Raw genomic sequence first — 72,089 nt, 5'->3', positions numbered from 1 at the left:
CCAATTCACACTATTGCTTACATCCATGAGGCGGTCCAATTAGAACCACTCCATCCAACACCAGCACTCCTTGATCCATAATTTCATACCCATTGTGCCCCCCACCCGCTCCTCCTCCACAGCAATCATCCTTTCTCTGGGTGCAGGTCGGGTCTAGCCACACCACTACACACTGCCCACGCTCCACTTCTCGGGACCCATCACGTATGTTGTCTCGACCCATGGATCATCGGGCTTTCCCAACCTTGTAGTCCTAGAACATACATGCCCTGCCTTGACTAATCAGTGTAATGACAGGAACCCGAATAAGCTATCATTTTTGGGTTGTCTCGCAAGGGACGTTCCTGACTTTGTTTCTAGATTACACTTAGCAGGTCCACAATGTTTCTCCCACTGGTGGAATCCTGCCTGCGATTTGGAAAGCAGTGGCTTGGTGGTGCCTGTGGTCATATATGTCATTCTTATGTGCTGTCTCATATCATAGATATATATCTGTGTATATATACACACACACAAATATATATATATATATATATATATATATATATATATATATATATATATTGCTGTATATATATCTAATGACATATAGATGTATGGATGTCTGCATAAGTATATATCTATATATGGATATTTAGATATAGGTATGTCTATATATGTATACATATGTAATACAGGGAGGGAGGGGTGTATATCTATTTACTTATAGATATATATATATATATATATATATATATATATATATACACACACACAGACACATACAGCTACATATTTACCTACATGTCCTGTAATGTTAAATGGTATTGCTGGATGCTATGTTTGTGGAAATGTCAGGGTTATGTATATCTGTGGTGGCTTAGTGGCAAATCACATTGCCTATGGTGTGTAGGCTCCTGGGTTCAAGCCTTGCAGAGACTGCTTAATTTGTTGCTGGCCAGAATGAGGCCCATTGGATGTGGAGTGGTTGTAGCACTTTTACGCAGTTGTCAGAGGGTTTGCACTGCTAACTTCTGGTGACATCCGGTTACACATGGTTAGTCTCACTACTGCTTAATCTGTGTAAGCACTGCTTCCCATCGTGCAAACAGACTTGCACCTGCTTACTCATGCTTATGTATCCTTACTGCTGCTCTATTTTCGAGAGTAATAGTCTACTGGTTCTTGGGAAGGTGGTGGATTTGGCAAGTGTATCGGGTTATCATTCATTACACTGCTTCCTACTCCAGTTCACACATATATGTTATTTATTAGGTTATACAACTAAATATATTGGTCATAACAGTATTTGACATGGAAATGGAATGTACTGCAGTGGGACTCGAACTGGGATTGATTGCTCATGAGGCGAACACTCTGCCCTCTACAATATTGCTGTACTGCTTCATTTGAACATATCCTGCTTTTTATCCTCCTTTTGCTATTTCAGCTACATTAACAGTAGCTAAGCGGTGGGCACACTTGTGCACCTACAGTTAGCATTAATCTGCGTTTTAAAATATATAGATGGGTTTATTCTTTTAATTTATATGTCCTATTGCTGTTGTACATGTGGGGGTCTGTTGGTGGGGATATGAGGACACCTGTGAGCAATCTCGCTCATTTCCTACCAGCTTCTGCTGTTCAACATTGCAGGGGTGTGTTTATTTTGAGAGCTTGCTCTCAGACCCACCCCCTGCACTCATACATGCTCCATGTAAGCCTAGGAGCTTGGAAGCGTGCATGGCTTGCTGCCATCCTGCTCCTAAATGGGCACTTCCATTGGATGTTTAGTAAATCTATGGGGACTGTATTACACTATTCAATATTTTACACATATATGGTCATACTGCCCAGACACCATGTATTAGCAGATATTAACTGCATGTATATCTAGGTACAGCTATACTGCACTGTACACTAACTGGCTGCAATATTCAAGGCACATCTGAAAAGGCCAGACATTTCTGTAACTCTTAGCTCTCAGACTGGTCATAAACACTTTCATCACCAGCACATTTCTCTTTTTTGTAAATATGTGGAAGGTCACAAGATGTAATGACTTCTCAGGAAGTACAGCTCTCCTGAACCCTTCTCTCCATGATACCACATTTATACAGCATCACCTAAGTTTTTAAGCTCCTAGCCAGGATCACCAATTAGTGAAGACAGGGTACCAGAGAAGAATGGGATTGGGAGCTAACATTGTAGCCTACAGAAGGTGGTTTGATGCTAGCATCATTCAGAAGACCGTCGAGCACTATTAGACATAAAAATCTCTTTCTGCCCACACTCCTTCATAACATAGTGACACCCTCACAGAGCCTGCACTTTACCTACTCTGGCCACTCTTCATTATTCTGGGCTCCTCTGAGGCTTCATGAGCGGCCTTCCTCTCACTAGGATGTCATTCACATAGCTCCTCCATCCCTTAAGCTTAAGCAGGTCTTGGTTCTGCTAAATGAAATAAGGCTGCCTGAGACATAGTGAAGACATTATCCCTCACCAACAGAGCTAGCTTCTTCTTCTTCTTCAGGACTAGTGGATTTGGCACATACTTTTGGACTCAGCAAAGGTTGGCAGACATTGATGCTGTATGCTGTCATCCTCATAATTCTGTGACATTGAGGTCCATTAGTGATATATGGTGTTGAAGGGCAACCTATGGCAGACAATATGTCATATAGATTTGTAGTATTCTGGCATGCTCAAATATATGGGATTAGCCCTACTTGGAGAAATTATGTAGTTGCCTTATACTGAGGTATGTCCAATTATTTTATGACACATCTATTGTGTTGTATCTCTTTTTAGATATATATTCAATATGCACCTGACAATAGTGCTCCTACAATGTGTTTTGCTGAAGTTAAAGATCTCTAAGACTTCCTTTGAAAGCCAGTCTATATAAATGGCAATTAATTCACTGAAATGATTGTTGCTTGCACCTTTTATGGAAAATGATGCATATTTTCCACACATGTATGTTGTCCATATGTATGTCACATTCTCAGCACAGAAATCTGTATGCTGTTCACAACTGCCCATAACAGTATGCTGCATACCTACCCCATCCACAAGTAGGTTCAAATGAATAACTGTAAGGTCATTTAGAGCAGGTTTCTTTCTCTACATACATATATTGTATTTCTGTCTCTCTCTCTCTCTCTACATACACACAGACAAACACAAGTATATGTATTATGAACCACTGAATGACAACATTTTTTCATTAAAATGGAGAAGTTACATGATGTGATGAGATGACTTTGCTAGCAGATTGTGGCACAGCAGTCAGCATTGTTGCCTCACAGCAAGAGGTTATCTGGTTTGATTCTCAGCCGGGTTGCCTTCTGTGTGGAGTCTGCATGTCCTCCGTGTGTTCACATGGGTTTCCTCTGGGTGCTCGAGTTTCCTCCCACATTCCAAAGACATGCAGTAGGTGGATTGGACACCCTAAATTGGCCAGAGGTGTGATTTGGAAGAGCAACTATGGCAGTGCTAACCACCCAGTGATGTGAACCTTGGCCCTAGATGATTGTGACTGTTGTAGAGACAAACCAAACCCTAGATGATTGTGACTGTTGTAGAGACAAACCAAACCCATGTGCAAAAGATGGAAAAAGGGTTATGGATGGATGCAACTGCTATGCTTTCTGGGCTGTACAATAATCTCAAAATAAACCCTTTTGCAAATGTTAACATTAGGACTTTCTTAGACTGTTCACTCCACTGTAGCCACTCAAGGTGCTGTCCATCTAAATGTAGACAAACTTCCTGATGCCCAAGTGAGTGAACCTTTCACATCAAACTCTAATATCATCAAAGTGTTCAGATCATTATGTCTTACAAACAGCCAGCAGTTTGTCGGCAAGACTCCATTATGTAAAGATAAATAAATATACGCAGAGACATATCACGCATGGCAGCATAGTTGTGTAAATGGAGAATAGCTTCAATGTTAAAAAGGAGGTGCTACAGCAACAGCCGCTGTCTCTCATATTGCAGCAACCGCAGCACAAGTTAGTAATTGTTATTTGAATAGTTAGCAAAGTGATGACACTGTCTGGTAGGTACAAATATTTCTGATAACAGTGGGTGGTAACTATAGATATTACAAGCTCTGCCCCAGCTATGTCCAATATACAGTTAAACAGCAGGTGCTATTTACAGTACCATGCATTCATAAATTTAAAAAAAAGTTACATGTAGCTATAAAGGCAATCACATACTTTATTACAGTTGCAGTAAATTGCAGTAAATTGCACAAGGTAACAAAGAGGGTCTTCACTGACTGAAATGGCACTCTAGATATCAGTGACGTTCCCAAAATAGAATTGTACAATACTGTGTATACTTGGTTTGTGCTGTAGTTGATGCAGTAATATGCTATTTGAGTGCAAGAAAAGTAGCTGGCTAAATGAATTAACACATTTACTGAAGATGTCTGGTGTAGCTGCCTTTATATTTTGGTATATGAGGCACTTCACTCATCTGTGCCTGAGAGATTGCATCCAAACCATTGAAGTTGGAAGATGTAAGAGTATTTCTCTTCTTGTATGTAGTTATCATTTAGAGTATAAAAATACCAGTAAACGCACAATGCTGTCAACTACTTTTTCTGTTGGACATTAATCCTTTTTGTTTGTGAGATGTACCCTGTCGAAAAATTAAAATATCAAGCGCTCACAGGCATTCGATATTTACTTTTTTGGATCGCAGTACAGTGAAGATTGGAGTATTTGCCCTTTCCTCACTCTAGTGCGATCTTGGAGTAAGAATATATATTTTGGGGGTGCACAGCCCCCCACAATAGCAATTTCACGTTTTTGATTTTTTGCTCATGTGATCGCTCGATATTTTAATTTTTCGTTTTTGTTATATAGACCCTAGTAAAAGACTTAGTAAGTAAACAGTTTCTGCATAACCAAGGTTGCTATGGAATGAAATACAGTATAGCCAGACAGAGATTCATGCTCCCACAATTTCCTCTTTCATACTGTGAGACTGGTCTAGTTCCTGTATCCTTAAAAGGCATTTGTTTCCTTTAGGTTTTTGATGGTTAACATCAGACCAAAATCCTGTGATCTGCTAACTAGTTCCTCATACAGACAATATTATTTCCTCAAAGATAAAGTGAGCATTACTTTTGTTTGTTCAGTTCTATGAGTAGGTGCTGGAAGACTACATAATATAACCTAAACTATTTTATTACAGGCTATATTTCCTCCTGGCTGTCACATGATAGCATATTTGTGAGTATATGAAGACTGCTAATTATCATGGCATTGAGAGCCTATAGAGTAGCAAGCTCAAAATCCAAATTGTATGAGTAAAAAATGAATTTAAATCTTTGTTTTAACGATTCCTTGTTGACGTCTTTTCTTAGGGGGATGAATAGCTCTCATGATATTGTAGAATCACTACGTATGGTAATGGTGACTTCACAGCTATTCCTGTTCATCTCATTTTCCTAAATACCAGCCTCCAACATGCACAAGCACGCACGCACGCACGCACACACACACACACACACACACACACACACACACACACACACACACACACACACACACACACACACACACACACACACACACACACACACACACACACACACACACACACACACACATAAACATCAAGATTTATTGCATTATTTCACATTAATTATAGTGATTTAAAGTATGAAATGCTTTTATGTACTGTTATTTTCTTTATTCGCTAATTCACAGATTCACAATACTTGATACAGTAATTGAAATATCATCACCCACCACCCCACCACACACATTCACATGCACACGTGCACATGCATGCACACATATGCACACACAAACACACACATTACCATCTGTTAACCCTTGGCATACATTTCTACTGTGTGACTTGTAAAAACATCTTTGACCATTAGTGACTGCCAACATAATTTTGCTTTTGATTTGCATTCAGTTTCTTAACTTCACAGCAAGCAAGCAAATGTGTGGTGGTTGATATGGTAACATGGGAACAGCAGGAAATGAGACAACTGTGAACATCTACAAGTTCAGATTAATTTATTTAATGGTTGTTCATGAATGAGAAGATGAAGAAGCATTTTGTCTTGCATTCTTGTAGGCGAGGTTATGCAGAAAGAAAGGTTAGTAGAAGTTTATGACTGCCAGTGCAGTTCCTGCACCTATTATTACATTTAGGAAGTAGGTTAGTGTAGTGCTCTCATGGTGCATGGTGGATAAATACAGTCATTGAATCAGTACATTTCTTTTATGAATGAAAGCAGTGAGGAAGACATAACCCCAATCCATGTATCCCATTACTTCTCGACTTATATACACGTCTTATGCACCTGCACCCTGAAGTGTCTTAAAAGTGTATTCAAAACAAAATGCTGAAATAGTCCTGGCTTACCTTAAAAAGTGTTAATTGTGCCCAGGTACTACTTGATGGAAGTGTTATAAGGTAATTCTTAAAATTGCTAACTAGTAAGTTTGGGAATTTGTCCTCATCAATATGTGGAAAACTGGGATACTCAAACTGGGATACTCTGTCAAAATCAAAGCACATTCATTACTTAAAATTTGTTGTTGTCCCACAAGACCTTCATTCAGCAGCTCTATATACTGAAAAAATGCAGAGGACTTAAATAGAATGCTTCCTACTAACACTGTCCGATGTTATGCATTATTTTAATACATGACTTTCACCACACGCACTTTATTTATCAACCCACCTAATTTGCTATATATGTCTCATTAATTTCGTATGATAGCAAAAGGGGACAATTGACCTAGTACAAGTGTATTTAACATCCAAAATCCTTTTCATTCCACACCTTCCTCTATGGAGTTCTCCAGCTGTTCAATTCTCACTTAAATGCTATCATGGATTTCATCTTTTCCACCCAATCCATGAGTCCACACCCTACTCCATGAAGTAATTTCACAAATCCAGTGACTAGCCAGTAGTTACAATATACAGCACATAACCCCATCTCCTCCTCTCTCCTGTCTTTCCTTTCGAAGTTGATCTGTTCACATCTCCAAAACTACATAACCCTGTCTTTTCATTTTCCAAGGGGGACTGTTCATACCCTTTCCTTTATGTTTTGCACCTCCATATAGTGTCTTGCCTCTGGACCCCTTGAAGAAACCTGCTGGCTCTTTAATTGCATGTCTTCAGAATTACATACACTAGCATTAGTGGTGTGGCCTAACAGCCTAACCAGGACCCTGGAATACAACAGTATTACTTATTTTTAATGGGGACTATCCTGTGATGATACACCCCAGTATTCTGTTTACTTTTACCATAGCCCTCCCATTCTCATATTCTTGGTGTACTTTACATGTGATATACAACACAGGTCCCTTTCTTTTCTTTTACTGTAAAATCATTCCCCAGCCTGCTACTTCACACCAGGGTTGTTATGGCACTAGTACAGTACTTTGCAATTGCCTGCACACTGAACCTCAATGTCTATTTTTTGCTCAGCTGGACAGTGTTTCCAAGGCCTTCCTTTAACTTCTCAACATCCTCAATTGCTGTACTTATCTTTGTACTATCTGCAGACAGGCTGATCTTGTCCTCTTTTTTCTCTCATGTATGCTTGAAATGATCATGGTGAAGAGTACCTGACCAAGGATTTGTATTTGCTATAGTTTTAGTCACGTCCGTTATGCTTCAGACGTATTCCTCACCCTCAAGCCTGTATCTAACACTTACAGTTTTCCTGGCAGCTCACTGTGTTAACTGTTGACTTTTCAGGTAATGCAATTGTAAAATTGGATTCGTTTTGAATGAATTCTCCTTCTGATCAAGAACTGTGTTGGTTGTTACCCTGGAAATCTTTGTCCTATTGGAATGCAGTCAGCCTCTCCCCTCATGATATTCTCCCTGATTTTTCCTGCTATCACAGTTAGCCTAATCAACATATAGTTATTTGGATTTTCCCTTCTCCCTCCCTTACACAAGGGTACAACTTTTGAATTACTCCAGTTTGCAGACACTTTTCTCCTGGGCAGTGATCGATTAAAGTCTTCCATTATGAAATTTACTAGTATACCGGTCTGCTTTCTACGGAACTTAGGAGGCTTACCGTTTGGTCCCTATAGTTTGTCCTCTCTTAGTGTAGCCCATTCCCTTTCTACCTGCTCCTTATCTCTGTCCTGAAGTCCATCCAATGCTCCCATTCTGCCCTAGTTACCTCCCAGCATGAAATCTTTGCATCTTCTTCTTTTGTAAGGACTGTTATGAACTATTCACTCAATTCCTTTTTTGTTTCCTGTCTTTTCTGATCTTCCTACCATATTAATGAGCATAGCCAGATTTATCACCATTCAGTAATGTATATAAAGATCATGTATTGCCTTTCTTTATCACTTCTGCCAACCCTCTTTTGACTTGTGCCTTTGTTATCCACGTTTCCTGTTCTTATCCTTCTCTTTGCACTATACGACCCATCCCACCCCACACTCTTTCCTCTACCTGTTGTATGCCCTTTAGTTTGCTGTAATCATAGTCTTACTGCCCTGTGTAGTCACATTAGCCTTCTGTTCTCTTCTTTAAACTTTTGCACATAGCCTTAAGTACTAAGTCTCCGCCCCATTCCCATAGCATATTTCACTTCCATCCCTTAATCTTTGCCTGTTTGCCTAGTTCAGCATATTCCCTCCCAAAGTCCCTCTCCATTATCTTTGTCCTTGTCTTCTAACCCTACTTCTTCCACTTTAAACAGTGGTACAATTACTGTTGACTAGCAGTGTCTTCAACTGAATATCTTTTACCCCTCCTCAAGCTTGGGTATGACCACACCCCAAATTCCAACCTCTCTTACACAGTTAGGTTCCAAGTTTATGAGCACTTAAAGCTCCAAAGACTGAATCAGACTTTATTTTGCCTTCACCCTAGAGGACTGAATATTCCTGTCTCCTACTCATAGGCTAAAATTCCACATGAGCAATACCCTCCTACTTGATTTATTTATTGGCTCTAACACATCTCTCGTCTTCCTTTCTTGACATCCTTAAGAATGGGACTTCCATTTATACTGGTACAACAACAGCCCCATTTACTATTTACTTTAACTACAATGCATCTACCTTAGATGCTGAACATTGTGACTTACTCAATCCCTTCATTGGGGGGGGGGGGGTATTCTTTTGTCTTTCTAGCTTTATATTTGATGCTCTTCCTTCTATAGAATTCCATTACCCTATCCACCCCTTGACTCTGAGTAATTCAAAAATAGCCTGTTGTGTGGCATTTCCATGTCCCACCTCCACTTATTTCTGGCCCATGCTTCTGTGGTGCAGCAATGGCCACCCTTCCTTCCATCACTATTTGCAGCTTATTCATCTTTCACAGACTCCTTGTCCTGCAGAGTAAGACCACCCAATTGTGCATAAAAGCCTCTGTTCACTTTCTGCCCCTGCCTAGTGCCAAATTATTTGTTCCTTTCTGTTTTTATGACATACCCTCCACCTCCCATCTTAATTTAAAGGTATGATAATAGAAATTTGCTTTTCCAACTCAGCTTTGAACATCACTGTTAGCCCCTGAACAGAATGGAGAGACTGTCCCTGACATAAATTTAGTCCCTCTGCTAAGCCTCTTCTGTCCCCCAAGACCTTCGTACTTGTCCTCTACCATAGCCAGAGATTATACCCTCTGTTCTTACGTTACTAACTGTGCTGGCTGCTGGTGCAGGTGGTACTTCTGAGAATGGTACATCCAACCCAGTTTCCTGTCTTCTCTTTGACACCTCCCAGACCCTTTCTGATGCATCCTCAACTGTCTCATCTGATAAGCCACTGGTGTTATGTGTACCACAAAATGTGTACACCCATCATCCATGGTGAACTCTTTAAGTCACCTGCTGCTGTTTCTTTCAAAGTATAAGGCAAAAGACTGGTTTCACTGTAACTGGTCTTCTTGTCCCCATCCTCAGATATCTCCTACCACTTTCACTCTCTTTCTTTCTGCCTTATGTCACTACCATTATGTAGTTTAAATCAAACATATCCATTGTCGGATCTTTTTTTTTTTTTGGCTGCTGGTAAAAGTACAGTTTTTATGCTGCCTGCATGTATTTATTATTACTGATATAGAATTCAGCAGGTATTCCTGTTTCTTCCCATATTTTTAAGATGTGCATAACATGAATTGGTGGCCCTCTAATTGGTTTATAGGTTAAGTGTAGTGTGTAATTGAGCTTTGTATGTGCATATGCATGCTGTAATGGACTGACACTGTCATGATCTGGTTCTCTGCTTTGTTTCCATTGCCTGCCAGGCTTGTACACATCCCTGAGTAGGATAAATTATATAACAAAGAATGAATGAATACATGAATGACTTTATTAATCAATGACTCAGTCAATTGATTCTATTACACAGTTAATCAGATGAATACAGTAGACCCTTACTAATACCTTAGTTTTGTAGTTTTTCGTGTAGCATATGGTGAACCACTGAGTCAAATGCCTTTTCTAAACCAACAAAAAAAGAAAACTGTCAGTTCACCTTTTTTCATATTGGCTAGAATATGATCTGTAAGAACAAGCAGGTATTTGTACTTTGACCTGTACAGAAACTGTGCTACTCAGATACCAAATACCTATATATGACAATAATATCCTTGTAAACCAAGTTTTCAAGTGCTTTAGCCAGAACTGGCATTGCTAAGATCAGTCTTCTTGATCAGAGGTTTTTGGTAGTGGAAAATAATAGACTTTTTTTCACAAATTTGTGATAACTCCTTACTTGACTGAAATATTACATCTATAAATTGGGGGAACTACATAGATGTTCCAATTACCTTCAGGTGAACATCAGTGATAATAAACTTTATCGTGAGCTTTCCTAGAAATGGAAAGAAGTCTGGTTTTATGGTATCCTCTCTTGTGGCAGAGTTGTCATCACAGTAAAATGATGAAGTAGCTACTAATGCATCCATCAATATGAGTGGGAACTTAGTATCCAGATCTTAGAAAGACAACAACAGGAATTATTTCTGAATCATGTCTGATGGTTTTAATCATCTGCCTGAAATGTACTGGTTTGGTGAAGAAAACTTTCTGCTTTGGCCTGTGATTAGAGTGTAACAAGCCATTTTTAGCATTAGTCAAGAGTTTCAAATGTCCTGATTTTTAGCATGATCCATAAAAATATTAAAGCATTTACAGGCTTTCCATACCATTGTTGCTTCTCCTGTTTTGGCTTTATGATTTATGTGAAACCATTCAATGTTTACCTCTGAAATGTGTGTAGTAGAAAATATTTCATTTTGGTTGTCTTTTAGCAATGTAATGAATTGCTACAGTAACAATGATATATTTTATTGTATACTGATGGCCAATCAACAACATACAATTTTTGCAAAAATAACTGTTTCTTCAGGGATGAGATAAGTTAACTTGTAAGCATGACTGGTTTAGACTTGCTCTTAAAGGTTGACTTATACAAAATTCTGCATATATGACTCAGTCAAGATGCATCTTGATATACAGGAAGTGAGAAGGGCTGGGTGGAGTAATTCAGTCAATGGTTGAATATTATCCAGAAAGATGGTTTTATCTTCCAAAGTCATTGAGTATTAGTTGAAGTCCAAAATTAGCACAATTAGAGCTTATCTGATGTCAGGGGTCACTGACCCTCTTGATATTGGCATTCTCCACTATGATGATGGCCTTTTACTGTAGCCAAGAACACATGGAGATAAAGTTCCACCAGTTCAACAAAAGGAGGAATACAAATGCAGTCAATAAGCAACTTAATAAGATCACCTAATAACAGTGATGTCATTAACCAGTTTGGCTTTTAAAGAAGCTTGAGATACATTCTGTTCTGCAACAATATTGGTGATTTCCAGGCTAAGGAAAGCACTTGCCACCAACTCTAATTCAGTACATATTCTATGAACTGTGCGGATATGTTTGTAGCATTAATTATGTGATGTCAGTCTAATATAAATGCTCTTTTCTAGATTTGTACAGATTAATTTAGTTAAGCGGCAGGGTGTATCAAAAGTAATGTCTTCAAGCTGGTAGTTTCACCCTTATGCATTATATGTCAGAACAGCTCTAAACTCATTATTGCCCACTAAGAAACATCTTGAGCACTTGAAAGTACCAGCAGAGTGCATATATATATATATATATATATATATATATATATATATATATATATATATATATATATATATCTATATAGACACACACACACACACACACACACACACACAGGTCTATATTACAACGTCAAACTCACAAGAGTCCGAACATTGTAATATCGAACCCAAATGTTCAAAACACAGAAATAGCAAAGCCACAGAACACCGATTTTTTTTCCCCAGGAAAAAAAAAATGTGGGCCTTTTCTGCGGCTTTGCTATTTCCTCTACTGTGGTGCTATCTCGAAGTTGGTATATTTAAGTAGGGGGTTGTGGGAGAGCACAGCTCGCCCACATTAGTATAAGTTTAAAGTGTACATGTTTTTTTTTTTGGACCAGAACAGTGATTTTTTTTTTCCCTGGGAAAAAATTGCTGTTCTGTGTTTTTGTACTTTTTGGGTTTCGAACTTAATAGTTCGATATTACATTGTTCAAACTCCTGTGAGTTCGAAGATTTAATATAGACCCTACACACACACACACACACACACACACACACACACATATATATATATATATATATATATATATATATATATATATATATATATATATAGTGATAAAAGTAATGGAACAGTACTTAACATTACATGATATAACATTAATTATCAGATAAGGATAAATCATGTTGTTGGATTTTGCCATGCTATGAAGCATGGGGGAGTTTTTCAATATATCCCTCCACCAGGTATGGCGTATGACCTGGGGAATCTAGTATTTTTGTATACTAACATTGCATCTGATATGGTTTTGGTAGACTGGTTCTAGGAAAAAGATTAAAATGAGAAGACTTGTATAGGGTAGCATTACAACTCTTTTTTTTCTTTTCTAAATATATTCTAAAAAAGAATATTCTGTTCTGCTATTATAAGCCTTCATTTTATATAGGTGCAGAGTATGCATTCACTAACCACATTGTTGGCAACTGGCCCAGAAGGGTATAAATACAGTGAAAACATGGCTTAAACACAGTGCAGGAACATATGATACCATGTTCAATAGTGCGTGATAATTAAGGGCTTCAGTAAACAGTAATTAAAGAATGAAATACAATGAGTAGTACAGTAAAGATTTCAATAAGTAAAGTGAGATAATGGTGTAAGAAAATAAGCTGGAATAACAAACAAAAATAAAAGCAGACAGTTATGGAGGTGCTGTTGTCGAGAAGAAATATAACTGAAAATAAATTTAGGGTGCAGGCTGAATGAGATAAGGGACAGTCAATGACAAGAATGGAAAAACTGGATAGATATAGACATCTGGCTCCAGGTAGAATAAGAGGACTGGGTTAGCTGGGCTCTGCCCTTGTCTGAAGGATGCTAATAGTAGTAGTATACAGTCAGGACTAGAATGTGCACTGAGGGAATGCAGCACAGGTGAGGATAATGTCAACGGAACAAAAAGGATTCCTAAAATTTATTCACTAACAGTGAGTACCAGTAAATACCACACAGTCTAAAGCTATTTCATTTCATGAAATAAGGTGAGCTTAAAAGAGCCGACTCCACTTTAAACTGTGCTCTTTTACTTGCTGTATGCAAAGTGTTAATTCCAAAACTCTAATGAAACACAAGAATGTCAAGGAGGAAAGTACAGGTACAAATCACCAATTTACTTCTTTGCACTCCAGGACAGCCAGCAGTAATTAAAAAGCCAGTAAAGTCTGTTGTGAGCACTGGATTAAACTAGTAGTTGATTTAGCAAGAAGTTATTCACTGTATCTGACATGTACAAACTGTAGAGATTTACTATATTTAAAAGCAAATCACTCACTAAATTGATGGCCACAAATATATATCCTAAATTAAGTCAACTATAGCTCGAGATAAACACAAATAAAAATAAAGCAAAGGATTTATAGATTCATAGAGTTCACAAGGCAGAATCAGTCAATGTACTATAATTACCTTGCCAATAGTAACCCTGATAGGACACCCCCTGCCTCTATGAAGACAAAAAAGTCAGACCTGTGATGAAGTTATGGGTGCCTAACCAATCATCAAGGTTTGTCTTAAAGGAAGCAAGGATATCACTGTTTTATATGTAATGGAAACATTTTCCAGAGATGAAGAAACACTGAGTAATTAATTTGTTCCTCCATCATGTCTTACTTATTTGAAGTGCATGGAGCACCTATATTATGCTATGAATTCAGAAATAAAATTTTTTACATAAGAAAGGTGAGTAACAAAGTTTTGTTATGCACCTCTCAGCACTGTTAAGCTCTGGTTGTGAATTACAGCATAACAACAGCCAGTGCCAGTCACCATAGAACAGTAGCGAGAAGGTAAAATATCTTTAAAAGTTGTTAAATGCTTTGTGCTGTCTCAGTCACACAAGTGTGGCAGAGCAAAGAGGCTTAACAGTTTTTTGAGTATCAGAAAAACACTGAACTTCTTACCTCTGTTTGTGTGATTGCATCCATTGTTTTTTTTAAAACCTTAAGACAATATATGTTTATTTAGTTAATTATTTTTTTTCTGTAATTGGTAATACATGGGGTCTCCTCAGTCATAACTATTTACTATATGTTTTCAACGTGGGTGATTCACCTTTCAACCTTAGATTCACTCCCCTCTCTGGGTGGACATCTTGACATCCACATCTCAAACACATAACAAGCTTAATGTAATCAGAGACCCAATCATAATTCTAAGTGTTGATTGAGATTAAAGTCTTTAGCCTTAAGTTTTTTTTTGTGGAGCCATTTGTTTTGTGGAAGTGTAGGAGATTATGGATGTTTGAGTTAATCAGGAAATTATTTGTGGTGAAAAAAACAGAACAGGTTAACTACCAGTTCAGAAATATACTTGCTATGCTGCAACTGCCATATTGATTAGGTCAAGTACATAGAAAGAATTAATTTAAAAGAAACAGTCGTATATAATATCAACGCAGTTAACGTCTAATTTGCAAACCAAGTAAATGGTGCATGTAGATTCCATGCAGTCCCTTTTCTCAAGTGCATGATCAATGCGTGTGTGTGTGTGTTTGTTTGTGGTCAGGCATTTTCTTTTTTGCAGTTTGGTTTCCAGAGTGGGACTTGGGAAACAGTTTTTTTTCTCACCTTTTTTGAGAAACAAGTGCAGCTGGATCATATTGTTTCTATGGTCAGTTGTTGCAGAGAGTGGGAACAAATTTTCTTAAACATGGTATTTGCTTATTCTAGACAGCTGTATGACCAGTATGTTACTATATTTAAACACAAGGAGAATGTGGGTTGCAAGTGCTTTATCCACATACAAAAACTGCTTTTTTATTTTTGTTTGCTTTTTCTTTATATTAGACTTTTGCATGTATATAGTTAGCATCAATATATATTGCCATAATCTCTCAGTTTAGCACAAAGGATTAAGGATAAGAATTACTAATAGGCTCCATCCTGTTGTCCAGGAGGTGATTCCCTCAGTCTCTGTTTGCTGACTGTGTGACTAAGTCACCTGACTAGACAGTACTATCTGGTCACCCCTGAAAAAAGGTGTGTGCCTAGTGGATTTACCCAATTAACAAAAGAGTAAAATAATTTTTTTTTACTTGGTAATGGACTCACTTGTTATAGCATTATTGGGCTGACGTATCATTCGGCAACTGCTACTAGATAACTGGAGAGATGAAAGTCAGAGTCATCCACGACCCTAATTTACTCTGAATGATCAAAATCCGAGTCATCCAGAGCCCTAATTTACTTGGAGTGATCAAAGTCAGATTCATCTAGGGCACTAATTTAGTTGGAGCAATCCAACTGAGATTCATCCAGGAAACTAAAGATTTTTGACTTTTCTTCATTTTGCCTACTAGCCGCTACATTAATAGTGAGGTATACATCATTCTTTACATAAAGATTATATATGGTCTCCAAAACTGGAACTGTAGGGTTGCAGTGGAATCACGCTGATTTGTTTTCCCTCACTTCTCACTAAGTAAAGTGGCATTTAGAAACTGAAGAACTGTCTGTCCTTGTAAACCACAGCTCAGGCCAATATTACTGTCATGCCTTGTAAATTCATGCAAATATATAAGAATGTGGCGTCCTAAAGAAAACCAGCAGAATAGTTACAAAGACAGCTCAAAAAGTGAGTATTTTTTAACCTGAACTAATCGGTACGAGAATCTCTAGTCCATTCTCTAAAATGAGTATCTCATGGTAATCATGAGCTGAGGGAGCAGACAGATCCATATAGCAATAACCTAATGCAAAGGCATAAAAAAGGATCTTGTAGTATACAGCAAAAAAAAAAAAGGGAAAATTACCAGAAATTACCAGCTGGTCTTGTGTGTTCCCGGTACAAATGTAAGTAGTCATGGAGCAGATATACTGCAAATAAGACAGTTTCAAGTGATTAGTACAGTAAGGAATAGTAGCAGTGGGGACAGGGGAGAGGATGGCTGAGCAGGAGTAAGAGAGGAAAGAGAATCATCCAGAGTATGATATGTGAGTTGGCATGACCTGGACATCAGACCAAAGGCCAAAAGTACGAGAAGGATGGGAAATACAATTAGAGCTCCACAGGAAGGGACTGGGGAGCCAACTGGCACCTGCAGTTGATGCATGTGGTTCTACATATTTAGACCTTTACTGTTTTCTTGGTTTATTAATAGTCACATGCAACCTTCTCCCCTTAATGTTACAATGTATGTATGCACGCAGCTGACCTCATTCTTACCAGATCAAGTCATGACATGATAGTATTACAAAAAAGAAAAAAAAAATCAAAATTACTTTATCTAAAGAACTGGGCAACAAACATAGCATTGCTGTTTACATCAAAAGCCTCATAACACACTTGTCAGCTCTCCCCAGCATATTATCTATAGCCTGGCCTCAGGTTTACTGACCCCCCCACTTGCAACAATGCCACAATGGAATTTCTCCAGAATGTCAGTAATACCAGAATTGTCACTGCAGTCCTAGGACAAATAACCTTGGATGTCTCATAGTATTTTACTCAAGAGAAAAAATATTTTTCTTAAATTGTGGCATATTTAATTTTAGGATAAGAGCATCATTGCTATTTGTTTTGTATATGCTGATATATTTAGTCTTGGTTTCTGTCATGACTCTATAGTCAGGCACACTGATGTCCCACTCACCAGGCTGAACAAGGAGAAGGTCACGGTGAGCTGCCTGTCGGGCTTTAGGATATGCCACATAACACAAGCACTCAGGTAACACCAAGGCAAGTACAAGTATGACTCCATCATTGCCCATGCTGGCGTGAATGACCTGAGACGTACCTCCCTCGACTACATGAAAAAAGACATAGAGGAGCTCTCTGAGCATGTAGCCCAGGCCGGTATGACCCTGACCTTGAGCAGCATCTTACCCTCACCTAGGATGATGCCACAGTATAAAGACAAAATGATCGATTTTAACAAATGGCTTAAGTATTGGTGTCATTCAAAGGGGATCCAATGCCTGTCAGCCTGGGATGACATGCGCGACAAGCCACGATGCTTCACTAGGGACGGCTTGCACCTGTCACCCCTGGGCTTTCGGATATTGGCAAAGGCTCTTGCTACCCCCATAGTGCCTTTTATAGGCAAGGCTCAAAAGACAAACCCACCTCCATAGGTATCACAAGGGATAAGAAACTAAGAGTAATGCTACTCAACGCCAGAAGTCTAAACCTCAAGATGCATGCACTTGAAACTCTCCTTAGCATGGAGAACATCGATATCTGTGCAGTAACAGAAACCTGGTTCAAGGCTCCCGAGAGCACCCCAGCACTACCAGGTTATACCTCATACCATGCTTTTCGGCTCCAAAACTTGGACCGAACCACAAAAGGAGGGGGAGTATCAATATTCGTCAAAGATACCCACACCTCCAGGTTGGTGGCACAGCACGAAGCATCAGAGACTATCCATGTGCAACTAACAGTGGGTAAAACTGCCTTCCAGTTTATAGCCTGCTACAGACCACCCTCCCAAACCCAGGAACCCCACTCGGCCTTCCTGAGAACACTGGAAAATATGAAGGTCTCCCCAAACACCATTATGTTGGGCGACTTCAACTACTCAAACATAGACTGGGAGCATTACTCTAGCTCCAACACCCTAGCCCAAAGGTTCCTAGAATTTATAAACTCAAATGCTATGGAACAACTTGTTACCACTCCCACAAGAGGGGAAAACATACTGGACCTGATCATCACCAACATGGGGACTCTATGCTCCAAAACCACGACCGTTGAGTAAAAAACCTTTATGTAAACACCACAAAGCTTTCAGGTTAAACAACCCTTTCTCAATGCATAACATAAGGTATAATAAACACGCCTATTTATATACATAATGACTATCATATGACCTACAGCCACAATCACATGATAAGTAAAGTACAATAAATATATACAAATTATTTAATAACATATAAAACATAAAATATAGACTTTAAAATATACTTTAAAATATACTTTAAGATATATAAAGAATATACCTTAGGATATATAAATTTTTTTTTTTTTTTTACTTTAATCTAGTGTGTTGTATCTTTGTCAAAATAGGTTTTAGTGATACACTAGCATTTAAACCTGGATCTATGTCAGCCGCAAGTCTCACTATCCATTCATATTCCTTAAGGTCTAGGAGGTTAGATAAATCTCCTCCTCTATTCGTTGCCGTTACCTGGTCAATTATTCTAAATTTAAAACTATGATTAATTCCATGAGCTTGTATGTGCTTATATAGGGCATTATTTTCATTACATAGTCTGATGTTAGACTTATGTTCTATGATTCTCTCTTTGAGTTTCCTTGTGGTTTTGCCCACATAAAATGATGGGCATGTCTCACAAGTTGCTATGTAAACTACATGGTTAGTAGCACAAGTACCATAGCCATAGAATTTGAATATTTTCTTTGATACAGGTTGTATAAAAGTATCAGTATCAGACTGATGTGATTTATTATTTACATATTTAAATATATCCCCACAACAACTACAATTATGACAAGCATATGTACCAGACCTCATCATCACATTTTTCATAATTCCTACACTATTAAAGTCCTTATACCCTAATATACATTTTAATGTTCTCATATTTCGATAACTAAACTGGGGCCTATCTCCTACTATCAGTTTAATTTCTTCTTGCGCTAATAAGACCTTCCAATATTTAGTTATTATATTTCTAATAGCATATGTCATAGGATTAAATGACATAGTAAATTTTAATTCAGAGTCATTACTTGATAGTATTCGAGAAGTACCCCCCTCATTAGATGTCATAAGAAAAGTGGGTTTAAAGAGTGTATCCCTATGTGAAAAAAAAAAAAAAAAAAAAAAAAAAAATTTTTATATATCCTAAGGTATATTCTTTATATATCTTAAAGTATATTTTAAAGTCTATATTTCATGTTTTATATGTTATTAAATACTTTGTATATATTTATTGTACTTTACTTATCATGTGATTGTGGCTGTAGGTCATATGATAGTCATTATGTATATAAATAGGCGTGTTTATTATACCTTATGTTATGCATTGAGAAAGGGTTGTTTAACCTGAAAGCTTTGTGGTGTTTACATAAAGGTTTTTTACTCAACAGTCGTGGTTTTGGATTTATATCTGGATTCATTTCGGCGTTTGACTATGCTCCAGAACAGAAGTGTATCCTTCACTGGTAAGATCAGACCATAAACTAATCTTGCTGGATATTCACATCCTGACCCCACCCCCTGCCCAGAAAACTACAGTGAAAAACTTCTCTAAAGCAAATTTCACACTCCTCAAAACCGAGGTGGAATCCTTCAAAGCCCCCGGGCCTGTGGAAAACACGGCCCAGACCAGAGAATCCTTTATAAACGCATTCTATGAACACCTTCAGGAATGCATGGATCGTGCAATCCCAAATAAAACCAAGACCCAATCCTCCAAAGGCAGACGTCCTGTCTGGTGGACCCTAGCCGTAAACAAACTATACAATAGAAGGAGGAAGCTACTACATGATAGAGCAAAAATCCCAAAAAGGGAAGGCATCTCTGATCAGTATTAGCAAAAAACTACGGGCACTCATAAAATCGTCTAAGGCCAGCCTAGAGAGAAAAATTGCACAGGACACTAAGGATAATCACAAGGCTTTCTTTAGTTATGTTAGGAACCTGAGTGGGAATTCCCAGATATGCTCAGAATTAGTCCAAAATGACAAAAAGATACACCGAACCCACAGACATTGCCAACATCCTAGCTGACAGGTTCAGCGCAAACCTCTCCCCCCCTCCCAAAGGGCAAATATCTATCCCAGCAGAGTGCTGCCCCCCTGACATCTCAGATGCTCAGGTAAGAGCCGCCCTCTCCAAAACAAAAAACACAGCATCAATGGGACCAGACAGTGTCCCGGGCTGCATCCTACATGAACTCCAAGAAGATCTAAACCCAAACATAAAACTACTGTTCAATCTCAGCCTTACTACAGGATATGTACCCAAAGAGTGGCGTACAGCAACAGTGGTCCCTCTCCACAAAGGTGGTGCCTCAACGGATCCTGGAAACTATCACCCCATAAGCCTGACTAGCTTGGTCTGCAAAGCTATGGAAAGGATCATCATGGACCTCAAAGATATTGGGGACCTACAGACACTGGATCCTACCCAGTTCGGCTTTGTTAAGGGCAGATCCTGCCTCTTAAACCTGGTCGATTTCTTTAAAACAGTCACCAAGGCCATTGACGAGGGGAAGGTAGTCCACACAGCCTACCTGGACCTCGCAAAAGCCTTCGATACAATACCCCACTTGGGCATTATAGATAAGCTCACCAGCTTAAATATAAACCCCTATGTCACTAGATGGGATGCAAACTGGCTCAAGGACAGAACCCACATGGTTAGAATTGCTGGAGCCATGTCAGACTCCAAACCAGTTACAAGTGGCATCCCACAAGGCTCAGTCCAGGGACCTCTCTTGTTCGGTATATATTTCTCGGCAGTACAGGCCAACACGGAAGGACTGTGGCTGACCAAGCTCGCAGATGACTGCAAAATGGGCGCCATAATCGACTCTCCAGCCAACACAAGCATCCTCCAAAAGGGCCTCATAGAAACAGACAACCGGTGCCAGAGCCATGGCCTCAAGCTAAACGCCAAAAAGTGTATAGTCATCCCCTTTGGCAAAAACAAAGTGCCCACAAGTTACCATATAGGTAGTAATCCATTAAGTACGGAAGAAGTAATTAGGGACCTGGGGACCCAAGTTGATAGCAATCTCTCATTTGACAACCACGTGGCCAAAGTGGTTAGAAAAATATTTTATATAGCCCACCTAATCATGAAGGGATTCACATCTAGATCAGGGGAGGTCATCGTGCCTCTTTACTCATCCCTCATCAGACCCATAATTGAGTACAATGCCCCTTTTGGGATGTACCTTACCAGACACCTGCAGCAACTGGAAAGACCCCAAAAGTACCTCACCAAGAGGATCAAAGGGCTCAAACAGATGCCATATGCTGCCCGGTTAAAGAAACTCCAGCTCTACTCAGTGGCATACCGCCTGCTCAGAGGCGATCTGTGCCTGATGTATAAAGCCATGTCCAACCCAGAATTAATGGACATGCTGCACCTCAGAAAATCCAAATCCCATCGAGCTACTCGCTCGAGAGACTTGAACCTCAGCACTGAAATAAATAGGACATGCTGGAGGGACAGATTCATAACCCAGAGGCTCCCTTCACTCTGGAATAAAATCCCAGTCCAGGTTAGGCAGAGTCCCTCATTGACTCTCTTCAAGAGGAATCTTGATGAGTGGATGGGAGATCATAGGTTTACCCCGGGTATCACTTCTGTGTCACTGTTAGACAGAGGCACAGTATACTAACCTCGAAAAAGGGCATAGCAAAATTAATTTAAAATGGGTGGCGAAAGCCAAACACACTCTGGCTAGGCTTATAAATGCCCTATGGCAGATAGCCTAGTATGAACCTATGAACCTATGGTTATGCTGAGATTGTTTAATCCCTGTACTCATTTCTTGGCTGCTAACATTTTTGTTATTGCATATCCTTTGTATGTTTGTTTAATCAGCATTTTTCCAGGCTACTAATAATTCTAGTAAAATCATAAACACTCTATTTTTAATCAACAATAATTTCCTTCATTGTATTATTTTCTATCTTATGCTTGGTCCAAGGCTGAAAAGGTCTTTGGAATAATGCATATACCTGCTTAACAACCAAACAAACAAACATGCAAATAAACAAAATACCTGGAGCGTATGCGTTATTAAAAGTGAAAGTACAGACAGTGAAGATTCTAAGATGGAAATGTATTTTTATTTTATTTTTTAATTGTTTTTTAACCAAACTTTTATATTAGTGGAGAGCCTGGGTGGGGGGTTATGCTTAAAGAACATTTTCAGTCTTGTATGGTTCTACAAATACTGTAAGATATGCAAAAAATGAAATACATTATTGAAATGCAATGCAACAAAGTGCTGATTCATATAATACAAAGTAAAAAAACACCATCATGTTTAATACTTCAGTGAGACAAACCAGCATTTCAATTGACAAACTGCTCAATCCACAATGAAGCATAATTAATTAGTAAATTGTTAGGTTATACTTAATTTCACTGTGGTGCATGTAACAACTGTATTCCAAAACTGGGAAAGATAATTTCTGACCTAAGAAAGCTGCTTAACAAAACTGTGCAACAAAAGTTATTAAGCACCTTTAAGCACTGTTATGTTCTAGTCTAAGCTATAGCATTAATCACAGCAACCACAGAACAGCATCATGAAGCTAAAACAGCTTTAAAAGCTGTAATATTTTATTTACCAGGAAAGGCCAACTTGGAACAAAGCCAATTTTCATCAGAGGCCCAGGGAGAAATGCTCCAGATGCATGTCTTTGAAGCATAGGAGGGAATCGGATCACCTAGAGCAAACCCACACAAACATACAGACTCTGCACAGAAGGCACTCCAGCCAAGAATTGAACTGGAGAATCTCTTGCTGTGAGGTGACAACACTACCACTTCACCACTGTACCATTTTTATCTTTGAACTGCTACAATTCTGTTGTTCATGTGTGATCACTCAAAGTGTAATACAATTTTTTAAGCTACTAGCCAATCAAACATGCTCCTTGTTTCTGGTCACTGTGAAGTAATGCTAATTGTGTTACAGTTTTCAAAACTATTAAACCCTTCACACTCCCAAGTTTTTTTTTTTTCTTTTTCTCTCCATCACATTGTACACTGAGACCACAGTAGCCTACTGATACAAGGTTATACTGTTTTTCCACCTGAGAAATTATTAAAAAATGACTTACAGTTTCAGAGCAGTCCTTGGTCAATTCTGATTGTTTCTTAAGCACAAACTTGTCTTTGCTTTGGCTCATTAGCAGCAGTACAAAAGAACTGCCTGCTCACACCCTTGTTTTCCCCCTCCCCCTTCCCTGTTTACCTTAAGCCAATCCCAAAGTTAATAAATATTACCTGTGGCAGGCACCATTTTTAAAACTACAACCACCCTTTGTCACTATCATATGTTCATTTATCAGTTTAGGTCCTACCTTTATTACACTCACAAACCCCTCCCATCTTTCCAATAGCCAACCACAGCGCTAACCCAATACTACCTCCTCCATCTTCCTACTACTATCATACCTCCTCAACTAACATGTACAAGCATACCTTACCTATGCTCACTGTATGCACTTTCCTTGCATATATTACATCCTACCAAAGCTCCATCATTCCCCCACTCAATCACTACCACTGTACTACTACTACTCACACCACCATTCATGTCTCACCCTCACTCAGCTCCCCTCCCACCAACTCAAGAACCATCCCTATGCACCCCTCACATATTCTACCAACTATATTACTCAAACATAAAGCATCCCTACAACTTAACATAGTAACCCTCCCACCATACCTATTACCCACAGAGCATAATCATAAAGTTTCCCTAATAAACAAATACATTCAAAAATTGAAAAAACTAATAACCTCATGCATATCAAAACTAGCCCTAAGTGGAGAAATCCACCCCAACCCTGGCCCTACCATCTCCAACCCCAATCCTCATAATCAGACTAGAAACCACAACTTCTCCCATATCACAGCCAATAGAAAGCCAAGTAACTTCCTTCTACAAAGCCTAAATATTAGAACTATATCCAACAAAGTCCATGAACTACATGCCACCATAGACTTGTACTTCCCAGATATAGTCATCCTGACAGAAACCTGGCTAAAACCTCACATTACCAGTGAGTAAATACTCCCTACTGGTTACGGCATACTAAGAGTAGACTGGCTAAACAAGAAAGGAGGTGGTGTAGCTATAATATTTAAACAACATCTAAACATCCAGATCTTAAAATCATCAGCTCCACAAATAGGCAATGAAGAAATAATATATACCAACCTCAAAATAAACCAAAACAAAACCATCAACATAATTGGATGCTACTTCCCACCTGGCCAAAACATCCCTCCACTAGAAAACTTCCTCAGCTGGTCTACCCACCATCTCCCCCAAGAAACTATAATTTTAGCTGATTTCAATATTGACTGGCAATCCTGTTCTGGCAGCCATCCAACCCATCATGTAAACTTTCATGGCTTCACCCAACTAGTCCTGTCACCAACCAGGATAAATAAAAACTACAGCAAGCACACTACCCTGGATTGGATACTAGTCAGTAAGAGCCCCCAGTCATATATAACAGGCTGCTTATCAGTTAGCCTCAGTGATCACTCCCCAACATTCCTACTCAACAAATACCTATACCAAGCTAAACCTGTCATCTACCGTCAAATATGTAAAAAACAAAACTTTAACCCACACACATTCATCTCATCCCTCAAAGAATGTAACTGGCATCCTCTAAAGTACCTCAGTCTTGATGACGCAGTTGAATTTTTTAATACTACCTTCCTGAGCATCCTTAATTACCATGCCCCCATAAGACTTTCCAGAACCAAAGCACAACCCTCCCCATGGCTACAGAAAACCACTAAGTCAGAAATGAAAAACAGGGATAAAGCCTGGGAGCACTGGCGCAAAACCAAAACCCCCTCAACTAGACAGAAATTCCTAGAACTACACAACAGAGTCAAAAAGCTAATAAAACAGGACAAATTCCAAGACTACCAGTCTTCCCTAGACTCCTCCCAACACTGCCCCAAACAATTCTGGTCCTCCATAAACTCCATCCCCCACCCAGGTAAAGTCAGTACCCCTCCTCCTAATATCCCTCACTCCTCTGAAAATATTGCTACCTCATTCAACACACACTTCACACAAACCATGCTATCACTAGCTAAACAACACAACCCCATCCCCTCCAACCCACACCTTCAACTAGTAATCTCCCCAGTGCCTTCCCTTTTTCTCTGATACGTACATCCAACATAAAAAACTTGTAACTAAACTTAAGCCCACCAAATGAGCAGTAGACAACCTCTCATGTGAATACCTACAAATCACAGCTGATGCTCTGGCCTACCCAGTATCCATCTTGATTAACCGATCTCTGTCAGAAAGTTACATTCCCACACTGTGGAAAGTATCACATATAATTCCCCTCCACAAAGGCGGCCCCTCCACAGAACTAACCAATTACACCACCCCATAGCTATTATCTCTCCACTCTCCAAAATACTAGAGAGATGCATACACTCTCAGGTCTCAGACTACCTCCTTATTAACAACCTTCTTTCCAATACTCAGCATGGTTTCCGACCAAACCATAGCACCACCACTGCCTTACTCTCCTTTACTAACACTATCCTTCAGCATAAAAACAATGGCTATCTCTCCTTTGCTACTTTCCTAGACCTATCTAAAGCATTTGAAATGGTCCCACACAAACAACTCATCTCTGACCTCAATAACCTATCCTTCTCTCAGTCAGTCATCAACTGGTTTCAGAGTTACCTGTCTGACCGCCACCAATCCGTTGTATGGCAGAATGACATATCTTCCCAACTACCTGTCTCCATAGGGGTTCCCCAAGGATCCATCCTTGGACCCCTACTCTTCTCTGTTTTCACCAATAATCTAGCCTCTGCCACCAAACATGGCACACTCATACAATACGCAGATGACTCAACCATCATCTGCTCAGCTCAGTCCCTACCCAAACTGCAAAATGTCACACAGGAAGCCTTTTCCTCTGTTGAAACTTGGTTATCCAATGCCCAATTAATACTCAACCCAAACAAAACTAAACTACTCATCTTCCAACCCACCAAACATACTCAGAACAACTCTCACTTTAACATCACAGCGAAAGACAACACCACTATATACCCAACTTAACACACCAAATTACTAGGAGTGGAAATAGACAATAAACTAAAATTTGACATTCACATATCCATGACCATAAAAAAGTCCACAAAAAACTAGGAGCGTTATACAGAAATAAGCAACTTCTCACCAAAGCAGCAAAGATTTCAATAGCAAATTCCCACCTTATCTCCACCCTACTTTATGCCTCTCCAATATATACCAACCTAAGGCAATGTGATCTAAACAAGCTAGAGACTTGCTACAACAAAATCGCCAAATTCGCCACAGGGGCATCCTACTGTAGTCACCACTGTCTCTCACTTGCTGAACTGGGCTGGCTTGAACTCCCACACCTCCTTCAATGGTATCAACTCTCAATCGCCCACAAACTAGTAACCCATCCATTAAATGTCCCATCCCTCCAGAAGCTACTCCAACCCTATCACACCACCAGACCACTAAGATCCAGCAACAAAAATCACTTGCAGATCACTAAAGCCAATAACTCTGCTGGTGAAGCACTATTCTCTTGTGCCATAGCCAAATTATGGAACTCCCTCCCACTCACAATTACCTCCTTACCATCATGCACCCACTTCAAAACTTTACTAAAAGCGCACCTAAAAACATGCTGGCTATGCCCTTGCAACTTCCACTCTAATATCATCCACCCCATCCAACCACTACCTTTCTTTCCACCCCACTAACTACCTTGATTATAGCAAGCTCAGATGCTTATAAGGCTAGTACTTATTATACAGCAGGAACTTCTTATTGTAACATTTGTTAATGTCTGTTATGTACTTCGCAGATAAAGATTCTAGTTGTCTACTGATGTACTATGTTCTTCATCTGTAAATACATTTGTAATTAATTGCTATGTTAAATTGTTAATCGCTATGTAATCCAATGTAACTACCGTCTGTTTATTTTAAGTGTGGAGCTTTTCTCTCCGGGCCTCTGCTGAAAATGCACCTACGTCCAGTCGGACACTCCCGGTCAACAAATGTAAATAAATAAATAAATAAATCAAATTAACATTGGAGCAGCTAAATCACCATGTACCACAAATAACTGTATTAAAAGCACTAAGTGAATTAACACTATCAAAGCTGTGAAACATCAAGTACTTCTATACTTTTTATTCTCTGTAACTGCTAAGGACATGCAGCAGGTAAAGCTCTGTGTACTTGAAAGAAATATTATTAGATCTCTCTCATCATATCCAAATATACATTTGATGAAGCTCAAGATTTACATCTGCTATGCTTTGCTCTACTTTCAAGGTGAATTTCCTGACATTCATATCTCACAACTAACAACTTGGTTGTGATCAGAGACCAGATCATAATCCTCTATGTATGTACATAAAAATGCAATCATAAATACTTCTTAAATCTCATTTATCCAGGCAATCTACAGACCAAAAAGTATCAGTGAGAGTTAGATAATACCTCACAGTAAGGGGTATAGTTATTACTAAATTAGATTATATCTCACAGTAAGGGGTATACTTATTACTAGGTTAGATTATATCTCACAGTAAGGAGTATAGTTATTACTAAGCTAGATTATATCTCACAGTAAGGGGTATAGTTATTACTAGGTGACTGATCTGTAGAGGTACATTATGATTGATTAAGAAGATGCATGTCAAGATCTTTGTAGTAGAAGATAATGCCTGTGAGGAATACCCTGAGACTGATGAGTATGGTATTTCAAAATTTAAGAAACTATAATGTGAGTAAATTACTTCCTAACAGAAGCATGTGTTCTGAAACATTGAAAGAGAACTGGGAAGAAGCAAAGGGTCCAGTAAGAGTACAGAATGAAAAAAATTCAACTGAAAGCTAGACAGCAGCCTTGAAAGAGCAGTGTGTATCTTGCAGGGGAAGCCATGGATGTGATCTAATTTGTGTATGAGAAGCATAGCAGATCCCAACCAGAATGTTATACTATCATGTCTGTAAATCATATACAGAATCACTGGTTCAGTGGCACAGAGGCAGGATGTCCTTCTATTCTGCCATTGACTTGAGTTTGGAAACAGGTGGAGGCCACTAGTAGGACCAGTGGGGGGATTGAAGTGGCCAATAATCAGCTGTCCTATCCTGGGGAAATTCATGTGGAGACCAGAAGCCCTGCATCTTATCAGTTCAGTAAGGAAGAGTGATGAACATGGTGAAGTCATTGCACATTTTTCCTCATGAGGAGGGATTATGACCAGTCCTATCACCGTCTGTTGCTACTATAACAAACTTACCTCTACTGTGATGTCCACAATGGCATGTACTCCATGCATCCCCCAGGCCTGTATTTGAAGACTGCACATCTTAACTAGCTCCTGCATGGTCTTTTTGTCCACATAGTAGTGGTCCATAAGTTCTGTGTCATGGAGGGTGAGATATCTTATTTGTGGCTGGATGACTCTTTTCGGCCTAGGATGACAGTGCACAGCAGTAGGACTACTAGAAGCAGTAACAGCCTCTTGCATATACATATTTACTAGTGCTGTGGCCTCCCCATGCTTGTTTTTGTACTTTTTTCTCCCATAACTCTTAAGTTTAAACTGCAGTTACCAACTCTGGAGAAGCACCTCTCAACAAGCAATATATATGCATATTTCTGAATCTATCGGCCGTATTGTTTACCTTCATTTGCATTTATAGTTGCCCTCATTTTTATACTGCTGTTCATCGCCATGTCATTATACCGCCACTTGCATATTATGCAAGCCATGGAATTTTAGGTTTTAAAAATCAAGCTTACTCGGTCTCAGAATAGCCTGCAACCAAACATGTGGCCATTCTTCATGCAAATTCACGTGCTACAATGCAAAAACTGTTGATGAATCCCAGAGAATAACTTTTTCACTCTACTGGTGAGGTTTTACCTTTTGTTTCACTGCTTTTGCCTGACATAGCTTCTATATGTATAAATCACCTGATACGATTACCTTGAGGATCATTCTATATTTCCTGTTTCGCATCTGAATTATTTTGTATTTTTTACAAAATTTAAGACACTGTATTGCAAAACTACAATCTTCCATTTAGGCATTTAGGCATTTAGGCAAGTGGAGCTTCATTTGACTGCCAAACAGTTTAAAGACCTTAGTTGTTCAAAGAAATGCAAAATAAAATAATAAAAAATATTTAATTCAGCTAATATTTAATAAAAACTTGACAAAAAAGAATGATGACGTGGAGGAAGTATTTTAAAAAAAACGAAATATGAAAGTAAATAACTACATCAGATGTCATTGACTCTCTGAGTCAGTAAGGCCAGAGAGACAACGAAGGCTAAGTGATCGCAGACACCCATAAGCTACACAATCTTCTGTTTCTTTTATACTTGTTAATATTTATTTTTCAAGCTTTGGCTGATACCTGCACTAAACTTCCACTCAGCTTTAGTATAAATGAAGCATTGTCTATTCTAAATAGTGCCTTAAGCATCTTGAAGTACAAAGTGAACTTTGAAGTTCTTGTGAATACTGTACATAGGATGCATGTAAGCAACCATAGCCTTTTCTGTGAGAGTATGGACAGGGAATTGAAAATTAATAATTAGATATGGGCATCTGGATGGAGAAAAAGGGTCCAGATAGGAAAGCACAGGTAGCAAAGCAGGAAATGAAAATAAGTGCTTCAGAAACTGAATTCGATGAGACAAGAATTGTAAACAAAACTGTCAAAACAATTAAGATAGCACCATTTTGTCTTCACATGAAACACCCGCAATGGTTTATTCTTTGATTTCTATATCTTCATGCATGCACTTCATGAAAACGTAAGATGCTCTACAACTTATATACAAGTGAGTGACAATAAAACAAACTAAAAAAAATACAGATATTTAGTCTAGCATATTTAAAGGAACTGAGATGTTAATGCAGAAACATAATACTATGTAAAAACTCTGTAAGAAGTAAAGGAGGGGCAATGAATGGTGACATATAGATATAGAATGTGCATCTGTACCTGTTTCTACGTTGTCTTGAGAAAAGCCCTTGTTCTGTCAACCGGTAAGTTTATTTCCAAATGTAACATCTGTACAAGCTGACCTGTAGAAATCATGTCAGTCCACCGAAGGAACATTCAATGATTGTTGCAAGTGGCTTCCAGCAGATTTGCTTTGTGGTACTGGTATTCAAAACTGACAAGGCTTCTGACATATCTTTCAACTTATTTGCTCAAGAATTCTAGACTAATGCAAAAAATATTCTGGACTAATGCAAAAATAATGGGGCAGAGGCCCAAAATTAGACACAATTTTTTAAATGTTAGTCTAATCACTTAAAAAGTTAATAAAACAGATTTTTATAAACTTGCATTTTCTGAAAAATTAAACTCTGTTAGGCTAACTTGTTACTTAGTCTCTTGTAACTGCTCATCGCTTTACCTGGTAGGCACAGCGCTATCCCTTAGTTGGCGCCTTTTCAGCTGCTGATGATATTTAGGTAAACTGTGTTTCTGAATACCTGGTATGCATAACGCTATCCCTTAGTCGGCGCCTTTTTAGCTGCTGATGATATTTAGGTAGACTGTATTACTGAATATACATTGCAAAGCATTCTAATTCTTTTCAGTCCATATATGTTTAATAGCCTGGTTTAACTGTGTGAATGTATGTTTAATAGCATGGTTTAACTGTGTGAATATTCTTTTATAGGCGTTTAAGCTCAGCCCCCTTCCTGCTTTACTTGAGTCTAGGCAGACATTTGTAACATTTGACTATAACCACGCTGGCTCATACTTATGTTGTAATAATCTCATTGTGAATGCTTATTCAAACTACTGCTATAACACTCTTAATACTAGGTATATTACTGTTTAGTATTGTTTTATTTGATTAAGCTGATACTGTTTCTGCTAGCAAATATTATACTACATTTTTGTCTTACTATCTTCCTCTTTCTTCTCTTGCTATTACAGTAGTATTACTAAGTGGACCCCACAAAACTACACCTCCACCTCAGCCCTCCAGGAAGACCTGAACCTCTGGCTAGTGAAAAACTACTCTCAAAACCTGGTTTAGCCTTCCAACAAACTGTGGAAGTATGTCTTTGATAAAGGTTTAAATACAAACTTTAACCAGTGTACCCTACTCCAGCTACCTGCCCAGGACTGCCAGCAGCCAATATCACCAGTCCCTATCACCTTTCCAACCTAGACCCTCTTCCATCAGTCTCCTCTCACCATTTTATATACCTTCTCTCTCTTTTAGCTGTACTCCTACTGCTTGATTTCTACCACATTTACCCCATTCCCACCTGAATACCTCTGGTAAATCTCCCTCTGGCCACTAGGTGGCATACTTACTACTATCTGGTTTTCTCCCTCTTGTCTTCTTTCTTAACTCCCCCAAATCGTTCTTTTCCTTTTATGTCTACCCTCTATACTTTCTTTTCCATCCTGGTCCTGCCCCATCACCCCACTGTTTAACTCCTTTAACCCATATTTTTACATCACCATAGCTTTACCTTAACTTATTCTTTTCTACACTTATACTTAGGCTACTTTTTATAAGGTTACACTACATATACACACAGACCTAGTTCAAACCTACCTGCTGCTTCCACACTTCACTGATTGTTTCTTGTCTGTACCACACAAAATTAATTTCTTGTGTCTTCCCGCTCCGTTCGCCCTCCGGGCTCACTCCACTCCCCTCCCTGCCCCCAAATCCCACCCGCCCCTAGCACCTCTACATTTATCCCCCACAAAGACACACCCCTCTTACTACACAACCAATCACACAGCAGACCCACCCACCCTCTTACTACATAACCAATCACACAGTAGACCCACCCACCCTCTTACTTCACAACCAATCACTATCTTGTCCCATCTAACCCACCTTTACCATCTTCAAATTGTTTCCCTCTAAGACACACCCCTCATTTATCACAATCAATCATATTATACACTTCATCTACACCCCCTCTATATAGCCGTTTCCTTTCCCAATCCCTGACCAACCTTTCCCTTACTAAATTTCTAACATCCCTGCACAGGCCTTCTTAACATGCCTAATTATACTCAACATCTCCTTTTAATAACTCTCCTTACTACTCTAACCTCTACCTATCTTTTAACCTTCTATGAACTACCCCTACCTCTTACTCTTATAATCCCAAACAGACATACCCAAACATCTCCACCAGCCTTATCTATAAACTATCTCAATACCATCCACACAACCTCCTTTCTTCAACCTAAATACCACCGCCTTTCTCACATAAAATACCTTATCTACCACCTTAAAAAATTTCCTTACTACTACTGTAAACCCCCTCAACTCTTCAACCCTACAATATCTTGCTCATTAATAGATGGAGATATTCACCCAAACCCTGGTCCAAACCCTCCCCAATTCCCTCTAAATGCCACCCACTTAATAGAAATAGTACTCCATCTACTAAACCCCCCAAAACACTATCTATTGCCCAACTAAACATACGAAGCATTTGTAATAAAATAGCACAAATTCATGCCCTACTAGAAGTTCAACAATTTGATATTCTCTGTCTAACAGAAACATGGCTTAAACCTACAATTAATGACAATGAAATTATTCCTCCAGGCTACAACATCCTAAGACAGGACCGCTGAAACAAAAAAGGTGGTGGGGTTGCTATTCTCTATAGAACAGGACTGCAGATTAGTAGAACAAATCATAACCTCTCACTTGACACTACTATTGAAATAATTATTACAAAACTGCAACTCAACCCACAAAAAACATTAAATATTGTCTGTACCTATCTTCCCCCAGGAAAGAATCCAGCCATATTAGAAGACCTTCTACACTGGCTCTCACTAAATCACCCTCAAGAGACAATACTCTTAGGGGATTTTAACATTGACTGGAACTTATGTAAACAGGCTAATCCATCTACCCTTATCAACCTGCATGGTTTCTCTCAAATAATCAACCTCCCAACTAGAATAAATAAACTTAATAACAAAGAAAGTATACTTGACTGGATTTTAACAAATAGTCCTCAGCAAAAATATACAACAGGGACTCTCCCAGATGACCTCAGTGATCACTCCCTCACTTATATTATTAGGCAAAAAAACAACACTACTGTCCCTATTCAAGTCAGATCATTCCGTAGTAAAAAATACTTTGACCTCAACCAGTTTCAAAATGAACTCATGCAAGTAAACTGGACACCTCTTAAATCTCTCCCAATAGACGAAGCAGTTAGTCACTTTAATAATACTTTTCTCACTATCCTGGAACACCATGCCCCAATGCGCTCTATACATGTCAAATCTAAAACAGCCCAATGGCTCTCAAATAACACTAAGAAACTTATCTTAAATAGGAACAAGGTCTGGGCTAAATGGCGAACTACAAAAAGCCTAACTGATAATGTCACTTTTAGACAACAGAGAAATATGACAAAGAAAGCCATCATACAAGATAAAAAGAATTTTTATACCCAGCTTCAGCAATCTTCACCCCACCAACCACATAAATTTTGGTCCTCTATCAATAAACTATTATCCCCGGGTAAAGTTGCCACACCAAACCCTTCTGGCTCTGACCCCAACTCCCCCTTACAAACAGCCAATGCCTTCAACACTTTCTTCACTTCAGCCATACTAAACCTAGCTAATCAACAAAATCCTGATACCTCCAAACTATTTACACCTAGCTCTATTCCCCCCCCATTTCACCTTCAACCCATACCTACCTCTCAAATACTGTCCTTACTTTATAAACTAAAACCTACAACCCCCTCTGCTGACCAATTACCAGCTGAATACCTCCAACTAGGTGCAAAAGCCTTAGCATACCCCATCTCTATACTCATTAATAGGACAATAAAAGAAAGTACAATTCCATCAGTCTGGAAAATCTCTTATATTATCCCTCTTTTTAAAGGAGGTGACTCTACTGAGTATTCTAACTACTGCCCAATTGCACTACTATCTCCACTTGGAAAAATAATGGAGAAGTGTGTCCACAAACAGTTACTAAATCACCTACTAGACCACAAACTCCTGTCTAATTGCCAACATGGGTTTCGACCATACCATAGTACTAGTACAGCCTTACTATCCTTCATTGACTCAATTAACAAAAACCGTAACAATAATACTCCTTCTTCAGCATTCTTCGTAGACCTGTCCAAAGCCTTTGACATGGTAAATCACCAGCTTCTTCTCCATCGTTTAAAATCTTTTTCTCTAGATAATCTTGCCTTATGCTGGTTCACATCTTACCTAGACAACCGCAAACAAGCAGTTCTATGGGACAACCAACTCTCTGATCTCCTCCCCACCACTATAGGAGTCCCTCAGGGCTCTATTTTAGGCCCACTCTTATTTTCCATTTTCATTAATGAACTTTATCTAGCTACTCCACAATCAACTTGTATTCAATATGCAGATGATACTACCATCATTTGTGCAGCCTCTACACAGTCAGAACTTCACTCTCTTACACAAAACCTTCTCAACTATAGAACAATGGTTCTCTAATCATTGCCTTCTCCTTAACCCCAAGAAAACCAAACTCTTGCTTTTTCACCCACCCATTTGTCTACCTCTATCCATTTTACGCTAATATCTGACAATGGAACCATTATCTCTCCTGACCAAACAACAAAACTCTTGGGTATCACTATTGACAATCAATTAAAATTTGACAATCATATTAATCTTACAATAAAATCGACCAACAGAAAACTAGGCTCTCTCTATAGAATCAAATCTTTTCTTACTCCTGAAGCCAAAACTACCATAGCCAGAACTCACTTAATCTCAACCCTTTTATATGCTTCCTCCATATACACAAATCTCTCTAAACATAATCTTAGCAAACTTACCTCTTCATATAATAATATTGCCAGATTTGCAACTGCCTCTCCATATGGAACTCATCATTGTTTAAATCTCAAAAAGCTTGGCTGGATGGAACTACCACACCTCATACAATACTATCAACTCACTATTGCCCATAATGCCCTACATCACCCTGAAAACACCCCAATACTCTCCACCCTCATAACACCCTATAACAATCTGAGGCATCTACGCTCCACCAACAAAATACTGGTCCAAACATCCCGATCCAAAAACTCAGCAGGTGACTCCACATTTTCCAACTCAGTTGGCAAAATATGGAACAAGTTACCACAGGAAATTACATCCCTAACATCACTCTCCCAATTTCAAACTAAACTAAAATCCTTCCTAAATATGCATTGGCTATGCTCTTGTCATAACCCAGGTTAGCTCTCTCTTTTTTGCATCATTATCCAACTCCTTAACACCCATTCTCTTTCTTCTCTTCTCCATACTCTATTGAAGTATTTAATATTCTTATCCTTTCTTTCTCTTCTCCATCCTATGTTTTCCGATTTTACTCAAAAGTTAATACGCGTTTAAAAGTTATTACATATGTTTATTTTTCTCTGTATTTTTGTAGATTATGTATATCTTGACATTGTTTAGTAGTTTGTAGTGGAGCTTTTCTCCCCGGGCCTCCACTGAAAATGGACATATATCCAGTTGGACTAGCCCGGTAAACAAATGTAAAATAAAAATAAAATAAAAATAAATTATTGAATGACTATAATTATTTGTAATTGATCAGAAAATTACATTTTATGAAGAACAGGGCAAAAATATGAGGCAAAATCAGGAAGGTTCTGCAAAATCAGGGACAGTGGAGAGAGAGCTATGACCAGATCTCTAAGGGGGCATGGTCAACAGGTGTCAATGGTGCAGGTGTACACTACTGGGACAGCATATGAATCTGCAAGGATATAGCAACATAAATGAATGCAGGTACTGCATTTGCAGTTTGAGCACTTAAATGTGCCCAAGTTTGTGACTGCAATCGTAACAAGCTGCTTATTACAGTTTTAGCTAACAGCTTGTCATATTTGCACAGTTGCAGGAGCAGTGAAGTGCTTTTTTTATTTTATTTTTTTAATTGATCTTCAGCTTTGACAAAAGTATTTTTAAGTCCTCAAATCTGAGTTGAAGGGGGCATCAGTTTGTGAATTTTTACAGGGCTCCAGATAAGCTTTGGTTCTGGGGTATAACTCCGGAACTGGAACAGCATCTCTTACCATGTGCTATTTCTATCCTTCTTTTACTACTGCATTCGTACAAAACCTAAAGGAGCATACTGTCCTGGGATAGTATTCTACCTTTCTTCCTTTGATGCCTTCTCCCTTTATGCACTGCACTTGTCTTCAACAATAAACCATCACTGGCTTCATAACTATCATTGTCCCACCTTCCTGCTTCTGATTTTAATGTTTGCATTTAGACCTCAACACCAACATATTTAATATATTTTTAGTAAAGCACTCTGCCATTTAACCTGTTACATTCCTCTACATCTGCAGGTCGTTAACAATAGATTTCTTGGTATAGTTTTAGGCCATGAGATAGTCTCAGCAGATCTTCATTTGGGTCTTGTACTTTTTTTTTTTTTTTGGTCCAGAATCACCGACTGAAGAAGTTGAGAGGTAGTGATAAAGCACAATGCAAAACTAAAAATTTAGTAGAATGTTTTAAGGCTGTAAGCATTTTATGAGAATGTTTATTTAAAATGAAAAATTGTGCAACAGCAAACCATTCATTTTGTGGAGTCAAATGAGCAATTAAAGTCATAAATCCTTATGATTATAGTAGAAGTGCAATGTGAATACTGACAGGATTCAAAACAGGCTCTGTGACAGAACACCTAGTAGTAAAACAGTAAATGGATGCAATAACAGCTTCCAGTCATTTTAGTTTAGAAATTATGGCTATGCAGCAAAGTTCTTAAAATTAGACACTGGGGCAGAATGTCTGTATCCAAAATGTCTCTGCACTATAAACTAACAAAGTCTGCATGTATGTTACTGTCCTTTTCTAGGTGCAAGCTAAATACCTCAGCACAAATATGGTTAAGCTGTTTGTATGAAAACAAGGTATGTAAGACGCTATTTCAGGTAATAACTTTGTAAATACAGTTAAAACAACTAAACCTATTGATCAAAATATACTGTGGCTTTGGATATGATTAAAAGAAACTAGATGAGCCATTTAAAAGGCTTTCTGAACTACTGTGGAGACATGATGGTCAAATGATAAAGAATTATCAACAAGAGTGCCTAAGTCCTTCACAACGGTGTCTGATTGGAGGGGTGCATCACCTGTATGGTAAATTAAACTGTTTTGTTTGCAAAAAGGAGCTATTCTTCATTATTTACATTTAATTTGAGACCATTGTCCTTGATCCAATTGTTAACATGGTCTAAGCCATCTTAGAGGAATTGTAAGTTAGTTGAACAAATAACACCAAATTTGCAGTCTTCTGCAAACTTAATCATAGGCCAGGAGTGTTGGCCTGAAGGTCTGAAAAATATACACCAAATATGAGAGGGCCCAAAACTGAACCCTGTGATACACCACTAGTAATATTTTTTTTTTTTTGGTGGGGAGACAATTTTTTTATGAATTCCAGGGATAACATGTTTCCATACTTTCAGAGTCTCTTCATTAGTCTATGATCTGTTGAATATATCCTTTAGGAGTATTGCCAGAACTTTAGCAGTTTCTCTTGAATTCTTAATGTAGGATAGTCTGTTTGGACCCTATGATTTATTTGCCATCCTGGAATTGATAGTCCCTCCATCCATCCATCCATCCATCCATCCATCCATCCATCCATCCATCCATCCATTTCTTCCACCACTCCCCTTTTGACTGTTTCCAAGCTGACATCCTTTGCTGCTTATCTAACATAAGTACAAGTGAGAAGAAACTATTAACATCATCTTAATGCCCCCTGCCTCCTTTGTTTCCTTTCCTGCACTTTAACAGCTCAAACCTCTCCTTTTCTATTTTCTATCTGCAATAACTCTAAATAACCCACTCATACCAGGCTTTGCTTATTCTTCTAGTTCCTCGTTATACTTTCTTTTGCACGTCTGACTTTCCTTGTTGCTATTTTCCTTACCTCTTCTCATTGTCATATTTTACGTCTCTTTCTTTCACCGCCTGTATACCTGCTCCTTTCTCCTTATTACTGCATTCACTTCTTTCGTCAGCCACATTTTCTTCTTTTTGATTACTCCTTTTTCCAGTGGCACACTACCATTCCTAATGTAGATTAACCCCAATGTACCATTGATTTTTCTACCATTTCCTCCAGCTTTATGCTATCTAACTTCTTGTAATCCTAGTATGGGATTTTAGAATGTAGGATTCCTCTCCTTGCTGCCCTGAGGGAGAACCATATAAGACATTGTCACTTTCAAGTATTGGTACTTTTACCTCTACCCCTTCACTTACTTTTATCTCCACCCTTTCACTTCTCCTGTACCCAGTATCAAATCCAGAAAAATATCTTTCCAGTGATGTCCTATACATTCTGACTCTGCCTTAGTCAAATGCCTCTACTAAGTTATTCACTCTGTCTGTCTCTCGGTCTCTCTTTTTTTGGAATGCTTGAATGTACTCCCAGGAGATTCAAGACTTTACTGATTTAAACCTGCCTTTTGAAATATCTACCCTTTAAGTCAAAACACTGAAGCATCTGGCAGCTGGTTTATATTATCAATCTACCAGATGTCCCTTCTTTTCCTTTATATCCTGACTGCTAACCCAGAGTTACTGATACTCTATTACCTTTCTCAGCTATTTCCTCTACACTGTGTTCCATTGACCAGCTCTTAATTTTTGATTTTTATAATCTGTTACTCCTGCCTTCTCTTGAAATGCAAATTCTCCCTCTTTTTTTTCATATCATGTAACCTGCATTTATCATATCCCACTCTTTTATTAGCCCTTTTCTCAGTAATACCTGCAACATCCATTTCCCTCTCATCCATTTATGCTTGCAGTTTCTAAATATCTGCCAAGGCAACTGGTGTTACTTATTTTTATTTATTTTTATTTATTTATTTATTTATTTACAGTTGTTGACTGGGAGAGTCTGACTGTACACAGGTCCATTTTCAGTGGAGGCCCGGGGAGAAAAGCTCCACATTAAGTATTATTTGCATTATACAGTTAAAAAACATAGCATTTAAATATAGACATTAGTCCAGCTAAGGACACAAGACAAGAATAAAACATAGATGTAAAACAGCTGTAGAACATAGTACAATTTTAAAATATGGTGACATATACTAAACATGGTTACAAATGTAGTTGAGATTCATCAGTGAACAATTGATACAATCTGCTTTTGAGGTACATAACAGCCATTAGCAGTTGTTGCTACAAGAAGTTAATATTATGTGGTAGGTAGCTGGGAACATGAGTAGACAAGGTTGCTAAGAGTTGTTGTTGAAAGGGGGCCAAGAGAAGTAGTGGGTGGGTGGAGTGGATGGTATTGGAGGGGGGTTACAAGGGCATATCTGGCAAGTGTTTAAGTGTGATTTTAGTAAGGATTTGAAGTGGGTGCAAGACGTTACAGAGGTAATTGAGGATGGGAGGGAGTTCCAGAGTTTGGCTATAGTGTAGGAGAATAATGCTTCTCCAGCAGAGTTAATGGCTCTTGTGACCTGTAGTAGGTTTTTGTGGCTGGATCTTAGTGGTCTCGTGGTTATGTAGGGTTAGAGTAGATTCTGGAGAGATGGGACTTTTAGTGGTTGGTTTATTAGTTTGTGGGAGAGTGCAAGTTGGTACCATTGAAGGAGGTGAGGGAGCTCTAGCCAGCCCAGTTCTGCTAGTGAGAGACAGTGGTGAGTACGCTAGGAAGCCCCTGTGGTGAATTTGGCGATTTTGTTGTAGCAGGTTTCAAGCTTATTTAGGTCGCATCGTCTAAGGTTAGTAAATATTGGATAGGCACAGAGTAGGGTAGAGATAAGATGAGAATTTGCTACCGAAATTTTAGCTGCTTTGGTAAGTAGTTGCTGATTTCTATATAACGCTCCTAGTTTTTTGTGCACTTTTTTAATGGTCATGGAAATGTGAATGTCAAAGTTCAGTTTATTGTCTATTTCTACTCCTAATAATTTGGTGTGTTCTGTAGGATGAATGGTGATGTTGTCATTTGCTGTGATGTTAAAGTGAAAGCTGTCTAAGGTAAGTTTGGTGAGTTGCAAAGTTAGTAATTTTGTTTTGTTTGGGTTGAGTATTAGCTGGGCATCGGATAACCAAGTTTCAATAGAAGAAAATGCTTCCTGTGTGACTTTTGCAGTTTGGTTAGGAAGTGGGCTGTGCAGATGATGGTCGAGTCATCTGCGTATTGTATGACTGTACCATGTATTGTGGCTGAGGCTAGATTATTGCTGAAAATAGAGAAGAGTAGGGGTCCCAGGATGGACCCTTGGGGAACCCCTATGGAGACTGGTAGTTGGGGGATAGGTTGTCCTGCCAAACAACTGCTTGTTGGTGGTTAGATAGGTAACTCTGAAACCAGCTGATGACTGGTTGAGAGAAGGATAGGTTATTGAGAAGAGAGATGAGATGTTTGTGTGGGACCATGTTGAAAGCTTTAGAGAGGTCTAGGAAGGTAGCTGAGGAGAGATAACCTGCATTTTTATTTTGTAGGACAGTGTTAGAGAAAGAGAGTAAGGCAGTGGTGGTGCTATGGTTAGGTTGGAAACCGTGTTGTGTGTTGAAGAGGAGGTTGTTAGCAAGGAGGTGATCTGAGACTTGAGAATGAATGCATCTCTCTAGTATTTTGGAGAGTGATGAGAGAATAGCTATGGGGTGGTAATTGGTTAGATCTGTGGAGGGGCCTACTTTGTGTAGGGGAATTATGTGTGAGACTTTCCATAGTATGGGAACATAACTTTCTGACAGAGATCTGTTAATCAAGAGTGATACGAGGTAGGCTAGAGCATCAGCTGCAAGTTGAATGTATTCACTTGGGAGGTTGTCTGCTGCTAATCTGGTGGTTTTAAGTTTAGTTAGTAGTTTTATTTTGGAGGTAGGAACAGGAGAGAAAGAGAAGCTAGTGGGGAGATTAGTTTCAGTTAATGGTGTGGGTTTATGGGGGCGTTGTGTTGTCTAGTTAGTGATAGTATGGTTTGTGTGAAGTGATTGTTGAAAGAGGTAGCAATATTTTCGGAGGAGTGAGCTAAGTTAGGAGTGGGTGTACTTACTTTACCTGGGTGGAGGATGGAGTTTATTGAGGACCAGAATTGTTTGGGGTTATGTTGGGAGAAGGTAAGGGCAGACTGGTAGTATTGGATTTTGTCCCGTTTTATAAGGTTTTTGGTTCTGTTGCATAGTTCTAGGAATTTTTGCCTAGTAGAGGGGGTTTTGGTTTTGCGCCAGTTGTCCCAGGCTTTATCCCTGTTTTTCATTTCAGACTTGGTGTTTTTTTGTAGCCATGGGGATGGTTGGGCTCTAGTTTGGGAACGTCTTATGGGGGCGTGGTAATTAGGAATGTTTTATTAAAGTAGTTAACTGCGTCATCTAGTTTGTGGTATTTTAAAGGTTGCCAGTTGCAGTCTTTTAGGGATGAGCTGAATGAGAGAGGGTTGAAGTTATTTTTTTGCATATTTGATGGTAGATGATGAGTTTTGCTTTATAAAGGTGTTTTCTTAGTAGGAAGGTTGGAGAGTGATCACTGAGGCTGTCAGATAAGCAGCCTGCTATATATGACTGAGGGCTCTTATTGACTAGGTTGACTAGTATCCAATCAAGGGTAGTGTGTTTGTTGGAGTTATTTGTCCTAGTAGGTGACTGAACTAGTTGGGTGAAGCCATGAATATTGACATGATGGGTTGGGTGGTTGCTAGAGCAGGATTGACAGTCAGTGTTGAAGTCTCCTAGAATTAAAGTTTCTTGGGGTAGGTGGTGGGTAGTCCAGTTGAGGAGGTTTTCAAGTGGAAGGATGTTGTGGCCAGGTGGGAAGTAGCAACCTATTATGTTTAAGGTTTTATTTTGGTTTATTTTAAGGTTGGTATATATTAGTTCTTCCTTACCTATATGGGGAGCTGCTAACTTTAAGATCTGGATGTCTAGATGCTGCTTAAATATTATAGCTATACCACCTCCTTTTTTGTTTAGTCAGTCTACTCTTAGTATATTGTAACCGGTAGGGAGGATTTGCTCATTAGTAATGTGTGGTTTTAACCATGTTTCTGTAAGGATCACTACATCAGGGGAGTAGAAGTCTATGGTGGCATGGAATTCATGCACCTTGTTGCATATACTTCTAATATTTAGGCTTATCAGAAGGAGGTTGGTTGGCTTTCTATTGGCTGTGATTTGGGAGAAGATGTGGTTTGTAGTCTGATTATGAGGGGAGGGGTTGGAGATTGAGGGACCAGGATTAGGATGGATGTATTCACTGAGTGTTAGTTGGATATGGATGAGATTATTAGTTTGATCAATTTCTGTATATGCTTGCTTATAAGGAAAGTTTTTTGATCGTGTTCTGTGGTTAATAGGTATGGTGGTAGGGTTATGTTAGGCTGTGGGGTTGTTTTTAGTTTAGGTATTGTGGTCTGTAGTCTAATTAGAGGGTGTATTGGGAAGGTTGTTGACCTGGTAAGAGAGTAGTAGAGTAGAGGTGGGATATGAGTGGTGGTGTGTGTGGTGGTACAGTGGTAGTGGTTGAGTGCGGGAATGGTGGAGGTTTGGTAAGATGTGATGTATGCAAGGAGTGTGCATGCAGTGAGTATAGGTATGGTGTGCTTGTACATATTAGCTGAGTAGGAGGGATAGTAGTGAGAAGCTGTAGGAGGAAGTATAGGTGTGGTGATGTTATAGGTTGTTTGAAGGGTGGGAGGGGTTACTGTTTGTAATAAAGGTAGGACCACTGGGGGCAGGTGGAAATTGGGGGCAGGGAGGGGAGCGAATAGATGAAGGAAGACTATCAGTAGGTTTATAGGTTATAATGAAAAGGGCTGGCCCTGATTAGGCTGCAATTGTTCTTGTGGGGAGGGGAGAATCAGAATAGACCAGAAAAGTGGTGGATAGCCAATAGTATGATGAAAAGGGCTGGCCCTGATTTCACAGATATGCAAGTCTACAGAAACAATAAGAAAAGGCAGTAGATACTCTGACTTGCTTGTTTTGCATAGTCTCTTATTGAAATAAAATAAGCCAATTTTACCAAGGAGTTATGTGGAAATTAGGAAGACAAGAATTTATAAGAGAAAAGGTTTAGTAGAAGTAGAGAAACAGCAGAGCATACAAATAGTACAGCATATAAAGACAGATTGCAGTTAGAAGTACAGAATGGGGGGCAGCTAATGTTCTGAAACAATAAGGAAAATCAGTAGGTACTTTGGACTTACTTGTTTTGCATACCTTTCTTTTGAAATAAAATAAACACTTGTAACCAGGAGTGTGTGGGATTTAGAAAGACCACACGTTATAAGAGAAATGGTTTAGTAATACTAGAAAAACAGCAGGGTTTTCAAATAATTGAAACAGCTTGCAAAGGGAGACTGCTGTTAGGAAGTACAGTATGGGGAGGGGGCAACCTAACATCCGTGATGGAGTGCTTTACTTAAAAATAGAAATTAAACAAGGGCTAGCAATTAATTTTGTCTGGAGGATAAAACATACTTTTTGTATATTTTGAAAATAACACTAATTCCAAGGTTGCTCAGTTCTGTTAAAGAGCACTGCAGGCCAATAGATCGAACTTGGCTTGGTGGGGATCCAGGGAAAGTCGAATTAAAAGGAGAAGCTGGTAAGAAAAATAATCAATATTAATACAAAATACAGCAACTGTTAAGAAAAAAATGCAAAAAAAAAACAAAGCCGATAACAGAGGAAAGAAAAGAAAAACTAAGTAATCTATACACAGATAAATGCCTCAGTTTGTGATAATGTGAAAATGAAGACAAGTTTTGTCAGTTATCACATTCAACAAATTAATGCAGTTGCAAATATATAGGAATACTGATACCAGTTAAGTGGTATAACACATTCTAAATCAACAGGTGAGGAAATGTACACAATAATAGCTAGACATTTTTAAAAAAATGCAATAAAGTGAGCAGCAAAGAAATACTATTCTAACAATAAATGCTCTACACAAGTAAAGCTCTAACAAGTCTATACTCTACAGTATCTGAGGCTACTAATACAATGGCTAGGTAAACTGTTTCAAGCACACAAAGTTACTGAAAATACCGTCTCCCATAAAAATACATGTCTAGCTTAATTACACTTTACAATTGTATAAATCAACATCAATACATTTTACAAATGAAAAGAAACAAATATGAAAAATAACCTTAGGTATGAGCACTCCATCCAAAGAGACAAGCAGCTACACGAAGGGGATTTTAAAAATAGCTCCTGTAGCTTAAGAAAGCTAGGTTCGGCTGTAATAGGTCTTGTGGGGGAGGGGAGGACAGAATAGACCAGAAAAAGTGGTGGATAACCAATAGTGTAATGAAAAGGGCTGGCCCTGATTAGGCTGCAATTGTTCTTGTGGGGAGGGGAGAATCAGAATAGACCAGAAAAGTGGTTGATAGCCAATAGTATGATGAAAAGGGCTGGCCCTGATTTCACAGATATGCAAGTCTACAGAAACAATAAGAAAAGGCAGTAGATACTCTGACTTGCTTGTTTTGCATAGTCTCTTATTGAAATAAAATAAGCCAATTTTACCAAGGAGTTATGTGGAAATTAGGAAGACAAGAATTTATAAGAGAAAAGGTTTAGCAAAAGTAGAGAAACAGCAGACCATACAAATAGTACAGCATATAAAGACAGATTGCAGTTAGAAGTACAGAATGGGGGGGGGCAGCTAATGTTCTGAAACAATAAGGAAAATCAGTAGGTACTTTGGACTTACTTGTTTTGCATACCTTTATTTTGAAATAAAATAAACACTTGTAACCAGGAGTATGTGGGATTTAGAAAGACCACAAGTTATAGGAGAAAGGGTTTAGTAATACTAGGAAAACAGCAGGGCTTTCAAATAGTTGAAACAGCTTGCAAAGGGAGACTGCTGTTAGGAAGTACAGTATGGAGAGGGGGCAAGCTAATATCCATGATGGAGTGCTTTACTTAAAAATAGAAATTAAACAAGGGCTAGCAATTAATTTTGTCTGGAGGATAAAACATACTAATTAGGTACCACCAGCTAGTGCTCACCTTCAACATACTAAAGCATCTCCACAAAACGCCAGCCCTAAACCAACTACTAAACCAGTACTCAGCAAACCGTCCTCTATGCTCATCAGACAAGACTCTGCTCTGCATATCCAAAGCCAACAACACTGCAGGGAAAGCCTTCTTCTCTCATACCATCGCTAAGGAATGGAATAAGCTCCCCAAAATATATCCTCAGCAACATCTATCTCACTGTTCAAAAAATTACTCAAGCCACACCTCCTGCAGTCATGGCTCTGTCCTTGCATTACATAAATGCTTTCCTAAAGCCACACCTCCTGCAGTCATGGCTCTGTCCTTGCATTACATAAATGCTTTCCTAAAGCCACACCTCCTGCAGTCATGGCTCTGTCCTTGCATTACATAAATGCTTTCCTAAAGTCACACCTCCTGAAGGCGTGGCTCTGTCCTTGCATTACATAAATGCTTTCCTAATCCCCTTCATTTCTTCCTTCTCCTTTCTATCACTGCTCACTATGCCTAATACTCAGTACTTCAAAAACTCCTAGAACAGAACTACTTTCAGCTACTTTTTCCTACTATATTGCCTTCTGTGATGTCACTTTGATTGCATCAGGCAATGAGTATATGTATTGTTTTCTTTCCCTCCCAAATAACCAACATCCAAGGTCCGCTCTTGACAAATGTAAACCCACCTGGAAAGATCTTTGTATGAAATATTTTCTTGATTGTACATATAACACTGTATGAAACTATTTTTATTTTCCTTCCCAAATACCAATATCCAGGGTCCTCTTTGTGTAATGTAAACCTGTCTGAAAAGATCTATTGTATGTACATTTTTTTTATTATTTGAATTTTTCTGATTGTTTATATAACACTGTATAAAACTGTTGTTGTGGAGCTTTTCTCCCCGGGCCTCCGCTGTAAATGGATCTAGTTCCAGTCGGACTTTCCCGGTAAACAAATGTAAAATAAAATAAATAAATAAAATAAATTGTATATTTTGAAAATAACACTCATTCCAAGGTTGCCCGGTTCTGTTAAAGAGCACTGCAGGCTAATAGATCGAACTTGGCTTGGTGGGGATCCAGGTAAAGTAGAATTAAAAGGAGAAGTTTTTGTATATTTTGAAAATAACACTCATTCCAAGGTTGCCTGGTTCTGTTAATAAACTCCTCCATTTCACCAGTGTCCTAGTTGATACACTTATTTTTCTTCTCATCCTTTTTCTAATTTTTCTCCCTCCCTTTATTGGTCCTGTTAGGTAGTTTCCTGTCATTTGCTCTTCTCTTTGCTATTATACTTACTCTCTTCCACCTTATTTTAAAAGGGCCTCATTTTGCCACAACTTTACAGCTCTAACCCACCCTTCAACAATGCAGCTCTGTTGGGTGAGGTGCAGTTTATCTTTGACAACGGCTCAGTTCTATGACAAGTGTACTGCTCAGTCACTCTTATCTTCATGTTCATACCCCCTTTCCTACTCAATGAGTGAGAAGTTAAACTTAATAATCTTTACCTTTCTATCTAAGCTGACCATTAGTAGCGGTAATATTGCTTCTATGCAAGCAATCCCTTTCATCTGTCTGACACTTTTTTGGTTATTCTTACTAACCTTTTAGCACCACCACTCCCCCCATACACACACACTTTTAGGCAATTTTTGCCTACATGCAGCAAGACGCACCGGCATTCTTTATCACTTGTAGCTATTTTGGTCACTACCTGGCCTATGTTTTCAAAAGTGCATCACGTCAGCAACAGTACCACCTCTGACCCGACTTCCATTAGTTATTTTCCAAGCTCCAGCTAGCAAACTGTTTCTATTTTTCCTTTCCTTTCTTTGCTGCACTTCCTGTGCTGTTTCTTTCCCTTCTCCTGAACTCCCATGCCTAATATTTTCCTGAATGACATGCCCGTTCTCATTCTACCATGACACCCATACTTATCCCTTCATCTTGCTGCCTGTAGTAATTCTGCATTCCTTCAAGCCTGCCTGCCCTCACCTTACCTGCAGCGACCCATCTCCCTTTCCCTGCCTCCCTATCACAGCTTACCTGCACACTATATATCCACCTACTTCCTCTTTTTATAACACCCTGCCTATTCTATGGAACCAGAATCATACAATATGACTCCAAAGAAACAAATTGCAGCCAAGTACAGGACCTCAAACAGAAACAGTTCTTTTTATTGGCTATAACCACAATAAACATTAAGGGCTGTCGCCCTCCATAAAATTACAAGGGACTTTTTCAGAACACAAACTATCTGCATAGGCCAGGTTTAAATATCATTCAAACACATGCTCAGCCAATCATAGTTAAAAAACAATAAAGCAATTAAAAAACATTAACCACCAATGTGCCTGAGCTTTAATAAACAATATATACTAGTATATTCATTCAGGCCAGGGTACTCAGATACATTTAGCTTTAATTGCAATCTTAGTTCACACAATTCTTGGTGTTCTGGTAGCACCCTCCCTTGACTAAAACTATCTGCTGCAGAACAAACAAAAAACAAATACATATTCATTATGTTCTAGTAAATGTTTAGATAGTACATGTGTACTTCTACCATTTTTTATATCATTTAGATGTTCATACATTCTTTCTCGGAACTTTCTACAGGTTTTTCCCTATATAAAATGCAGGACTTTGCAGGCATTTTGCAGCATAAACAACACTTTTAGACTGACAAGTGAAATGACCATGTATATTAACCTTCCCAGTCTAAATTTTACCCCTGTTTCAATAACATTGGGACACTGCCTGCACATCCCACATTTGAAGTTTCCAGAGGGCTTATTATTATGTTATTTTCCTACCCTGTTATTTTCAAGTAGATTTTTAAAAGATCTGTCCTTTTTAAACACAATAAATGGCTTAGTGTCAAATTTTTCTACAGTCATATAATCCAAATTAAGTCTGGACCAGTTTTTATTGACAATTTTTGCCACAGCTAAACTGTCTTGGTTAAACGTCATAATAAAGGAGAAGGACTTTTTCTCTTTTTCTTTTCTCCTTTATTCATTGCCCCTTCACCGATATCACAGACTTGATCCATATCAAATAAGCATGCCCTTTCACTAGCAGTCATATTGTCAACACCCACATGGGCCTCTTCATTCAACGTTTGCCTAAAATCCACTTCACAAGTTTTTTCAAAAAAACATACTAGGTTTTTTCAAAACAGCTTTTAACACAGTCTACATTTTCCCCATTTGAATTAAAGAACAAACACAAATGTAATTTTCTAGTATATAGCTTCAAATTAAGTAGTAAATCAGCAATAAGGCTTCTGAGTGCAGGAATAAAACTGAACCCCTTAGATAGCACATCTGCATGCATCTGAGTAATGTTCTTCTTGGAATAGTTATACACCTTAAAATCTTTTGCACTATTAAAAATAATATCAGGCCCTCTTTGTTGGTCTACCATTTCTTCATCAAGAATGTCAGCCACCATTGTGCCAGATTCAAAAGGGCCATTCAAGTTTAATTGTGTGTTAAAAATCACTAAATAAATCATTTGAACAGTCAAAATCCATTGAAATGTCCATGGGAATGCTAATATTATTTGTTTCAGTGTTAAAATCACAAAATAAGTTACTTGTAAAGGTATTTTTACCTTCAATTGCAGTGTCCAAGTGTATTAGCATTTTTTCTGTTACCAACAGCCATATTTCCATTTTGGTCATGCTCCTTGGGCTAAGTAATTCCCGTTCCTGTTGCTGTTCTCCTGTCACTGTTGAAAATCCCCAGGTAGTTGTTTTTTTCATTAAATTCATATTTATTCTTCAAACGCTCAGATCTCCTCACCCCTTCAGTGATTTCAGCATAAGTGTTAGACCTGGGTGCAGTCTGCTGTTTTTGAAATTGTTTATTAAAGCTCAGGCACATTGAAGGTTAATGTTTTTTAATTGTGTTATTGTTTTTAACTATGATTGGCTGAGCATGTGTTTGAATGATGTTTAAACCTAGCCTATGCAGATGTTTCTTGTACTGAAGAAGTCCCATGTAATTTTATGGGGGACGGAAGCACTTAACATTTATTGTGGTTGTATCCAATAAAGAGAACTGTTCCATTGAGGTCCTGTCCTTGGCTGCAATTTGTTTCTTTGGAGTCACCCTGCCTATTCTATCAATATCACCTATACCTAAGTCTCTTTTCTGTTCATTCACTACACCTGCCCCTCCACACAACTCACTATCGGATTACCATGCACCCTTCGCTTTTACTGTCTCTTCCTTTCTGCTGTTATTTAACTTTATCTTAACCTTCTCTAGCTTCACTTGTATTTAGCTTCTTCCCTTTACAACATTTGTAGGTTCATAGGTAATAACTCAGCTAGTCACTCGGGGGAGGGCATTTTAAGTCTAACCATGCTTCTCATATGTATCTGACAGATTTTGATATCCTAGGGTTATATGTAGACTTGGGCATAGGTGGTCAAGCATTTACCAACTGCCTGTGTCTTCTACAGACATAGGTGCCAGACCAGGGGTACATTTCTGAATTTACATCCATTGCTCCAACTTACACTTGAATCAGGTTAACTATGTTCCTTCATACCCTTACGTTTTCTCCCTGCAGCTTCCCCACAACCAGCCGAGATGCTCTGTACTCCACCTGAGCTTTCTTATCACACATTTCAGCTTTCAAGCCTCATTTGTTAGGATTAGTACTCTTCTAATGGTCATTTACTCAGTCATCTTCTCAAGTCCCTCCACCACATTGCTAGCCCAGACCTAGCACATCTGACCCACCTCTCCTCAAGTGTTTCCCTAACTGTCTCTTCTACCTTCTTCATTGTGTTAATCTCTCCCTAACAAGCCTTAGTCCCAAGAAAGTCATACTGTAATGTTTAAAACAGTGCTGATTCACATTGCAATGCAAAAGGTAGAGTTGTATTACAAATGACTAGAGCAGAGAGAACTCAGATGTATGCAAATGGTTCCTACTTATTCTAAACGTTTTTGTCTTCATCTAGCTCTACCAATCAGATCAGCTACTTTCAGACATGTTTCTGTGCTTTCCTAAGCACCACAGTATGCAGCCAATGGCATACCATCTTTTTCAGACAGTTGTTTATTGCCTGGTTTGAATGAGTGCTCTCTTTTCATTGGCCAGTTAAAGTTTACCACTGAAAAGTTGTTTCTTAGTACAGGGAAGCCCACTTAAGTAACTGAAATAGCACCCACCTCCAGAACTGGCTATAGTAATCCACAAGCTTTCAGCCCCTCAAGCTAATCAATGTAAGTGAACACTGGATAACTAGCCCCATTGCTCTTTACCTCTCTTTTCTAACACTCATATCTGCTGCTTTCAGCTGTATTTTTTTGTTCTCCTCAGTTGAGCAGTATGCAAACAAAGCATTCTGCTGAAAGTGAGCATAAAAACTGGACTGGTAAAAAGGGAATATAATTAACTTTGTGGGAAAAACATGTACAACTATCACAGGAAGAGTCCAAGGTCAATATAAAAAGGAGACACCATATGTAGATAGAAAATTACAATGACGATCGCAAAATATGTAGTCATAGCACCATGAGATGCAGACAGTCTTCCAGAACACCTAACATAATGAAAATTTTAACATAATTAAAAAATGACGCATAAGTAAAAACTTAGGTTTCATTATTAGCACATGTGTGGTTGTCCCATATTAAAAGACATATTTTGACAGTACATAAACAATTAAAGGTCATACTTTAAACAACAGGAAATGAAAGAGAGCTAAATTCAATAATAACATGATTGCAGTGAAGAATGTATAAAGCTTCAGTAAAACTGATTCTCAGATATATTGCTGCCTTTCTGGTAATTTCTGACTACACATTCATTTCAGTTAGTGGTAATTCAGAGATACCTCATTAAAACAATTACTGAAGTAAAGGTTGGGATTAGGAAAATCACCTAAAATTCCTTTTGCAATTTGTAGTTTTACATCAATTACTAAGGGACAGCTCATGTTTAGTTTTCATAATGTTAGGTGGTACAGTTTTCAGAGTCTCTGATTTTAATCAATTAGCTCTTATCTAGCATATATTAATTCTGGGAATCCACTCAAATGTAATTAGGTAAAGAGAGAGGATTGTAGCATATCATCCACTGCTGTGGAACAAGATGCCATTACCACTAAAAGAAAACAAGAATTTGTATGAAAACTACATGAGAATTAAAACTGGAATATTCTGTCTCTTTAGTGAAGTCGTCATGAATGTTTGCTAAAATATAATGAAGTAATATAGCTATGTAGAATGTCTTACAGCTCCTCCATTTACCACAGCTGACGTGCTGGGAAGGCAGTAATTCTAATATAAGTATGAAAGGCATAACCATTAATAGCTATCTACTGATATACAATCATATGGAAACATAGCTATACAATAGCTCACAGCATACCTTAAATTATCCAGTGTATACATGGACCTTATAACAGAAAGCAGAGAATGTATAACAATGTTTCAATGTTACAAGAAGGGCTAGGACCTCATAAGATGTTACTAGAAGTCCTATGTTACAATGTTACAAGACAGGCTAGGACCTCATAAGATGTCACTAGAAGTCTTATTCCATAAACTAGAGGTGCAAGAAAACTTGTCATTAAATGATAAATGAGCTTTTAACATGGTACCATTCCATATGCTTGCTTACATCTATGTTACAAGAAGGGCTCGCTAGGGCCTCATAAAATGTCACTAGAAGTCCTATGTTACAATGTTACAAGACAGGCTAGGACCTCATAAGCTGTCACTAGAAGCCCTATTCCATAAATTAGAGGTGCAAGAAAACTTGTCATCAAATGATGAATCAGTTTTTAATAAGGTAACATTCCATCTGTTTGCTTACATCTTGCCAGTGTCCCCTCCTAGTATTTCTGCAAGATGTTAGTAAGGCTAATAGGTGTTATTTGCAGTGTCAGTAATACCCACTTGTCTGCAAAGCCCACTTGTATTTACTGTTGAAACAAATCTACAAATGGAAAACAAATCTGAGCCTTCACTTTTTGTTTAGGAAAAAAAAATCTAGGTTGTCTGACCCTGGTGCAGTATGTTTCTTAATTTTATTTAATGTCTTATGAACCCAGTGAAAGTGGATCTGTGGACAAGGACCATAAACAACCATATCTAGGTTAGGCACAAGAAGACAGAATGCTGCAAATGATTCCGAGAAAGATTTTGGACTTCCTTAATATCCATACGCAACCTATTCCCCACCTATTAGAATTTGTATTGTTACCTTATCCTTTCCTATAAAGCTCCTACAAAGCTAAAAAATGCTTTCATATTATCTTTAGCATTTATAACCAAAGTATGATTATGCCTTTGTTCATACCTCTGCACTCTTCTAAATGTATTCTTAATAATAATGTTACCTTACCAGTTATTACTTTGTCCAATATATACAGTATTTTGTACATATATCCATTGAAACAGTTCAGTAATTGCACTACAGGATATGCTGATTACAGATTTCATTATTTGTTAACTTTGATGGAGAAGACATGCCCTGCAAGCACAGTCTGAATGCCAGTCTTACTCGTAACGCTGCAATCAGTATAGCATCACAGTTATACATTATACTAGCATGGCACAACTCTTCTTTTAATTTCTCCAAATGTTTAGATGGTTTTATTGCTGTGACAGAAATGGACCCAATTCTTATATCAGATATGTAAACTTCATGAAATAAGCATAATTAATGTCTGTATGAGTGCATTTTCTATAAGAGTCATATTGACTAACAGTTTACTTAGGTACATTAATAGAAATCCTACTTTACTTAATTCCTTTGCCTCCTTGGCCTTAATAAGGCTGTATAACTGTAACATAATGTCATCATTGCCATGGGTGGCTTACAGTATTGGTCCTAATGGCTTCTGCAGGAAGAAAGGAAACTGAAGGATGCTGGCCCAAGTCATACAAATAAATGAATCCCTCTTTTGATCCAATCAAGTCAAAATATAAGTTTGTTATCAAACAGATAGCCATTATTATTACACCAAATGCTTTCCAACCAAGCCATGTCCTTGCAAAATGCAATGTTGTGGCTGCACGTGTAGATCAACCAAGAATCAAGCTCACTGAGGTCCCAGACCAGCTGATGAGCAACACCATTTATGCCTTGAGGGGTCTTCAAGATTAAGATAACCTCAGTAAAGTCTCAAAGTAGATAAGGTCAGGATCTAACCTGTAAGCACTGCTAGTTAGAGGCAGAGGAAGCAATGTGATCAGTAACTGTGAGGCCCAATCCCCCATATAAAATTAGGAGGAGAAAACTACAACACAATAAGTGGGGAGAGTGACTGCAGTTCTACAAAAAATTCAAACAACAACTTTTGCAAAATCTTGGTTGCCTTATGGCATCCTACTGCTGGAGCATGTCTGGAAACATAATGAAATTTATGGACAAGAAATGTAGTTTGTAAACTTTCTATTGGGTGAGGTCCTGCATAAAGGAAGTCACTAGACATGATAAGCCAGTCTTTTTAGTATCAACATATGCCAAGCACATGGCACTCTGCAAATATTTATGATGCTCACACCATTTTAAACCTAGTTCAGAGACAATGGATGTCACATGCTCTAGTCCATAACCCCAAGAGAAGCAAACACAGTTTTGTTCTTACTGAGAGTGAAGCTCACAATTTGTCGAAACCTAGTGAACATGCCTAAAGCTTTTGGGAGAGCAGAATGAGAATCATCAACCCATAGTATGCAGTCATCAGCAAACCAGCATTTAAGGGATCTGTAATTACTTATGACTTGGATTCCCCAATATTCATACTATCTTTGAATCAGTTATAGATTAAGTACTTTAACTGAAAGGATGAGCAACTGTGGGAAAAGTGAATTCCCCTCATCTTGCTTCCTTAGTCAGAGGAAATGGGGACAATTATTTTATAGATGACCACCTGAGTAAGGCGGGTGTTAAAAAGTTATTTTTACTATAAAAATCTTCCCTTAATATCAAAGCTTTCCATAGTCCAGCAAATATCTTCCCAATGTAGGGAGTCAAAAGCCTTGTTAAAATCTAAACAGAAGCCCTCTTGACACTTGTGAAGTACCTTGCAAAGCTGCTGCATATTGAAGAACAAGCATAGGAGATTATGGATAGCCGGGCATCCCCTAATAAACCCTTGCTGGTTCAGTCCAACCAAAATTGGGAGGCACTTCATAAGTCTGTTAGCCAGTGTTTTGGTAAATAATATGATCCCAGAAGGCAGCATGGAAATGAGATAGTTGTTTCCAGAGGAGAGATGTTTATAGCATGTCTTCAGTAAAGAAAACATAATGCATTTCTTATAGACAAGGTAAAAAGCCATTTAATAACTTTCATTTAATAATGTTAGTGAGGGCCTACCCAAGACTTTCTTAAAATGTTGCGTAAATCAATGGATATCCTATCAGGAAGAGTTTTACATCATTGCATGTCATCAATACCTAAGTAAACTTTCCCCTGACTAATAGACCTATCTAATTCTGCAAGTTCTTCTTCTGACAATTGAAGATACTGAACCAGATGCAAGAACATATTGATTTCTTCTGTACACAGAATCCCACCAAAACAGGGCCATTTAAGAAATCTGTACATATCTGATTAATTCCTCTTGACGCATCATGGACCTGACCTTCTATATCCTTGACTAACATGATGGCCTGTTCTATCTAACTCTCCTGGAGTCAAGATACCAACAATCTGAATAAACAGAGATGTTTTGACCAAACATTGTTTCTAATTATTTCTTACCTCTTAGATACAGCTAGCTTACTAAGATATCTTAATCTCCACATTGCCTGATCTGATCACTGTGAGTAAGGTAAGGTCACTGAATCATCCTCATTTTTATTGTGTTCTACCTTTGTCAAAATTGTTTTCCATGAAGGTATAGCCATTGAATGGGAAGACTTTTGACTGTTGGATAAATTACCATAATTTCCTGAAGGATGCACTTAAATTCCTGCCATTGGTAAATGACAGAAACTCTAGAATGAAAATTCTCTTTCTAAAATCAGATTATCCAATTCACTAAAGCTGCACTAATCATGTGTTCCATAAAGTATCAGTGGGTCAAGCCACCATAGTGAAGAGGGACATGGCTCCATGCAAATGATGTACTAAAATACAATGATACGAGACTATAGTTCTAAGTGCACTAGAGACAGAAGCCACATATTTTCCAGAGGATATCAGCTCAGAGCAAATGAAAAAGAAATTGAGGTGAATAGTTATATCTATAGAGGTAGCACGGTGCATAAATCTTCCACTTCTGAGTTGAAGGCATGCAAAAAGTAAACAAACCAGAATTCATTGCACTACCACTATGGACAGAAACTGAAATATATATATATATGTGTGTGTGTGTGTGTGTGTGTGTGTGTGTGTGTGTGTGTGTGTGTGTGTGTGTGTGTATAGATATATATATATATATATATATGTATATATATATATATATATATATATATATATATTATGAAGTTCGTCACAAGACAAACCTGTCAGCAGCATAATAAATACTTATTATTAATTTTATGTCTTTTTTTCTAACGCTGAATGTCCTCATGGGGGCAGAGATGTTGATGTGATATTGTTTTCTTGGGAACCAATGTCTTTCTCATAATGCACTGAGACAGCACAGGTGATGAGATTGTAGTGCCCTAGCCTGATCTTTCAGATCATAGTTCATTCACTTAGAATGGAAATAGTGAAAACTGCTGTCAAGTGTGAGAATCCTCAGCAAAAGTGTTGACTTTTTTTTGCAGTGAGTGTTATATTACTTGCTTCCTATATATGTGTTACACCATCTATGAACAGACCTTGCACAAAGGCAAATAAATAATTATGATAATACTGATTTGTAAAGGGATATTCTGGGAGTTTCACCTAGGTCCTGTGCTCCATACACCTATCAGACAGATGTCATAGTTCCTGGCTCTGCAAAGGTCAGATTAGTGAAGTTAAGTGGTTATCAGGTTTATTCTTACTCGGACTACAAAGGGCTTAAGAGATTTATCACTCTGGGGAAAGTGCAGCTTTATATGGCAGTCCATAGTCAAAGAGCTGTAAGGTTTGACTCTGAGTAACTTTACCAGTCAGTGGGTGTCAAATAGCAATAAAAAAGTGATTCAGGTGCCTTTTGTCATCGAGAGTGGCTAGTGATTACAAAGAGAAAGAAAAACTTTCAGATGTGATAAGCAAAATTATGAAAACACTGGAGAGACAAATTCCTAAAGAAAGTATATTGACATTTAAGTCATCCCCAACAATGTATACACTGAGGATCTTGAACAGGACAGAAATGACAAAGGGGTAAAAATTGCTAAGCATGCTTTTTAAATCTGTGAAGGTAACATGCTAATTCTCTAGGGATAGGAGACATTGTGTTTTGGTGCAGTTGTCCTTTAAAATGCCCAAAACTTGACACTGATTTTGGGATACACAAACTCTCTCCATATGATACTTTGTTCAACTCACAGGAGACCACTGCATTGAAGTCACTTCCAATTATAACAGGCAATTATGTCTACCTTAAATGTTCCAATGCTTCCTCAAAGTCAAGAAATAACTCAAGATCTTCTTGACTGGGAACATAAAGGTCAGGGAAAATAAGATTTCCACAATATTTGGGCTAGCAGCAGAGACCAGTGAACACTTTTGCAATTCATTCCCATACAGGTCATTCTTAAACAAAGAATACATCTTGCTCTTTAGGCAGAGGTGACACATGATGGCACAACCCATCACTTCCAAGACTTTCAGAACCAAGTAGTGATGCCCATCTTAGCCTTTTGCCTCTTGTAGCAATGATACCTTCTCATACAGTTCACTCATCTTATCCAACATAAGGAATCTTCTGATAGGAGTATTAAGTCCTGAATATTCCAAGAAATAGTGTACAAAGGTGGGGATATGTTTAATTCTTCTTGTGACTAAGATATGTTTAATTTTTGACACAGTCATTGACCTAGTTTTAGATACTGAGGAACTGTTGTTGAACACTAAACAATTTCTATTAATACAAACACTCATTCCATTTACAGAATGTGATCATAGAGAAAAAACAATGCACACAAACAAGCTATTGGTTTATCACTAAGTAACAATATCAAATGCACAGCTCCAACCCAATTTCCCAGGTGTGGGTACAAAGGTTGATAAAGGAGTGCTGCCATACAATCAATGTCTCCTAACTAATACTGTTGAACAATTCTCTTCTTAGCAGATTCTTCAGAAGTACCTCTCAACTGTGCAGATTTTCGCAGAATGTCCAGATTTTTGCCTTATATTTTTGGTCCGTTTTTCATAAAATTGTAGCTTTCTGGCAAATTAGTGGCAATCATTAAATTGTGAGGTTAGAAAATAATGACAGACATTTGAGTTTTAGACTTGATACCCTTCAGAAAATTCATGCTAATGCAAAACCTGATATTCTATCAACTTTCTAAGTTTGTAAGAGCAATATTTAAAAATTGTCCCTATTTGTACCACTTTTTTCATGGCTTTGTCCAGATTTCTTACTCTTTGATCGAAAATTGTTTGTTTGTTTGTTAATTTAACTGTTGAGGCTGCCCACTAAAGTGTGCTAGCCTGGGTAACTGATTTATTACTGTTTCCTGCATTTCTGTGTGCTTTCTATCTCAAAAACAAAAAAAAACAAAAAAATATCCTTGTTTTCCCACCTCTCCTCGACTAGTTTAGACCAGTATACAGGCTTTGCTGTATTCTGGGCTGTGGTGTAGTTCCTGTGGTGTCCATTGCCTTACATGGATAGAAGGAAGTTTCTTTGCTCACCAGTGGGAGTGGGGAGCCTTGAGCAGCCTTTCTGTCCCTGAAGGAGTGACCTCAGCACAAGAGCTTGTAGTAATTGGTTGTTTTGGACCATTTCTAGCTCTTTTGAAGTTCCCTGTTTAAAATCCGCCTCTGAGAGTTTTTTTCTGGCTATACTACTCAGCATCAGCTCCTCGTGGTCCTGCAGAGTGGTCCTAGCAGCAGAGAACTGAGAAAAGTGACTACTTTCCTGATTTAAGTATTTTTTGCTGTTTTTTACCTGAAATACCTTCTCTTGCTTACCTTGAACAAGCTTAAACTGTTTTTTTAACTGTTTGTTGCATTATATACTATCTGCACTTAAAGTTTCATTTAGTCGAAAATTGGTCAAAAGTTGTTTGTTTGTTAATTTAACTGTTGAGGCTGCCCACTAAAGTGTGCTAGCCTGTGTAACTGATTTATTACTGTTTCCTGCATTTCTATGTGCTTTCTATCTCAAAAAAAAAAAAAAAAAAACATATCTTTGTTTTCCCGCCTCTCCTCGACTAGTTTAGACCAGTATACAGGCTTTGCTGTATTCTGGGCTGTGGTGTAGTTCCTGTGGTGTCCATTGCCTTACTTGGATAGAAGGAAGTTTCTTTGCTCACCAGTGGGAGTGGGGAGCCTTGAGCAGCCTATCTGTCCCTGAAGGAGTGACCTCAGCACAAGAGCTTGTAGTAATTGATTGTTTTGGACCATTTCTAACTCTTTTGGAGTTCCCTGTTTAAAATCCGCATTTGCACGGCTTTGCGCGGTTGTGCGCATAGCGCAGCACCAGTTAAACAAGGTTAAACTTTTTCTGGCTCCGCCAAGTGTGCTCTTCAAATTTTCCCTTAAGAAAGCTCTACTCTTATAATAATCTAGTCTAATCGCTTTATTATAAGCCTAGCACTTGTTCTCAAAACCTCTCTTCTAAGTAAGCACTCACTAACTAAAGTAAGCACTACATCCAACTACCTTCCCTGTGAGTACCCACTTCCCTTAAAGGCACAGCACTCCCTTATAATATTCTAGCATGTCGAGTGGTAGATTGCTGGCATCCTCTCCGGTTCAGCTGGTTAATCTGGGAATCTTGAGACAATGCTACAATTGTCTCATGTACACAGACAACCCTCTCAACCTCCCAACAAACACAAATACATGTGAGAGATGCAACTATATAGCCAAACTGGAGGCTGAACTCTCTCAACTCAGGACTGGCAAGACCAGACAGGAGGAGAAGGTAACCACACACACACACCAAACACAGTCCCACATAGACCTACCACAACTGCAAACCAAACACATAAAAACACAAAGACATACTCGGAAGCTCTAACAAAAAACTTACCAAAACAACAGAGGCTCCCAAAGCAGACACCCAAAACTCCACCACCTCAAAACATAACACATGCATCACATACTTCAATAAATCAGTGTGTCAAACAATCACAGCCCTTAAGGCCAAACACCATGCCTGATACACTAGTAATAGATGACTCTATAGTCAGACACACTGACGTTCCGCTTACCAGGCTGAACAAGGAGAGGGTAATTGTGAGCTGCTTATTGGGAGCTAGGATCTGCCACATAACACATGCACTCAGGTCACTCCAAAGCAAGTACAAATATGACTCCGTCATTGTCCATGCCGGCGTGAATGACCTGAGACGTACCTCCCTGGACTACATGAAAAGAGACATAGAGGAGCTCTCTGATTATGTAGCCCAGGCTGGTATGACCCTGACCCTGAGCAGCATCTTGCCTCACTAAGAATGATGCCACAATACAAAGACAAGATAACCAGCTTTAATAATTGGCTCAAATACTGGTGTCATTCTAGGGGGATCCAATGTTTGTCTGCTTGGGATGACATGCTGGCCAAGCCACGCTGCTTCGCAAGGGACGGCCTGCATTTGTCACCACTGGGCTTCCGGATATTGGCTAAGGCTCTTGCCTCCCCCATAGTGCTTTTTTTAGACAAGGCTCAAAAGACAAACCCACCTCCTTAGAAAACAAAAAATGGAAAAAAATTAAGGGTAATGCTGCTCAACGCCAGAAGTCTAAATCTCAAGATGCAGGCTCTCGAAGCACTCCTCAGTATGGAGGACATCGATGTCTGTGCAGTAACTGAAACCTGGTTCAAGGCTCCTGAGAGCACCCCAGCACTACCAGGCTATACCTCGTATCATGCTTTTCGGCCCCAAAACTCGGGCCAAACCAAAAGGGGAGGGGGAGTGTCCATATTCATCAAGGACACCCACACCTCCAGGTTAGTGGCAACACATGAAGCATCAGAGACCATCCAGGTGCAACTAACCATAGGCAAAACTGCTATACAACTGGTAGCATGTTACAGACCACCCTCCCAATCTCAGGAACCCCACTCAGCCCTCCTGAAGACATTGGAGGACATGAATGTCTCACCAAACACCATCATATTGGGAGACTTCAACTACCCTAACATAGACTGGGTGCATTATTCTAGCCCAAACACCCTAGCCCAAAGGTTCCTGGAATTCATAAATTCAAATGCAATGGAACAGCTAGTCACCTCTCCCACAAGGGGAGATAATATACTAGACCTGATCATCACAAACATGGGGACAAAGTGCTCCACACCAGAAGTATACCCTTCACTAGTGAGATCTAACCACAAACTAATCACCCTGGATATACATATCCCACCTCCACCCCCAGCACAAAAGACTACAGTGGAAAACTTCTCAAAAGCCGACTTTACACTTCTTAAAACTGAGATGGTATCCTTTAAGCCTACTGGGACAGTGGAAACCACATCCCACAATGCAGAATCCTTCACAAATGCTTTCTACGGACATCTCCAAGAATGCATGGATCATGCAATCCCAAATAAAACCAAGACCCTCTCCACCAAGGGCAGGCGTCCTGTCTGGTGGACCCCAGCCATAAACAAATTGTATAACAAAAGAAGGAAGCTACTGCATGTCAGAGCAAAATCCCATAAAGAGAAGGCATCTCTGATCAGCACTAGTAGAAAGCTACATTCTCTCATAAAAACATCCAAGGCCAACTTTGAGAGAAAAATCACTATGGACACTAAAGATAACCACAAGGCCTTCTTCAGCTATGTTTGAAACCTGGGCGGAAACCCTCAGATATGTTCAGAGTTAGTTCACAATGACAAAAAATACACTGAACCCACAGATATTGCCAACATTCTGGCAGACAGGTTCAGTGCAAATTTCTCCCCTTATACTTATCCCAGGTGAATGTAACCTCCCTGTCATCTCAGATGTCCAGGTGAGAACCGCCCTCAGCAAAGCTAAAAACACAGCATCAATGGGACCTGACAGTATCCCGGGTTGCGTGCTACGTGAACTCCAAGAGGAGCTAAACCCGCACATAAAAATGCTATTTAACCTTAGCCTTACTACAGGATATGTACATGAAAACTGGCGTACAGCAACAGTAGTCCCACTCCACAAAGGAGGCACCTCTACTGACCCTGGTAACTACTGCCCCATAAGCTTAACCAGCCTGGTCTGCAAAACTATGGAAAGAATCATTATGGAACTAATAAACAGAGACATTGGGGACTTACAGACACTTTATCCCACCCAGTTCGGCTTTGTAAAAGGCAGATCCTGCCTTTTAAACCTGGTTGACTTTTTCGAAACAGTCACTAGAGCCATTGACGAGGGCAAAGCAGTCCATGCAGCCTACCTGGACTTGGCTAAAGCTTTCGACACAATACCCCACTCTGGCATCATAGACAAGCTCAACAGCTTAAATGTAAATCCATATGTCACAAGATGGGTGGCAAACTGGCTAAAGGATAGAACCCATAAAGTCAAAATCACTGGAGCCATGTCAGACTCAAAGCCAGTGACAAGTGGTGTCCCACAGGGCTCTGTCTTGGGACCCCTCTTGTTCGGCATTTATTTCTCAGATGTGGAAGCAAACATGGGAGGGTTGTGGCTGACAAAGTTCGCATATGACTGCAAACTAGGCGCCATAGTTGATACACCAGCTGACACATACATCCTACAGAAAGGCCTCACTGAAATGGACAACTGGTGCCGGAGTCATGGCCTTAAACTAAATGCCAAAAAATGTATAGTCATCCCCTTTGGGAAAAACAAAGTGCCCACAAATTATCACATAGGTGGTAACCCACTGAGTACAGAAAAAGTAATCAGAGACCTGGGGACCCAAGTCGATAGTGACCTCTCATTTGACACCCATGTTGCCAAAGTGGTTAGAAAGACTTTCTACCTTGCCCACCTTATCATGAAGGGATTCACATCCAGATCAAAGGAGGTCATTGTGCCCCTGTACTCCTCCCTTATCAGGCCCATGATTGAGTACAATGCCCCATTTGGTATGTACCTCACCCGGCACTTGCAACAGCTAGAGAGACCCCAAAAGTACCTCACCAAGAGGATCAAGGGTCTCCAACATATGTCATATGCTGCCAGACTAAAGAAACTCCAACTCTATTCAGTAGCATACCGCCTACTCAGAGGTGATCTGTGCCTGACGTACAAGGCCATGTCCAATCAGGAATTGATGGACATGCTCCACCTCAAAAAATCCAAATCCATCAGAACCATGAGAGCTAAAGATTTGAACCTCAGCACAAATATGAATAGGACATGCTGGAGGGACAGATTCATAACTCAGAGGCTTCCCATACTCTGGAACAGAATCCCAGTTCATGTTAGGCAGAGCCCCTCACTAACTCTCTTCAAGATAAATCTTGATGATTGAATGGGAGATCGTAGGTTTACCCCAGGGGTCATCTCTGTGTCACTACTAGACAGAGGCACAGTAAACTAACTCTATTATGTGAGGGGGTCTTCACTGTGTCACTACTAGACAGAGGCACAGTATTCTAAATCTATTCTGTACACTTTTGTACCATTACATGGGGTGGCGAAAGCCACATCACTATGGCTAGGCTTATAAATGCCCCAGGGCAGATAGCCTAGTACCAAACTATGAAACTATGAAGAGGTTGAGAGGTAATCAGAACTCAGTGATATGTTTACAGATGACAACATTTTATGTGAAACATCATACAAATGTTTAAAATAGTCTATCCATTCATTAAAATGGCCGAGATATTCTACGCTAATGTCATATTGAATGTATTGTTGTGCCACAGTTACATAAACATAAGTTACATAAAAGTAATGGCTGCTTAGACAAGCTGCAGTCCTCCTTACAGTAACCCATTTGCATACCCACAACTGGTGCAAATACCAACATCACTGAACTAAGTCTGTTCACAAACTCTAAAAACCTTATGCAACATAAAAGTATGTGGTTTATTTCCACAAAATGTTCATCAAAATAAATGGCGGTGATACTGTAAAGATTACCAAACCACAAGCTTTCTAAGCCATTTGGCCATTTGTAAGTGCTCGCACAGTGCAAAAGAAATTCACTTTTGCAACATACTTTTCTTGTCTCAGCATCCTGAATCAGTGGATCAGTTGTGTGGAAATCGATTTCTTCTTCAGTTTTGATTTGAGTGTCATCAAGAGTGGCCAGTGATTGATAACTTTTGTTAGTGGGGACAGTAAAGTCTGTCTGCCTGCTAACTGTCCGTATCTCATTTTCTCATCTGGCAGCTGAAGTACTTCATGTGTGGCTCTTGGCTGTCTTACGGTACAAATACTCAGGATGTGTAATAGGTTGTAAAATAACTTTCCTTTTATTCTCCCTTTTTTTTCATGTGTAACTAGTCCCTCATCTCATCTTATTGCATACGGTGTAGGGTCAGCAAAGTTTGCAGTAGTTCAACAGGTAACATGCTTTCATTTGGTACAGAAGGCTGCAGGGTCCTTTCCCATGCCACAAACTTGGATTAACTTTTACAGGGTTTGATTCTCACCTTTGAGGGAAATTGGCTAGGCTTTAAATGGTCCACAAGGGCAGCTAGCCTGGTACTTGAACTTAACCTTTGAGCCTAAATGTTGCTCAGGTTCCCTTGAGTAATCCAGAGGTACTGCATGCCTTCTGTTCATGCACCAAAGCTGGGAAACCTAACTGAATTTTAAGTCCCAGCTCCTTAAATCTCTTCAGTGCAATGAGAAATACTTTCTCATTAAAGTTCTGTGTGATGTAAACCTCTGATGAATCAAATATGCATTTAGGTCTAGGTTCAGGGGCATGCATGAAAACAGCTCTTCTGTCCTAGAATGTATGGAGCTTCACAATGAAATGCCTGCAGAGAGGCCATGCTGTGTGCTCTGTGTGCATGCTATACTATCACTGGAGCTTGCTTTTGAAGCAGAATGGCCATATATTTCTGAGCAAACTGCAGTGGGTCAGAGTTTCCTGTGCACTTGAGAAACCCATTTATGCAGCTTTGTGACTGGTTTTCAAGATCATCCATACTGAGAGTAAAAGGCTCTGGTACAGTGTTCATAACATCCAGCCTGAAAGAATGGTTTTCCAATGCACATGCATGATCTTTAAAGTTCTTTTGCTCTGTCTCAGGCCATTGAAATATAAGCATAATTTCCCTGAAGTTGGAATCACATGAGTCTTTTAGCATTTTTGCATTCTGCCTGACATCTTCAATATTTCTTGTAAAGTAATTAATGCCAGCTTGGATGGATTGCAGATCTATATTGCCCAATGCTATCCTGTAAGTTTTCATACCATATTCAGTTCTGCACACTATGGTATTGTATTTCCTGCTCAATAAAAATAGTAAACACCATCAGACTGTTAATTAATCACAGAAAGCACCATCACTCTGCAAGTTCACCACTGAGAACTGCAGCAAGTCCAAGTCTGTGCATGATGTGAACTGGCAAGGTGGGACAGGCAAGGCTTTTTGAAGCATTATTACAAGTCAGAGTATTACAAATACGACTATGTACCTCATCTAGATGTCCATAATAGAGTGAATACCTGACCGTGCCCCATAGAGAATCTCATAACTTCCCCAGTTCACATATATGTACCCTGTGTCATTAATAAGGCACATATGCACCAGTAGTTTATTCTACCCTCACCTTCTGTGAAAAAGAAAAAAATGTAAAAACTGTATTAAATAGGGCAGAGCCTTCTTTGGCATGCCATATGCCAAGTTGTTTCGTTCTTCTCCTCCTTTAGAGGAGAGGTACTAAATATCTTGATGGCTTCCTTACCTAAGTCCTACCTATGATCTACATCTAGACCACTGACGGTGGATACTGGAAAAAAACAGAGAAACTTGGAATAATGAAAGGTAATGGTCAAAACATATGGAGTTTTAAGTGGACAGTATGATGAGAGTCTGCCTAGGGTCTGATAAAGGACACCATAGTCAGAGAACATCTGCTCAGAATGAGACACTTTTTATAGGTGATTTTTTTTAATCCCTCCAGTCAGGCAAACAGATATTCATACCTCTCAACTGTCCCTGATTTCACAGTGCAGCCTTGACTTTGCCACATATCTATGGTAATTTCCAAGTTTATAGGTTCATAGGTGTTTACTAGGCTAACAACCACAAGGGCCTTTTTAAGCCCAGGCATGCATAAGGTCTTATATCCTTGATAAGTATAAGCAGTGGCTTGGGAGATGAAACATTTGCAAGCAGAGGCCTGGGAGATGAACCATTCACATGTTGCCTGTGTCCATTAGAGACATAAGTGCCAAACTGGGGATGAATTTCCTGTTGCCCATCCAATTGTCCAAGTTGCACTTGAATTTGGTTAAGGAGGAACTCTGCCTCACATGGATGGGGAACCTGTTCCATAGACAGAGTAGTCTCTGGGATACATACTTATCTCTTCAGCAGGTCCTATTTATATCACAGGCAAGGTATAAGTCTTTAGAACAGGTAATTATGGTGCTATTTATTTTGTGGATCTGCAGGAGGTCCATCAGAGTGGGGTTTGACAACGCCTTGTATGCCAGGCATAGATTTCCCTCAAAAGCCTGTATGAGACAGACTACAGGGATAGGGCTGTGAAGCTGTCTGCATAGGACATTTTACGTATACCCAGTATTCTTTTAGTGAGGAACCTCTGTGGATGTTCCAATTGTTGGATATGTCTGGTTAGGTGCATACCAAAGGGGCATTGTTCACAATGATAGGTCTGATGAATGTTGAATACAGTGGAACAATGACTTCCTTGGACTTAGATGTCATACCTTTGTTTATAAGTTGCACAACATAGAATGATTTCCTCACTACTGTAGACATGTGATGGTCAAAGGTTAGATAACTGTCTATGTGTGTCCTTAAGTCCCTGACTATTGGGTCAACTCTAAGGAGTGTGTTGTCAATATGATAGTTATCAAGGGTGGATAACTTCCCAAAGGATACTATTATTAACTTCTTGGCATTTAGTCTTAGTCCATGGCTCTGACACCAGTTGTTTGTCTGTGTCAGCCCTTCCTGGAGAACATTTGTGCCAGTGTGGGATTCAATGACAGCTCCTAGTTTACAATTATCTGCAAATTTAGTCAGCCAGTGACATTGGCCTGGACCTTAGAGAAGCAAATGCCAAAAAGGAGTGGTCCAATGACCAATCCCTGAGGGACTCCACTTGTGACTGGCCTCTTTGTAGAGGTGGACTCCCCATTTCTAACTTTCTGGGTCCTGTCTGTGAGGCAGTTGGCTATCCACTGGGTGACATACAGGTTTATGCCTAACCTCTTGAGTTTGACAACAGTGCCTGAGTGGAGTATTGTGTCAAATGCCTTGGCCATGTGAAGGTAGGCAATGTGAACCATTTTCCCTCATCCATTGCATTGCTGATCTTCTCAAAGAAGTCCAGCAGGCTGAGTAGGCATGACCTGCTGTTGACAGAACCAAACTGGGTTGGGTCCAGTGTTTGAAGGTTTACTATATCACTATTGATAATCTCCATGATACTTCTTTCCATGGCTTTAATAAAAGACTAGTGAGACTTATGGATTTGTACTTTTCAGGGTCTGTAGATGCCCCACCTTTGTGCAAAAGGATGAGTGTTACTGTAATCCATTTATGAGACACAAAGACTTTTTGGAGGCTACAGTTAAATAGCAATTCCAGAAGGCCTGATAGGTCATGTTTCACGCTATTCAGAAGGCAACCTAGGACATTGTCTGGGCTGATTGATGCAGTGTTCTTGTCCTTACTGAAAGCATTAAGGACCTGTTACCTCCTGATAGAAGGGGGAGTTATATTTGATGATATTTCCTGAATGAAGGTTAAGGGGAGAGAGAAGGGTAAACTTGGAGCTGAATTTATCAGCCAGTAGGTTTGCTTTATCTTTTGGTTTAGTATAGGTAGCTTAATTTAAATGAGCTCTGCACACAACTGTGCATTATCTTTGAGGTTGCAAACATAGCTAAAGAATGCCTTGTGTTTGTCCTTGGGCTGAGAGGCCAAATTTAACTCAAATCTGGCCTTGGTAGACTTTATTTGTCCTATGAGTTTTTTTTTTTTGTTTTAGTTTGATGAGAATGCCTTTATCCTGCTGAATGCTGCACCTACTAATTTTTTCTGGTAAATCATTGCATGTTGTGATTTTGTTCTTTTAGCTAAGATTGAAATCTGTAAGAATGAATTTACTGCAACAAGTTTTGTCAGAGAAAATGTTAAATACCCATGGGGTTACAGCAATTAAAATGATAGGCCACTTTTTAACCTTTTAAGGTTTTCCAGAGTTTTCTTAGGAAATGAGGGTCTGTTAAATAATTATCCATTTTCAGTGACTGTGAACATTAGCATACATTTGACCCAAAAATTTGTCAAGTAACCTAGTATCAAAGGGTTAATATATGTCTCATATCTGTAAGGCCTGGGTTTCACTCCTGCTCTCTGGTCACTACCTGCCTTTTGTATGCATATCATCTTTGTGCCTGTGTGAGTTCTCTTCAACTGCTTCAAGTTCCTTCTATCTGGCATCACAAAATCATCCTTATATTGTTCAATTTTCCACTGTGGTCCAGGTCATGATTGAAAATGTCAGCTAATAAGTAAATCTTAGGAAAAACTCTAAGAAATGAAGTTTGTTTATAACTTTTTCTAAGTATATGAGTAATAATTAAAATCTGTAACAAATGCAACTTAAAAAAACAAACAAAAAATAAAATACCACCAAGACCACAGATCCAAGAAGTAAGGGAATTTAATGAAACACTTAGCACCTCGGCTTGCACAGCCTTCCAATAGTCTAGTGCTAAGTGTTTCATTAAATTCACTTACTTTTTGGATCAGTGGTCTTGGTGGTATTTTATTTTTATAATTAAAATCTGTACCTGATTTTGAGTCTTTGGCCCTAAAGCTTTCTATAAGGAGTTGACAGTTATTTGAATGCATTACTAAGTGGCATTTATTTTGTTATGAGATATACACAGACAAAATAGCTTTAATTGCTGGGGCTGCCTGTGGAGAAAATGACTTACGGCTTTTGTTTGCTCATTATCCTGGCCTTGCATAATTAATGTAATTTGTGTGAAGCAACTTGGGATACTCTAATATGCAGCTACTGTTTGTGTGAAACATAGATTAAAACATTACATGGCCATCATTTTTTAATCATAATCAAATGGTTGAAGTGTGAATAGATGTGACAATGAATTTTGGGTAAGGGTGGGTCTGTCTATGTATGGAAGTAACTGAACCTTTTGTTGTTTTCTCACTTTAAACAGTCATTAATCTGGCTTTACAAGGCTAGTGTGCATTTGCATGAAGTCAGATGGAATACTTTATTGTAATGCTGTGTGCTTGTAAGAATCACTCATATTACTGTGATCGTGAACATTGTTGCTATTATTATTCACCACAATTAGATATCTGAGGTGTACACAATTAGTAAAGTGTCTGTAATTGATGGATATGGAGGTCATATGTCAATAAAAGTGACTTATTCAGGTTGTTCTTTGATCATTATTAAAGAACAGAAAGCTAGTGTGGCAGAAGTATTGCCAGTATATTGTATTTTCTGAAATCAGTATAAAACTGATATTGTTATGGGTTATGCTTATGTGTGTGTGTTTGTGGGGGGGGGGGGGGTACAGAATCTGTAATAATACTACCTCCCAAAAAATCTGCTGTCTACAGTGAATGAACTGCAGCAGGTTGCAGTAATGCAAGCTATGGAGAAGCATGTGGCTATGCATCATAGAAGACAGCTAGCCAGACTGAGACCAAGGCTGCAACTAAACCAACTGTCAAATCAACAAATCATTGACCGGTACCACCTAGGTAGACAGCTGGTGCAGGCTATGTGCAAAATGTGTGCCCCACACATGCCCAAGCTGACATTGCAAGGCAACCCCATCTATCTTAAAACAACAGTATGTCTCAGCCTAGGTGTACTGGCATCTGGGACATTCTAAAGATACATGGGGGTGCTGTAAGAGTGTCACAGACAGCTGCCAGTCATATCCTGTCAAAATTCCTGGCTACAATGTGCAACAACATGGATGAGTACATACAATTTCCATCTACGTCCATGGACTGGCGAACTATTATGTACCAGTTCTATAACCTCACAACTTTCCACATGTATTTGGTGAAATACAGTGCACCCACATCTCTATTAAGACCCCTTTTCATCCAGAAGCAGACAAATGCATCAACAAAAAAAGGTGGTAATCCCTGAACCACCAGTTTTTGTGTGCAACAGATGACAGCATAGCAAACATCATGGCAACACACCCAAGAAGTGTCCATAATGCTACCATATGGAGGGAAAGTGATTTGAGGACTACATTCCAGCAAAGTGAAATACCTAAGGGAATAATACTGGATAAGTACAGGAACATATCTAGGATGTAAGCTAAGGACATCCCTCTCAGCATTATCCATGATGACAACATATGTGTTCATTCTCCATGATAAATGATTGTGGTTATTCACTTGAGTTTTGGTTAATGTACCGAGAGCCATCAAAAATTGAGTGCAAACAACATGAAATGCCACTGAAAATAGGTCTGGTGTACTGAAAGCTAGGTTCAGATGTCTGGACACATTTGGGGGTCCACTGCAATACACACATGAGAAGGAAGCATGAATGATGACTGTGTACACCATGCAACAGCACAGCAGGTGTGGATGAACTACCCCAAGAACTCCAGATGTCTAAAGATGACATTCCACAGCTATCAGAGGAGGAGCAGGAGGACACAGGGGGCAGAAAACACAGTTGTGGGCAATGGAGGTGCAACCACAAGCTACGTCTGGGCAATAGGGCAACGTCTGACACAAAGCTTGAGTCATGATGAGCCACACATACAAAAGTACATATATTAGACACTGATGTTCAGGTGTTGCCCCAACATAGCAGCACAGATTGCATCTAATGGCATATACCCACTTAGATGTACAAACTGAGCATCAAACATAACGACATAACACCATAATCATAAAATATAACAGTTGAACATATACAAATCCACCCAACAGGGATCATCAATAGAGGCCACAAGTGACACAGGTGTACATATAGACTCATTGTGCTATATGTGTGTATGGCAGGCAAAATAAAGTTGTATAAAATCTTACCATAAAATTAGATGTCTTTCTCTTCACTGTTGCAGTTTGCTAAACGGAAGGGATCTCTCACCCAGGGCAGCCCAATACTTGGCTGGTATATCAAAGCCTAATGATCTTTTTTAAACAATTTTTTATTAAAATTTTTTAACAGTACAGCATTCAAACACAGAAATACATTGTAGAAATTTTGTCTAAAACAAAACAAAAAAAAATATGCAAATGAGAATAATAACAACTAAAGTATTTACAAAGGTGTCTAATCTAACATATTAACAAGCTGTTAAAAAGAAAACAAATTAACAAAACCCTTAGAGATTGTGTGAGTTGTTTTCTAGTAAAGATTTTAAATTCAACCACAGATTATAAGAATAAGGTATTCTAATAGTTCCGGATTTAATAGTCATCATTTCTAATTGACATAGTTCAGCAAGAACATTCTTGAAATCTGTAAATGAAGGAGAAGATTCAGACTTCCAATTTCTGGTTATGATTTTGCTAGCTACTGTCAAAATAGACCATAATAAGGGAAACTTAATTCTTCTGATATAATTAGGAATCGGAGTGTTAAACAAAATCAAGGATTTAGATAAAACAAATTTATTACAGAAAAAGGCTTGAAGAAAATTAGTAATATCATTCCAATATTGTTCCAGTGACATGCCGTCATAGCACATATGTGACCAGTCTGCTTTGGTCTCTGATTTACATTTCCAACACAATATATTTTATTTACTGATCAATTCTAGTGTATGGTGGTGTATAGAAAACCCTATTGAAAAAATTCCAAGAGTATAATCTCCACCTAAAAGAAGATGTAGTCTGGCTGGATGATTCCAAAATAATTATCTTATCATCATCAGAAGGTGGGCTATTATTAGTTAAGGTAAAATAATTCCAGTAATTATCATGTTTTTTTTATTTCCTTGTTAATTAATCTATAGATTCTTTAAAGCTTATACTCAGTTAATGTATCTTTATGGGTGGGTATGATTATAAAATGTATTAGTTTGAGTAATGATGTTCTTAAATTTAGTGGTATATAATTGATTTTATCTGCTATGAACTGTCTATAGGTTTGGAGCTATAACCGTACATTTTTGTTTAGATCATATTTCATTATTAGATAGTCTAAACAGATTAATGTAGCCCCTTCTAAGAACTGGTACCAATAGATAAGATTCTTGCCCTTAAGCTGGATGATGTCAGAAAAATTAGAAGATGAAATAACATCTTTTGTGTAGGCAATAGGAAATAGTATATGTATCCAGTATTTGTAATTCATATTTTTATATATAAAATTTAAAAAATCCTTTAATAAATTTTTCATGCAATAGGGACAGTTGTTTGGAAATTTGTTTAACATAAAATAATTTTTAAAATCCAGATAAA

Source organism: Protopterus annectens, chromosome 5.part0, assembly GCF_019279795.1.
Source record: "Protopterus annectens isolate FY-2018-M chromosome 5.part0, PAN1.0, whole genome shotgun sequence".
NCBI classification, from domain to species: domain Eukaryota; kingdom Metazoa; phylum Chordata; order Ceratodontiformes; family Protopteridae; genus Protopterus; species Protopterus annectens.
The sequence above is the reverse complement of the archived record's forward strand: the minus strand, read 5'-3'. Positions refer to the sequence as shown.